Source organism: Talpa europaea (genome assembly GCF_964194135.1).
Source record: "Talpa europaea genome assembly, chromosome: 1".
Lineage (NCBI taxonomy): Eukaryota > Metazoa > Chordata > Mammalia > Eulipotyphla > Talpidae > Talpa > Talpa europaea.
Genome location: NC_140073.1, coordinates 136,104,177 through 136,165,124, shown reverse-complemented (window position 1 = coordinate 136,165,124; position 60,948 = coordinate 136,104,177). Strand labels below are relative to the sequence as shown.

At 40.9% G+C, this 60,948-nt stretch overlaps 1 protein-coding gene across 2 annotated transcripts; it reads right to left on the bottom strand.

Moving 5' to 3' along the window:
• Nucleotides 1–5,098: 5,098 nt before the first annotated feature.
• On the bottom strand, nucleotides 5,099–39,332 carry CCNYL1 (cyclin Y like 1; the record flags this gene model as incomplete). 2 transcript variants are annotated; one of them, XM_084250491.1, is made up of 10 exons in its annotated part: nucleotides 5,099–5,215; nucleotides 6,363–6,525; nucleotides 9,704–9,870; nucleotides 12,783–12,902; nucleotides 14,629–14,680; nucleotides 16,854–16,889; nucleotides 20,433–20,533; nucleotides 26,126–26,160; nucleotides 28,401–28,475; nucleotides 39,107–39,332. In XM_084250491.1, 10 exons carry the CDS (start codon nucleotides 39,330–39,332, stop codon nucleotides 5,099–5,101), a joined length of 1,092 nt encoding a protein of 363 aa, XP_084106617.1. The 2 variants fall into 2 exon arrangements, with proteins under 2 accessions (XP_084106617.1, XP_084106618.1); XM_084250492.1 differs by lacking the exons at nucleotides 14,629–14,680; nucleotides 20,433–20,533.
• Nucleotides 39,333–60,948: the final 21,616 nt, after the last annotated feature.

Genomic DNA, 60,948 nt, shown 5'->3' with positions numbered 1-60,948 from the left:
TCCCCTAATGTTAACATTATCATAGCACATTTGTCAAACTAAGAAGTCAACATTGGCACATTGTACTAGTAATTCCAGACTTCATTTAGATTTCCCCAGATTTTCCACTAATGTTCTTTATTTGTTCCAGGATTCAATCCAGGATTCCACATTACATTTAGAGAAGCTTCATTTTTCATAGGCACTTCCAGCTGATGAGAGGAATCTTGAGAAACGCTAGAATGTGTAAAGGCCTGAGCAAAATCAAATTGTCCACCCCCATCTTGGGGAGAAGAATGTCATTCTCAAGCAAAAGAGAATAAATTGGTGGAGGGGGATAGAAACAAGGTTGATTTTAGATAGGGATGGAATCCTCGCCATTAAAGGAGACAGGGTTACCTTAAGGCCTCTACTCCTAAAGCCAGATGAACCGAGTTTTGGAATTGAAGGGGTTGCTGCCTAGACTGCGATTCATCTAAGGTGTGGGCGGCTCCGGGGAGTCAGCAAGTGCAGTAAGTTCTCAGCTACTTTGAGAAACACAGGAGGGTTCAAAATAGGTGATTAAAGGGCTAGTTAGCCTGTGAGTAAATTTTTATGTCCTGGAAATAAACTTGTATTTCCTGGAACCTGGTAATAATGCTTTGGAGATGGGTGAAATAGCAACCAACATCAAGCCACAATGGACACTAGAAGAAGGTCAGAGGTGACCCTGGGCCCTCAAGAGCCGTGAAAAATGGTGAGATACAGGGGCCACCTTTGAGAGGGCTAGAAAGTTAGTGGAATTAAGAAGGGTATTAAGATGACTAGATGCTTAAAGCTAAACTAATTGGCGGTCTTGAGAACCTTGGGTTCTGAAATTTGTCTAGTCAGGTTCAAATTACTTCATGCCTTTCAATAGCAGTTTTGTTTTTGTGTAGAGCTGGAGTATAGGCCAGAGGTGTGGGAATGAGAGGATTCACCAGAGACAGAGTGGGGAGCAGAACAGGCAGATCCACTAAAATACACTGCTGAGGGGAGCAGCGGGCAAGACAGGGGAGGTCTGCTGCGCCATGTGGGTCAGCGCTGGGGATGGAACTCAAGACTGTAGCTGTCATAGTGCTTAAGACTTAACCCCTAGGCCACCTCAATAGCAGTTTCAATCATCACCTAACCTGTTCCTTTTAAAAGGACTGCTAAACTTTTCTCATGACTCAGGATCCTTTGAATTTGTATACTTTCACTTTCCTAGCTCTTTCTGCACCCTAGAGATCCTAAATCACACACTGATACTAAAATTTCACATCAAGTGCGTATCGTCTCATTGCCAAACCCATTTAAAAGTTCAGTAGAAACTGCCTCAGAAACCAAACAGATTGAGCCTGTGTCCAGGGATGGGGGCAGGCTTTGCAGGAAGCTTCCTAGATCATTTGTGTTGCTTGCTCGCTCAGGGTCAGGCCTACTGCGTTAAGTGGTAACAGAATTTTAGGTAATCTAACCTTAACTTGATAGGTACTGAGTGCAAACTATAGATTCTGTATAGAAACTAGCATTTACTGGGAGGTATCTGTCAGCTGTCAAGTACTTTTCCAAGTAGCTCTGTTCAAGAATGCAACTTCTGGGTGAGACTAAGTCACTTTGGATACGGTTAGGGAGAAGGCTTGGGTGATGAAAGATTTTAGCTAATCTACATGCTGTTGCTAAAATTTTTCCCCCAAAACTGCATAACTTGAATATGGAGTAAATTGTTCCCTGGCAAATACCGGTGTCAGCATTTTTCTCTTCGGTGTCAGCATTTTTTCAAAAATCAAGGACTGGCATATTTATAGATTTAGGAAAACTAAACCAAGATATGAATCTTGAATTTTATGAAGCCAGGATTCAGTGCTGTTGGATTTCAATAACGTATGGGCACATGGGCACATTCCCAGGAAATGTGAAAGGGCCCTGACGGAATCTGATGTGGTATGAAAAATAATTCCTCTTTCACCGGACACACAGGGCCCTAAAATGTTCTTTTGGGATGAACCATTTTTCAGACCTTTGTCTTTTCCTTCTAACGAAGACCTATTAAAAATTGAATTTACTTTGTTCCAGACTTAGGGGACATAGTTCATGGGTAGAGCATTTGATTGCAGGTTAAAATTTCATTAAGGTCTGTATTCCAATAGTGAAAAAATGAAGTTTGAATTGAGCTAGTAGGCTATTCTTACATGCTCTTAATGCTTTAGGGAACATAACCTTTATACCTATAAAAATGCCTTATCATCCTAGTAGTGATTAGTTTCCAACCCCACGTTTGTCAACCTTTTCCTTTCAGTGACCCCTATATTCTGACCCGAAGTTGACTCAATTTCCCTTTCATTAAGATGGCTTGCATTGCCTTCTAGAATTAAAGCCAGAGAGCATTTTCAGTGATTCTAATGATTCTACCAATTGGTTCTTGAAGCCAGTCATGTACAGTGTCTCCCCTACCCCAACTTAAAAAAAAAAACAACTTTGACTATTCGTGTGTCAGCATGTACTGATATATGACAGGATGCAAACTATCCTGAAAACAAGTGATTTATGATTAAGTTGGTTTTTTTCCCCTTCTAGTTAAACCGCTTATCCTATCAGCATTTCGATCAACAACAAAGTGGTAAGATTTGACTGTAGGTAGTGAAATAAAGTGGATGAAAATATAGCAATACTTCTAGGATTTTCTGAGTATTGCTTGAGCTGGTGGCTAGGGTCTTAGTTTCAAGAAACCTTGCAGATCTTTGGTTTATTTCTAACTGAAATGTTAAGTAGGAAAAAAGGAGTTTAAGGTCAAATTATGTGACTTGGTTTAAGTTATCCTGTTTTACTGCAAGCACAATTCTAGGTCCATTTTGTTTCTGCTTAACTGCTTGAAATCTTCAACTAATTCCAATTCTACAGTCTGCCTGTAATTCCTTTCTCTTTGGTAAACTTAATTTTATCTTCAATATGCTTTTCACTCTTGGCACAGCAAGAACTATTCAAAGATGCCACTTAATGTACCATGTCACTGAGTACTGTGGTCAGGGTGATTTTAAATGTAATAAACTGTCTTCATGTTGAAAAGAGCAAATGCCAAAGAAATAAATAACTACATCTTAACTAGAGGCAAGGGGCAAAACAACTCATGAGTAGTCAGTCTGAAAATGCTGTAGGACTCCACTAAAGAGCTGAATGACACCACTGAAGTTAGGCAGAGAAGCACCCTTTGTGACCAGAGAAGTGTTAGACACTAGCCATATTGTAATTAAAATAGAGTTTATTAACTTTTCTTTTAATATAAACGAGAAAGAAAAACCACATTAAGTTGTAGCATCCTTTTCAAAGTAAAACTGCAATCAATACTTGAATCTCCAAGCTCCAAACTCCATAAACAGTGTTTTCTGAGGTGGTAGATTGTAATTATTTTATACCATTATCATTTATGTCTCTGTCCTTTAAAAATGATGGAAAATGCAGCACTCAATATAATGTGAAGCCGTGCTGTATTGAGAAAGTATTCCTGGCCCAAAAATGCTTTGTTTGCAAGCAAAATTCCTAGGATTACATGTGAATTTCACATAGTTGAGAATACTGATTTTTTTTTTTTTTAAATATTCAAGGTTAGGTAATAATCTTACCCATCTCCTAAAAGACTGATTCCTTAACTCCCTGCCCTTTAAAGCTGGAGGTAAATGTTCCTATGCTTTTTTGTTTCCTCTTACATAGCAGGTCTTGAAACAGGATACCTACAGCCGGGTTAAGGTGTAGGACAGAAAAGCTGTTTCTCACCACTTACTTTCATATCGCTACTAGGGTCCAGTTCCTTTCAATTTACTACATGAAAATTAAAACTTCTTTTCAGAATCTTTCTTTACCAAATCTAGAAAAAAGAAACAGATGATCAGAGCAGGTAAAGAGCACAACCCTGCAAAGAACCATTTTAAAAGGCGGAGGGCACATCTATGAAGATATAAGGCATCCCTAAAGTTATCAGTACAATTTTAAGCTTTGTTACTTGGAGAAGTGTGAATGTCACAGATGTAGAAAACATGATTCAAAAGTTTCATTAAGTCCTTTAAGCTTATCTAGGTTTATACATTTATAATATTGAGCTTATACTGTTAATCTTTTGTTTCAGTGTTTGCCATCTCCAAGAGTGGTTCAAACAAAAACTTAGAATTAAAAGCTCAGTATTTTTAAACTTAAACCTAGATATGCTTAAAAGAAATTTAAACTCTCAAATGGTGTTTTCTACATTTGTGGCATTTACACTTCAGCAGTGTGCAGGAAGGCCCAAGAACACTCTTATTAAAGCTTAAAACTGCACTTAGGCTTTGGGGACACCTTGTGTTTCACTCCCTGCTCATTATTACTGGACCACCATGTTGGCTGTAATTATAAAAATATCTTACATTTTTTTAAAGAGGAAAATCATCAGAAAATGAGAAGCACCATTATAGTTCTCAAGAAACGCAGCACGGACCCAACAGAAGTAGAAAATGACTGGTACTTTCTGTGTTTATGATCCCAAACATGCTAATAAGCTAGTAAGGAGTGCTTGCAAAGAATTTGAGAAGGGTTACTCTGCAGCTTTTTGGCTTAAATTGATTGCCAATAATGACTAGCAGCTTCAATGAAATACTGGGGACAAGAACCCTTCCACATCTATTGGCTAGATCTGTTCCTAATGAGTTCAGAGTCCCAGGTTTTGATGGTAATACTGCATTGGATTCTAAAGGCATATGCAGCAATATGGGGGGGGGGGCAAGAAAAATATGAAAAACAAAAGCTATATAGTGTCTTCAAAAATCTAAAAATTTAAACTATTAAAAAACCTCACATAACTCACAGCTATTGGCCTACAAAGTAAGCAAATTATACATGTGTGGGTTAGGAGCTTTCGCTTTGGAGTGGTTTTTGTAACTCTGTTTACATTAAAAAGGACAGAAGAGTGTGTTGCACTGACAAGGTCCCATTCTTTCCTACGCGTGTCATCCTTGCTGTTCATCAGTTTCTTGAATTCGATGTCTTTCTCTTGGGTGAAAATACTAACTTTGCTGGTTTTTGAGCAGGAGAGGTGATATTCTCCAGTCTTTGCAGATGAGGGGCTCCTGATGTTATAGTCCCTCACAGTTCTCCCTTAAGAGAGGATGGCATTAGAACGCCGAATACCAATGAAGTTATCAGCACTGAATGATCTTCTCATGGCAGCTTTACATAAGTCTTTGTATTTGTCTTCACACAATCTGGAAATGGCCTAGGAAAATCAATCAAACAGAACACAGGTACAATTTTTAAAAAGGGGGGTTCCAATCTCAAACAAAAACACTAAGAAGTCACAGGTCTGTGTTCCTTTAGTTAATTCCTACTTATTGCTACTTTGGATAGCTGAGTCCACACTGCTAGTTTCTGGGCACTGTCTTCCTGCCAATTCACTACGGTAATAGCCTTCAAGGGTTAAGATCAGAATGCTGAAATTGGGTGCCTGTGTTGGGGCTGAGAGGGCAGTTATTTAAAAATTGTGTCCTCAAAGATATCAAAGGTATTGTGACAGGTTCCTCGCAGCAGTATCATCTATTACCTGGACACTTGCAAATAGGTGTTTCTTGGGCAAGTAAGTGTTTCTCAGCTATTCAAATTCTCTCCCATCTTCATTCATTATATATGTCAAGCAAATTTTAATAAGGCAGGCATGTGCTTGACTTTACTGGAAGGAGAGGTCTAATGCCTGAAGCACCAAAAGGTGATATCTCACTTCTACATTATGGAAAAATGTAGTCTTATAAAGTTACCACCAAGTACCACACAAAGTGTCAACTTTAAATGTGTTCATTTCAATTCTGAATAATTTTGCTGTATTCTCACCAAAAGTCGTAAACTGTATTACTTTGTCCTATATATACTACCATCTCCATTAAAACGCATTCATATTTGAAATGCATTATATACTCTAAATACAGACTCACAGGTTAGCCACTAATGCTTTGTCTAATAAACTTTGACAACTGCGATGTATATAGAAAACACTGACATGAATTTGCAAACTGAGTTAAAGACAGTTCGGAGTGGTAAGCCGATTACCTATATAGCTGTGATTAGGGATATAACTAAGTTATTCATGTATGATTACACGGACAGGTAGAAATTCAAATGGAAAACCATTAAAAAGATTTAAAATATCCTGAATTGTGGTCACAGAAGTAGTACTCTAATTTTCTGTATAAAATAGGATGCTTGTATAAGCCATAACACAGACAGGAAATATGATGCCAAAGGGTAATAATTTCTTCAGTGTGTTGACTTACAAGCTAACCACTTTCCTAATCACTGCTAACTATGGCCTAGCCACACGTGTTGGCATTAGCGCTGAGAGAAAACATCATTTAGTGATTTCACAGCCTTACCTCTAGGTTTTGCGCTCTTTCTTTGCTAAGAGGAGCAAACAGAAAATTCAGGTTGTTGTCATCTGCTAAGGAGCGAAGGTCAAAGTAGTATTTGGCATAAACACTGGCAGGAACATTGATATTAAACTGAAGTAGTTCCAGAAAATGCCTTTCCATCTCATTCCTGGGGGAGGAGGAGACAACAAAACCAATACAGGACAATTTTAGTCAACTGAGCGATCTTCAAAACACCCTTGTGAGCTACTAGGATGGCTATAAATTCTGTTTTGAAACAAATAAAGGCTACCCAGCTGGATTAATACACTAATGTTCAAACAAGGTACAGCTATTTGTGGCCCTTTCTGCATCCCAGCACTTTTAGTTTAGGACAAGGGGGAAGAGGTTATGGCCCTCTTATGCACTCGTGCTGCTGACTCGGGGCTCATTCTTCAGAGTTCCATTAGTGCAGCTGTACGATTCATGCTCCACGCTCACTCACAAGGCCCCACTATAGTGATCAGATGAAAGGAATGATGTGTGCTGTTTATTAGCTCTGAAGAACTTGCAGACATTTTCACCGGGACGGATAACAGGAAGGGGCTTATTGAAGTATAGACTCGCCAACAAAAGGAGTGGGCACATCACCACGGCAACAAATGGATCCATCGAGAGCCAGTGCTATTATCTCTGAGAGGGAAAAACTCTTGAGGCAACAAAGATTCATCTCAAATAAATAAATAAATAAATAAGCTATCTTCGATGGGAAAGGGAATCCTTCCCCCCTGCCCCCATGCAAGAGGCTATGTCAAAGGGCATAATGCGAGTTTCTGTTCACCTTAATCTTACCAGGGTTAAGAAACCGTCACCGACAAGACAGTATGCACTTTTTAAATACTGGGAGACCGGAAAGTAAGACAGTTGTCTTGGCTTGACTGCATTCATTCTGTGACGTGACCTCTGATGGCGCACTGGACTCAACAGTGTTTCTCCCACGTTGGGACTGCAACCCGAGGTGCTCAGCACCAGCGCCCTGGCCAGATCAGAATGTGCACACATGCAGGGGGGCAGTTTTACTCAACTGGGAAAGGAAAATGCTCCAAGTGGTGGTCTGCTACATGACCATACAACTGTTTCTGGCCAAATGCCTAAGTAGATAAACATAAAATCAATAAAACTTACCATTTTTCACAGTAAACTCTTTACAGAATTAGTTAAATAAAAATGATAAATACCTCAACAAATATGAAAAGACTTATTATTTTATTACACTGCTTTCTTGGTTCTGAAGTTTTAATATTTTATCCATGTGATAGGCCAACAAATCTTTGATGTTCTCCTACACAGAGCAGTCAGAATATGAGCAGAGATGAGGCTCATTTGTTGAACTTTAAAAACCCAACTGGAACTACTTCCAAAATTAATTTCCTGTTCATATGGCCATAAGTCTATAGAAATGTAAATCAGATAATGTTTTGATAATTAGCTAATCAGGACTTAATTTACTACAGGAATAAATGCACTTCACTATCCCTTTTATATTTTCTCCACTAATACATTTTAATTGTGTAGAAATACAGTACTTCATAGGATTAACATGTCTATTAATAGAGGTTTAATCACTGAAGAAAAGCATTATGCCTACAGAATATTCATCTTCTGGGTTTTTTGTGTTTTTTAAATGGCTAGATGGCTGAATAGCATACCATTTACAGGCACAGCAAATTTTCTGAATAGCAGCTGCTCAGTTTAACTTATTCTTTTGAAGGAAAATATATTCTATCAAGACACATAAATGTTGAGATCTTTTAAGAAAAGCTGATACACTAATTTTTCAATTTAGACACAAAATGAGACCATTACAAACAGTGGTCAGCAGCAGGGGGATGAAACAAAGGAATATTTAACACTTTGTTGTAATGCTGTCCAACTTCGAAAGATCATCAACAAAAGCAGCCTATTATAAACATAGCTCCTGGTGTTTTCTGTTCAGACACAAAAAGCATTGTTTAGAACTAGTCTTCCTACAGCTAGAGACTGCCACTATTGCTTCTGGCATACACATTTATGAAAATCCACACATTTTCCTCCATGTTCTCTGATGTTCAAACTAGAGCCAGAGTCTCCGTCAGCTTAGCTGTAGGTTTTGAGAAAATTTCAGGGGACAGTATTCATGATCACAGATTTTCCTTTCTCCCTGGGACCAGTCTGAAGACTGATGACAGTGATCAAAGTCACTCTAGTTCCTTCAGCTTCCAAAAATACTTCCATTATTTCAAATTCATTATTTACTGGCACACGGTCTGCTAAAATGGCTACCAGGGACATCACCACATTCACCCAGTCTATACTATTACCAAAGGAGCCATTTTCACCAAAATCTACATCAACAGCTACCAACAATCCCTGGTATCTTTTCTCTTACAAGTCCCCTCACTTCCTCACTTGAGTTGTAACTATGCATTTTTGTAATTCTGAATGACTGACCTGGAGTAATGTGGAAAAATGACAACACTGCCATTGCCACGATATTGACCTTCCTATGCTGTTCCATATACTCAAGGGTGTTCTTTCACATTTTCCTTAATGGTACCCACAAAAACATTGTCACTGATGAGCGGGTACTTTGAGAGTCTGCGGGGACTACATCTCTGGTTCATCCTCCCACCCTTAAGGTCTTTTCAGAGCAACCCAGGGGGCCAGATGGAAAGCCTTCCTATTCATGTTAGCATGCCACACCCACAAGGAGCACCTCCTATAGTGAACTGAGAGCCCCCAACAGTGCCGATCATAGAGCTCCCTAACCCGTCAGATCATTTCTAAATACTAATAGAGGAAGAGACAGGAATACAAGTTTCTCTAACCACAGAACTTCAGATAAAGAAAAAGAGAAAATCCAGCAAAATCAAATATACAATGTGTGATTCAGGTTGAAGGAATAATCTTTGAATAGTCTAGAGGCCCTAAGACCTTAAGAGTGGGCAAACACTAATTTCGAAGACCAGACATCTGCTGCTTAAAAAAACAGGCTGGAAGGCAGACAGCTCTATGAACCCATCAAGACGCTGAGTGTGTCGAAGAGCTTGTAAAATGTGAAGAGCTTGTAAAATGTTTGCCAAAAACCACCAGAAAAACACATTTCCATTTACTAAACATATTACGGTACAATGACACATTAAGTCCTACCATTTAATGATGGGAAAGATGGTCATACCAGAGTTGGATAAAGAGAAATATGTAATTTTATGCCTATTTTAGTTCTGGACACAATATAACTTTAAAAATATTTCTTAAAATGTAAACTTTATTGGGGAGCAACAGGGATATTAGAAAATAGAAGCTTCACCAAAACCGTATACACTCACATGTCCTCAACTGTAATGTCCTTGAGGATCTGGCAGTAGTCCACATTCCATACAGCCTGATCATCCCAAACCTTGGAGGCAAGAAGAATGGCTCCCAAAACAATTCTTTTCCAGTTAGTAGGGCAAATGTCGATCTCAGCATAAGTTAAAAGCCTTTCTAAGTAAACCTGCAAAAGTAGAGCACTGGTGTTTGATTCCAGTTCAGTTGAAGTGCTATGATAAGAACTGTTAGGAATGACAGATTTCATCTGTTTTTGACATGCCTTTATTATCATCTTAGATTCTACAGTTTTTGCTCAGCCAGCCAAAACTGCCTACTTCTATTGCTTACTCTGCCTTTGCAGATTTCCAGCACAATTTTGTTTGGTCACACACATGAATATCTCAGCAAACGCATCCTGAAGACGGATTATGTTGTTATTTATTATCTTCTTACTCTTGAAGGGCAGCATACACAGGCCTAGTGCAGATTCCAGGTGTTCAGTAATACTGAAGGGCTTACCACGTACAACGTGCCATACCTGGCTGGGAGTTACGTGGTGACTTTATGTGTAAAACCCTGATAATAGCGCTTCTATCTACTCCTTTTCAAACAGGTTACACGAGTCCTTTTGTGGCATCAGCTTGAAGATAAAAACTGGTGGTCAAGAGAGCCTCCCAGTGGCTACAGTGTGGTGCAGCAGGACAGGCAACAAAAAAACATGAGCGCTTGAGGCCAGTCAACTAGCAGGGACTTCAGTATTTACCACCCTTGTTAAGAACACAATGCAAACAAAGGATAGTCCTATCTCCTAATTTTCACATCTCCATTGCCATTTCATAATTCACTTGTCTCACATAATTCACATCTGAGTCGATTCTGTTAGTTTCAAGGCTGTCTCTGTATCCCTGGGAGGCCTCGGAACCTGCCAGGCAGTTTGTGAGGTGATGTCATGATTTCTTTTACATGTGTCAAATGCCGAGTCTACAAAGAACTGGGCCAAATTAACAGCTGCGTAAAGGTTTACGGAGGTAAGCCATGATTTGTTTTTACCTAAAAGGCACCCTGCAGAAGAGAACAGATGCTATTTGACAAAGACAAAAGTAAGAGTATGTTTATGATCTGAAGGTTTTCCAACTGACAGCTCAGACTTGCCAATGTTCTCCTAATTCAACTGTTTTCAAAAACAAATGGTCACTGAATATTTTATGTTCTAAGTGAAATTTTGCTCTCATCCCACAAAACTCAGCACTCTGAAGTAATTTTTAAAAAGATTTATTTATTCATACAAGAGAACACTTTGAAGTATTCTAAAAATGAAACTCCCTACAAGGTTTAACTCTACTTATGCAAAAAATCAGAGGTACTTATATAGCATTGGCAATCTCTCAACCTCTGCTGGCAAACCTGCTTGAATGCCAATACTTTTATTTATAATACTTACCCTTCCTATGTCAGGAGAATTTCAGCAAGCCTTCTTTTGTAATTAATGGGCACTCCACTCACCCATTTGATGGGGCCAAAAACCTCAGTTTGCGTTACCCTGCTTGAGTCCATCAGCTGTTCTATTAATCCCACCTTCACTGGTAACTTGACTGCTTTCTACTGTCACTTCTCACCTGCTCTCACTACATCTATATGCCACAGTGCAGCCATGCTACGATGGTTTCTTAGATTAAGAGCACATTACTTCCCAGTCCAAAATGTGCCAAAGGGCTCTCATCAGACCAGTGATCTGCAAGTTACAAGGCATTTCTGTGGCTTCATCTCTTAATAGTCTTTCCTTCATTTCTCATGGCAACCATGCCAGTCACTTCTCTGTTCCCGGAACACTTCGAAGAGAACCTTTTCCCATCTCATAGTCTTCTAATTGCCACTCTGCCTGTAAAGCCAGAACTCCCTATGCTCCTCAGTTCAGCCAGCTTACCAGTAAATGCTACCTGTATACAAATACCCTACCTCTGATCATTCTATCTAAATTAGTAAGCCCTGCTAATCACTTCCCCTTACCCTGCTTTATCTTCCTGGCATTTATCATTACCTAAAATATGTATCTTCTTAAAAACACCATTAAAAATGTGTCTTCCTCACTAGAATATAAGCCCTACTAAGGCTTTCTCTCTCTTCTATATACCCAGCACTTAGAATAATGACAGAGAATAAATATTTGGTGAGTAGTTATGGAATAAGCACAATTAGCACTGTAACCACATTCTGCTCAAAACCTTTATTCTTGGCTTCTCTTTTATTTCTTCTTTCCTGGTTTTCCTACCACCCCAGCCATTCTCTGGAGACTTTTTCCTTAAGTGCTGATAGTCCTTACAGATCTATCTTCTACCCATTATTTATTCTACACACTTTTCTGTATCTAAACAGCTACTGTTAATTCCCCACCTCTAGTTCAGATTTGTATTCCAGTTCCGTAGATTGAAATGACTACTAGGCCGCTGTGTCACCCTGCTCTCTCGTAAGTACAGGTTTCTCCCACTATTTCAAAGCAGAAAGTCCCTTTTTGGAACGAGCTGGTGGGTTATTTTGGGGCACAGTTAGCCAGCTTCTGACCTAGTCTTTCCAAGCACTTCTGGTATTATATAATCCTGGGCAACTTCAGGCAGGCACAAGAGTAAAGCAAGGGTGGATTAACACCCACTGCCCAACGAACAGCTACGGTAAAAATTTTCAAACACGACACACATCAGAACTGCCTGGGGAATAGAGCCTCGGGAATACAAGACTCAGCTTAGACCTACAATGAATCAGGCCCTACCTGTGAACCACATGGTTTTGTGACTGCCCCCACCCCACCAGCACACCTTGTGGGTGTGTGTGGGTGTGTGTGGGCGTGTGTGGGCACGCATGCATGGGCACAATGCAAGTGCCACGTGTGCCCTGAAGTAGGAAGGGAGAAACAGGAAATCTCTCCTGCTGCTTTTAACAGCCTATTATTTTGTTAACAAGTATTAATCTTGAATGTGCGCCTCCTGCTGCCTTTGACAGGTTTCTCTTTGAAGTTCTGATAATCATTTCAGGAACCCTTTATTTAAAAACCAGGCCCATACCCCCAGTACAAGATGCTTTATGAAAGAATAAATATCTTACCAAAGTTACTATTGCACATTCAGCTGTTAGCTGAGCGGCACTGAAAAGAGTACGAACAAATCTGTAAATGAATTTGTGTTCAGGGTCATGCTTAAAGTATTCCTCTGGAACCTGTTCTCGCTGAAAGAAAAAAAATGCAACGTTAAGTGTCAATTGAAGAAAAACATTTATGTACACTCTTCAGAGCGCAGTCTTCACACATGCCCACGCGCCCTTAAAAAGAATTTTGCTTAGGTGACATGTCTTTTAGACTTTTAAATATAAACAATGGGATCTTAAATACCATAGTGATCCTCACCACCATTCATTACAGGTACAACCCTCAGAAAATTTATGGGTGTTCCTTTTCACCTTATCTTCCCAAGTGCAAGCTATCTGATTAGGGTGGAAAGACTTACTGATCACCATCTGTCATACTTCTCTACAATCAATTTATGAAAACACATTGTCAGTTTCCTATGACCATAACATTCCAAAGGATGTGCTGGCCCAGACCACAGCCACCATTCACCCATGGCTATGAAGCACCTGAGAAAGTGAATTTTTAATTTTTTTGTTATTTTAATTGATTCACATTTAAATAGTTTTCTAACTTTCCTCATAGAGACCATCTGGGTACAGTCAGAAGCGCGGGAGGGTGAGAGAATTCACCAGAGCCAGAGCGGGGAGCAGAGCAGGCAGAAGGACCAAAGTACACTGCTGAGGGGAGCAGTGGGTGGCAGGAGGGGTCTGCGCGCCATGTGGGACCCTCCTCCGGTGGCCAGGGAGCAGCCGGGGATCAAACCGGTGCTGCAGAGGCTGCGGGCAGCTTCGCAACCCAGCGCTCAACTGCTGCGCCACCGGGGAGGCCCTGAAAACTATCTTTTAAAAAGATACATTTTCTGGTCCAACCACTGTGGAAAGCTGTGTGGAGATTTCTGGACCTACTAAACATAGAGCTTCCATATGACCCAGCAATTCCACTCCTAGGTATTTACCCAAAGGACACAGAAACATCAATTCCAAAGAACACCTGCACCCCTATGTTTATAGCAGCACTGTTTACAATAGCTAAGCTTTGGAAACAACCCAAATGCCCAAAAATAGATGACTGGATCAAGAAGATGTGGTACATATATACCATGGAATATTACTCAGCATTCAAAAAAGATAAACACATGCAATTTGCTGCAACATGGATGGCGCTGGAAGGGATCATGCTCAGCGAAATAAGCCAAAAAGAAAAAGAAAAATACCGGATGGTCTCACTCATAGCAGGAATCTAGAAAACTTAAATAAGGGACCAGGAAAATGAATAACTATAAGAAAGTGAAAATCAAAATCAACAAAAAACTATGAACCAGAGACACTTTTAGGGGGGCGGGGGCGGGAGGGGAGGGATTGGGGTCAGAATGGGGGGCTGCAATTGTATGGGGAATATAACAATAAAATTTATTAAAAAAAAAAAAAAGTGAAATGTAACTAGTATTGTCAAAATAACATTCTAGGTGAAAATATGCCAAAGGAGGTGTTGGAAAATGCATTTTCAGGTATTTTACAGAATAAAGGAAGCTGATACATCTTAAAAAAAAAAAAAAAAAGATACATTTTCTGATATTTGGGTATGCTCACCTTAGAGTTCACTAATTATGCAACTCTGCAACTCAGTTCCGTCATATCCCTAACACCATACTCCTTTCATAAATGATCAGATACAATATGGGGTAAGGAAGAAAACTTAGAGAAATGATTTTTTATTTTAAGCTAACAGTGATGATTTTCTTCTAGCAATTATTTCAAAACAAATCAGCATGAAATAAACACAACTGTATGAGAAAACTACAATTTCAATAAAACTGACACTTACTGTGAGTGGATGTGATCTCTCATCAAAAATATCCAAGGATCTATTTGCATCTCTGTAAAACAAGAATGTGCAATTAAAAAATTAATTCAGGAACTAATATCTTAGCAAAGTATCTGCTGGAAGTTGCGGGGGTGGGTGGAGGGAGAAGCTTAACCTTCAACCAAGCAATTTTACAAATTCTTCTCCTGTATTCTCTGACCTTAGGAAGGTCTCCTGACCTCTTTTTACTCCATACATCAAGTTCCGTGAAATCTTTTCTATGATGACCAGCCAGAGTTATACCTTTATAAGTACTGACTCTCCCTAACAGGTAATGCTAATAAACCAAATATGTTTCCACTCCTTACCCTCACATTGGAATACAGAGTATCTTTTAAAACAGTAATGGCTGGCATTTTTATTTTCTTTAGTTCTCTGTATTACATTCTTATTGTATATTCCTTCTTTATCTCTTTTAAATAGCTTGAGTTAAAAACATAATTGTCTTGTTATGTAAAAGTTCCCCACATTAATATGTGCTCATTTAAAGAAACACTGGTTTGCAAATGTGGTCTGCAAGCCCCTGGGGATCCCCTAAGTCCTTTTCAGAAGGTCCATGAGATCAAAACCTTTTATAAGAATACCAAACATTGGGCCTCCCCTGGTGGCGCAGCGGTTGAGCGCTGGGCTGCTAGGCTGCCTGCAGCCTCTGTGGTGCCGGTTAGTTCCCCGGCCGCTGGCAAGGGTCCCACCAAAAAACCCCCGGAAAAACAAAAAACAAAAAACAAAAACAAAAACAACAAAAAAACCAAACATCACCTGCTTCCATACTCTGCAAGAATTATATAAAAGCAACTCAAGTAAAACTGCTGGTTTCTGAGCATGGACCAAGGCAGCCTCAAACTACTAACAGTTGTTCTATTCTTCACTATCACTTACAATTGAAAAAAAATATTCCTGCGTCACTTAAGATGTCCTTGATAAAACAATACAAATTAATAGTGTTATTAAACCTTGAACCTTCTTTTCAAAATTCTGATAAGTGGAAAGTATTCAATAAGCACTCTGCACACTCAAGGATGAGTGTGTTAAGAAAGGCACTTGTGATTTGTGAGCAAAGTCAGTCACTTTTCATACATTTTTATGTCAAAATACAAGTGATGAACAAAGTGAGACTGTCAGTTCAAGGAGAACAGTTTATTTGTTGCCAATGATAAAATTCAAGCAATCAAGCAGGATTGGAGAAACTGTACCATTTGCTGTAAACATGATAGTTTATCAATTTTTGAGCACTTTTCTGATAAGACTGGTGGTGATCTCAATAAAATTAAGTTTCTGACACAAGAAAGGTGAACCAATCCTTTCCAAATGAGAATGCATAATACTGTAAAATCATATGCAGGGTAAACAGCCATTTACCATGCAAAACAGATCAATGGGTATTAACAGAGTACTAGGACACTGATGTGATTTAAAATTCCACTGTAACTAATTTAAGAAACTAGCACTTGTGAACTTTTGGTACACTATCAAAGAATGCCTGAAAGTTTGAGGTTGCATTTTCATATTGTTTCTTCAAAAAAAAAAAAAAAAAAAGATTGAAGGGATTGTAAACGACTGACAACAAAGTAGATATGGACAAATCAATTGTTTTCTATTAAGTCACACATTAAAGAGCTTTGCAAAATCATTGATCAATGACACATATTTACTCAACTTTTTTGGTTGTGAAAAAGTCATTTTAATAAAAAATATTACTTAACACCATGATCCCCCATCAGGGGTGATTTTGTCTTCCAGGGGACATTAGGTCACGGTGGAGACATTTTTGATTGTCACAGATGGAGGCAGGGAGAGGATGTTACTGGCATCTAGTGAGTAGAGGACAGGGGTGCTGCTAAACATTCTAGAATGCACAGATCAAACGCCCACAACAAAGAATTATTTGACTGAAAATTTCAATAGTGTTATAAAAATTTTGTCTTAACATAAATTTGATTTTTAAGTTCCCAATTTTAATTTCTAATAAATATCAATATAATCCAACTCAAATAAACATTCTTTAGGATACTCAATCATTTAGAGAATTAGTAGAATAATCCTGAAACAAAGCATATGATTCCCTTCGATATAATAAAGCACTACACAACATATTCCAACAATGTCCATAGTTATTACCTAATACTAAGCTTCCTACTTGTGAGTTAATTAGCTGGAAGAACAAGACAGGTTTTAAAAACGCTCACCTGTTCTTTATGTGGTAATATATTGCTAAGGTCACACTGTGGAGGGAAAAAAAAAACATTGTAACAATTGATTTTATGTTAGGCTTGAAGAGATTTGTTTTAAGAGGGGTTGGGGGGGCGGGGGATTAAAACCTTCCCAGATTCCCACTAGCCTCCAAATCCTCTAATTCAGAAAAATTCATATGGGCACTGTCCCCATTTTCGATTTTTTGGCTTTTGACCAAAACAGGATAACCAAAAGGCCAAGTAATAGGTTATTAAAAGACAAATTTCAGTTGAGTATCACAACACACAAATGATTATATATTTCCCTTATCATCTTCCCTTCCACCCACACCACCTTTCACAGCCTGTACAAGATATATCCATTTGTATTTGTACATATATCCATTTGTATCCATTTATAGCCATAAATTCTTAAATTTAAGCCATAGAGCAGGTTTTTGCATTTTTTAAACGTTGTTAGGCTCTGTATTTCAATAGATTTTGTTCACTATCCAGCTACCCATACATTTTTCACCATTTTCCTAAAAGTAAATAATGAAAGTACTTTTTATCAATATAAAACCACTTAAAATTACTTTCATATAATTATTAGACAATTTAATAGCAAATATAGTAAGTACTCACAAACTCAATGTTAGGTCTAGCTCTCCTGAAATAAGCAGTACTAACAATGCAGCTTAATTTCACACAGTAGAACAATGACAGATATCTCCAAAAAAGTTGATATGAAATATTAATGGATATTAAAGTCCTCAGTCACTCTTTCCACTACTGTATTCCTAATTATTTGCAGATGCTGTGCACCAGGCAACAAAGGGTTCTCGTGGTAAGTGACATGCTCCCCTTTGCCCTCAGTGTCTACAGTGAAGCTCAAAATAATTGAGGGAAGGCAAATCTGAATTTTATAAGTAGGTCTATAGAATATTAGCATTTATAAAAAGACCTGTGACATTATTACTTTCAAAGATGGATACTTCTATAGTGCTTCAAATAGTTTCAAACTTCAAATTGATTTTAAAATCACAGAATTGAAAGTGATAGGCTACAAAGGACCACTGAACCTTAGATGACGTTTATTTCGAAAACCCATTTTACAAATAAGGGAACCAAGGCTTAAATCTAGACTGCCAAAGGTCCCGCCAATAGCTTAGAAGTTCTTTTTCTCCTACATCCCACCAAGCAGTGGTTTCCAAGCTTGGCAGCAAGCTGGGATCACCTAAGGAGCTTTAAAAACCGCCTTCTTCCTCTCCAGATGTTCTGACTTAAGTGGCATTGGATATGACTGGGACAGCAGGATTGTTTCTAAAGCTCCTCATGTGACTGCAGTGCTACCTTAGGGAATGAATGAATTAGGGTTAAGATCACAAACATTCCAGATGTTTTTATCCTCACATGCTTCTCCAGCTTGTCAAATAGCTTTGTGAGAGAATGTGGGGGAGGAAAAGGGAGATGAAATGCAGGTCTCTGGAGATGCATATATTGAAAAAAAGTTGCATAAAAGTAATTGTAATAAGGCTCATCACCCTATTGAAAACGCACTACTACCTCATGATTATTTTTTCAAAACTATTCCTAAAAGCCAATTTGCCCTATTTTCTTAGTAAACTTTTACTTCATTAATAGTGAATATGTTGAATGATGATTTTTTAAAACTTAAGAGCAAAAACTTACTGTATTTGCAAAAATTAGCCTAATTTGGGGGGCGGGGAGATAAACATGTCTGAGCAAGGTTAACTTTATTTTTTTTTTTTTTATTATTTTTTTAAATAGAGGCATGCTTTATTTATTTAGTTTGTTTTGTTTTTGTTTGTTTGTTTATACATGCACTGGGTACAGTCAGAAGTGCGGGAGGGTGAGAGAATTCACCAGAGCCAGAGCAGGGAGCAGAACAGGCAGAAGGACCGAAGTACACTGCTCAGGGGAGCAGCGGGCGGCAGGAGAGGTCTGCGCACCATGTGGGACCCTCCTCTGGTGGCCAGGGAGCAGCCGGGGATCGAACCAGCGCCGCAGAGGCTGCGGGCAGCTTCGCAACCCAGCGCTCAACCACTGCGCCACCGGGGAGGCCCAGCAAGGTTAACTTTAAATCTACTTTTGAGTTATGTACTGAAAACATCAGAATCTTTCCAATTCAAAAGACACTGGGACACCAGCCAGAGTAGAAGGGGGTTTTACCCATGGAGTTAGTGTCCTGAATGAATTAAAACAGACAGTGATTACTCAATAGGTGCCAAACGTCAGGACTTCAGAGAGATCTGGGATTCAGTTTCTGCTGAAACAATTTGATAGGAATAATTGTTACACCTGAGAGAACAATATATTGACTGTGAACCTGTTTTTAATTAAAGTAGTAGTCATAATTTAATTAGCTAAAAAGCTTGGCAAACTGGAAACAAAATTAAGTTTATAAACTGTTTTAAGACAAAAAAAATTAGGGATTATGGATATTAATATTTTCAAGTAGTAGTTCCCAAACTGTGTTCTAATAAATCACCAACCATATCCCAGGGAAGTATGCGGTGAGGTAAGATTGTGACTTTTAGTAGTAACTTAACATAGTTACAGACATGCTGATTCTCAACAACAAACACCTGAAACATGTTATCATGCACTGTTACTTTAATTAAAAAAAAAAATTCTCCTTGGACTACTCAATGGAGTTAGGGAGCTCTGCATTTTGTTTTTTCCCCCTCTGTAACTAATCTTGAAAAAGTGCATCTCCAACTGTGACCAACGACATGCTCCCAGAAATTAACACTAGTTTTCGTCATAGTGACAGCATTCATCTTTGCTTAAAGTATAAACCTGACCACAGCTATGTTTCCAATCATCTTTTTCTGTTCTCTGCTATGATTTTCTTATATATAGATTGACAATGATGACTTAGAGATAGACTTACATTATCTATACCTCTATACACACATATAAAATTAAATATATGAAAAGTAAAACCTCAGTTGAATAAATTTCATTCACAAATAAGTTGAGCTTGAGAATTTTTTCCTTAACACTGGTTTGATATATCCCCCCCCCCCGGAGGACAGGAAGCAGAAATGAATTTCATACAGAACTTAAGTGGGGGAGGGGGCAAGAGGGAGGAGCAGGAATCGTGATGGAGAAAACCTGGCAAAATCTAACTAAATTTAAATGCAGATACACTCTGGTGCCAGTAGGGGACAAGCTGTTCTGTCTTTTGAGAGTAGGTTCCAAAACAGAACATGGTATTTTAGGCCTATAATACAAATACAGTTATTTTCTTCTAAAAACATTCACTAAAAAAACACCTCTCCTTGTTATGTTCAAAAACATCTAAACAACAGAAATGTTATCAAGTACAGATGTATACTTTCTTAGGGTTTTCTTACTTGCTAACTGGCTTTCCTTTTTACCACGTACTGTAAGATGAAATTAGAAACTAAAAATTCATAGTTAGGTTTTTGAGATCTAAATATAGTTGACACCAGTTTCTTAGCCTAATCACCAAAAAGGACAGATGACTGAAATGACAAGTATGGCTAGGATGCTGTTAGCATAAGGGGTCTGTCACTCAGCCCTTGGCAACCTAGTTGTACTCACCATTTTATTGTGGTTCTAAGATTAGGCTGGCTGACTGTGCTGTCATCTAGAAATATTGTTGAGCATGAGCTATACTTTTTAGTAAGCTGCCCTGGAGATACCTGAAGGGGAAGGGAAATAGAAGAAAATGTCACAGTAAGTTAAACCTATAAAAGTGTGGTTTTTTTTTCCCCTTGGTTAAAATGTCAAACAATCAAGCATTAAGATTTTTCTTACATTCCATGAACTGCTTGAGTGTGGTATCATGTGCAGCTCTATGGGAAACCCACTGAGTACTCTAACTGCCACCAAGGAGAGCTGAAAGATAGGTGATTAAAATGCTGCATTTGATATAGTACCTATAGTCAAACCTGGCAAGTACCTATTATACATTCCCTTTAAAATAATGTAAAACTTCAGTGTTTTTTTTTCCTTAAGCAAGGAAAAGCAGTCGAAATTTTCTACTCTTCAACTAGAACAATAAAAAATAATGCTGTTTATATAATATTGATGCAAGAGCATTTTACTGCAGGAAATGAAAACCAATAATAAATACTAGTTCAGGAGACAGTGTGAGGAAATAACTGTTTCAAGGAAGAGGCTGTGTATGCCAGGGCTGGTATGTAACTAACAAGCGAGAGGGACTAGATCTCTCTTGGCCTCAATTTCCTTATCTGAAGGATAGAAAAAGTATCACTTTAAGATTTTCTCACATCCAAAACTGGTAAAACATTGAAAATTCAGCTTTCATTTTATGTTTAAATGCCATTAGACAAACGAGAACCTCAGAGACTACTTTCCATTCAACTTGAAATTTTATTAATTCTCATCTCCAAGTTGTCATTCATCACAACACTCCTGCCTTGTGCATGCTGTGTCCTCAGCCACAATGCCTTCCCTTCTCATTCCATCTACCTCCAGGAGATTCTTGCCAGCTGCCACACCACAAAACTTCTTCCTTTCTCTACTCCTCACAAGTCAACTGACCTCTTGTTACATGATATCAAACTGCTTGAGGGGTTAACTGCTGCACCACCCCCACCCCCCAGGAAAGTTTCTCCAGGAAAGAGAGAACTTTTACTCCTCCTAACTCCAGCTGCTGAGCACAGAACTGGAGACAAATCCCCAGTTCAAGTGTTTTGACAAGCTATTTAAAATCAATTATAGAAGGTCACTCTTATTACAGATACAAATTAGAATTTAGCAAGTGGTATTGGAGAAGTGACAATGAACTTAGAGACCTTCTAGAGAATAAACTATCTTTAAAACACTTTAGAAGTATCCATTTATTTGTGAAGAGCCCAACAATACAGCAGGGGTGAGATAATGAAAGCCTAACCTATGTTGGGAGAATTCCCTTCCAATAAACAAGGCTAATAAACAAATCCCAGTCACTGTAAATAGTTGAAAGTAACAGCAACATTCTTTAATACCACAGAATACCAACAATTTTAACGCTTGTTTTGCGGATGTTTTTAAAAACTAATTCAGATGCGCCTTCCTTCTCCTGTTAATATAAAATAATTTTCACCATGCTGTCAACACCCTCCCATCATATAAAAAGATGGGGCAGGGAGAAGATCTGATTTATGCTTTTTAAAATACACAGCCTGTAGCCAATAAACCAACACTACCCATGTGGCATATAAAACCATTATGTTTCAGATGTTTTACTGCAAATTACTTATTCCTTATTAACAAAAAGTTCCAGATGTTATATATTTTAATAGTACCACTATTTGGAGGACTAAATTCTTCATCAAGCTAGAAATGTTTTAACTATCTAAAACTGATATATTCCTTAAGTTATTCAGTTACTGTAATTTACTTTCAGAATCTAAAAAAACCCACAAAAACCAAAAAACAAAACAAACAAAAAAAGCCAGTATGAAAAATTAACTAATTAAAATACTTTTATTTTAAATGGAAAGTTATCTCTTAACTACTTGTAGGGTATAATAGGGTGAAATACTACAACAAAAAGTCAATATACAAAAAACTTACATAAGGGGAGAATGAAAAATAGGAAAGAAATGCACCAAAATATAGATAAGGTGGTAGACTTTTTAAGTGATATTTGCTCCTACTTTCTTCTAGTTAATTTTTTTTCTACTGTGAATGCATATTATTAATGCTAAAACATTTAAAATTTTAATTAGATGTGGTTTTGTAGCTCTATAGGGGCTCACTTAGTGAATCAGCAATTTACAGTCTACTGGCTAGATCCAACCAACAAACCACTGAATTTATTTTCCCATCAGTCCAGGCCTACTCCCAACTGTTCAAACTTTTTCGTGTCTAGTACTCGAGGGTGACAGAATGAAGCCTCTGTATTAGCCATTAGCAGGTCACTTTCCCCTCATATCTTGCTTGAAAATTCAAGACAATTGTCCTTTATGGTTAAAGCCTTGCCATTGCTGCTGGCTCACCACCTCAATAAACCACACTGACATGCATAAGAATATAAAAAAGCGAAAAACACTGTTGACAGTAGAGTGTGTTCATGGGTATTATTTCAATAGACAGGGACAAAGAACAGTATTTATCTTCATTCATTCAGCACTGATGGTAGAGAAGAGGGACATTTACAAAAGATGGCAAGGCTCACTTACCAGTCTTAAGGTTCAATGGCCAAGAATGTTAAGTAATCATACCTGAAAGTCTCGGGAGTCACAACCCAAACTTGACCACCAAAGATCAAGTGTCTGTCAAAATTCTTCTCCGACCCACTGACTTTCCCCCGTGGGCCTACTGTCTCTTATTTTAACCCATTAAAAAGTAATACTGCAGGTCACGTCTTTCCTTTCACTCTTTTTACAAGTCAAGTTCTAGATAAGTTTAGGAATTAATGACATAATAACTTAAAAGTTTCTAACATTTTATGCACCTAAGAAAACTTTTCCATCTCTGTTGCATATTAACAGGATGATATGGTAGGATTCGTGGTTTGCATAGAATTCTTAATCAAGGCCTTACTACAAAAGGGTAATATGTCAGTTACAAGTATAGCCAAAAGTATTCTCTGAATTAATGTCATTAATTATATTGAATTAAAACCTTAAACTTAGACTTACACTTAAATATAGGTTCTATGTTTGAGTTAAATACGGTGGATGGACCACAAATCTATTTCTTCTCGTCTTCCTTTCAAAGAGTATCCTCTCATTAAAGGCATTTTAAAAGGTTAACACACAAGATGAGCAGATGATTTTTAATGGTTTGAAAGATGAAAAGATCAGATAAAAGAATGATAACTGCATGGCAAAACAGTGGAGGCACAACCTTGGTGCCCAAGAATGTCACTTGGCCGGACAAAGAGAGTCAATTTGTCTTTTTTTTTTTAAATAGAGGCATGTTTATTTATTTATTTATTTGTTTGTTTGTTTTGTTTATACATGCACTGGGTACAGTCAGAAGCGTGGGAGGGTGAGAGAATTCACCAGAGCCAGAGCGGGGAGCAGAGCAGGCAGAAGGACTGAAGTACACTGCTGAGGGGAGCAGCGGGCCGCAGGAGAGGTCTGTGCGCCATGTGGGACCCTCCTCCTGTGGCTGGGGAGCAGCCGGGGATCGAACCGGCGCCGCAGAGGCTGCGGGCAGGTTCGCAACCCAGCGCTCAACCGCTGCGCCACCGGGGAGGCCCGAGAGTCAATTTGTCTTAAAGAACCCAAGGCAGGCTCAGAATTCAGATGCTTGACCCCCAAATACATGCAGTTAACAAGTTTTGTTCACTCATGGTGAATAGATTTTAAGACACTGCCAGGGACCACTGCACATTTCAGGGAGGCCTCCAACAATCAAGAGAGATCAAAACAGTAAGACTGATGAGCAATAGAATTCAAGAGCAAAGGAAACAAAAAAAAAAAATATCTTAAGACACCCTCAGAAAGATAAAAAATTGCATTAATGAGAGAGCCAAATGCTATTTAAAAATGTAACAGAATATAAAAACTCTTGTTTTCCTTTTTCTTCTATGTGGTATGCAAGTAATCAGTGACTTGATGCCAAGGCCACTGAGGCTTGGGAAGCAAACCGTATAGGGATACCCCACATAAAGCATGGCTGGGCCCAGGCACTGCAGAAGGCAAAGGAAGAGAGGAACATGAACTACATGGGCTATTTCCCTCCTGAAGTTCTTTTGTAGAATCTTTGCCTAGCTCTTGAAAGCCCAGGAGAATTCTGTAAGTTAAAAATAAGAAAAAAACCAAAGTATTCAATAGAAGGGCCAACGTATACAGTCAAAGAAATCTCCAGAGGCAGAAAAGACAAAATGGAAAAAAGGAGGGGGGACAGGGAAATTAAGAGATCCATGCAGAAGTACTGGTCTAAAAGGTCCAACATTTGAATAAAAGGAATACCCCCCCCCCAAAAAAAAGACAGAGAAAATAGCAAAGAACAAAAAATTTCACTAGCAGGGTCTGCAGATTTAAAGTCCAACTGAATCAAAAAGGTCCATAATAAAGGATATGAAATTGCAGAATCCCAAGGATTAAAGGTACTAAACGCTTGCAGAGAAGGAAGGGGTTAGGAGGGGGATGATTATTATTATTTTATGTACAATACATCATACAATGTCAACATATTTAAGGACACAGTAAGAAATCAATAAAGTGTCTCTAGAAGTAAAAATTAGTTTCAACCTAGAATTCTATACTTTATCAAATAGACGTTTCAGAGAGGTTTTGATCTCCAAAAATGTCTGTCCATGTGTCCTTCCCCAGGAAAACGTGCTCCAGTAAAAACAAGAGCGTGTAACAAAACAGAGGGAAAAAGAAACTAGGATGTAAGGGATCCAACACTAGAGAGCAGTTATGTGAGATCCCAGATGACTTCAGAGATATCCCAGGAAAAGAGGCATAGAACAGGCTTAGGGAAAACCCAGCCTTTACTGGAGTAGAATTGACAAAAGGCTGGGGAAGGTTTTCACCAAGGAAAAAAAATGGAACAGAGATGTGTTTAAGTAGTTGGAAAATCCTTTTGATAGGCATGTGACAAATGTTGTAACATGGGAGGGGGGGCAGGGAGAAGAGCTGTTAGAAAACAGTGAATATAGTCGAGAAATTAATTCAACCACAACAAAAGAAAAATGGGAAAGAAGGGAGACCAGCCAAGGCGCTACTTACTGCATTTAGCTGTGTGAGATGTTGGCTAGGAAAAAGAGGATTGGGTTATCCTGGAAAAGTGCAAAAGTGCTCAGATTTCAAAAATATTTGGAAAAACAATGAAGGACATACAAGGAGGAGACACAGACAGAATGACATGGCTCCGCAGTCAACAATATCTGTGAAGTTATAATAACAAACACGGATTCTCATTTAGTAAAAACTGTGATATATGTTGAGGGACCAAAGGGAGGGAAATAAGGTCATGTGGAAGTGAGGAAGCTGAGCTTTCATTTGCTATGACAGAAGTCAATAGACAGTGCTAAAAAGTAACACATACTATACTTTGTTACTTGGGATAAAAATAAGATTAAAAAATTGAGGCAACATATTTTAAGGCAGAACTTTATACCACAACCATGCTACTAAACTTAAATACCAGAACGCTCAAAGAATGGGCACTACTTTCTTGTATACATTTGATAACTAGGAAAATAAAATCTACAAAAGAGGTCCAGGCTAACTGTATTGGGTCCATTATACTTTTCAGGAATCATGGCAGACATACTTTTAATTCAAACTGTCAATTTCTTAACTTTTCAACTGTTTACTTACATGATTTAAATGGTTGCTCTTCCTCTTTTCTCGCACTAAGAATAAAAAAAATTAACTGATCAATTCTGATACAAATGCCATAGAAAAATAAAAGTAGTTGCTAATTATCTGATGGATTATCAGTATACAAAGTAAGATGAAATTTCATTCTATTTTTAAAGTAATTTCCAACAAAATTTATAATTTAAGTCACCTTGCAAGATGAATCTCAAAGTAAAATCTAAAAGCTTAATTTTAAAACAAAAAAAAACCCTTAGAGTGTGAGAACAGAATGATGCTTACCACAAGAGGTGGGGTGGGGGTAGGAGAAACTGGTGAAGGTAGGTGATTGGATGGTGGCAGATGGTAACTAGACCTCTGGTAGTGGATGTGGTTTCATACATATATATGTCAAGGTACAACATGTAAACCATGTTACCTCAATTAAAAAAATTTAATTAAAACTTTTATATTCTGAACTAGCAGGTATTTGATATTACATACAAATGAAAGATCTCCACATACAAAACAAAAGAGCAAAGCAAATTAGGCTAGGTGAAAATTTTAGCTAGTAGTAAAATTTACTTGTATATCTGAACTGCTGCCCAGTAGTATTTTCTTTTCTTTTCTTTTTTTTAAAGATTTATTTATGCATACAAGAGCTGGGGTACAGGCCAGAGATATGGGGGGCGGGGGTGGTGGTGAGAGGATTCACCAGAGACAGAGTGGGGAACAGAACAGGCAGACTGACTGAAATACACCACTGAGGGGAGCATCGGGCAAGAGAGGAGAGGTCTGCTGCACCATGTCAGCCAGCCGGGGATCAAACTAATGCTGCAGAGGCTGCAAATTGCTTCATAGTGTGGTGCTTAACCCCCTGCGTCACTAGGGAAACCCCTGCCCACTAGTATTTTCTAATTCTACACTTATACACCGCTTACTTTAATTACCAGGATCTAACAGGTGACAGTTCCAAGAACCAGTTTCTGGCCAAGAACTAATCTCTTCTAGATGCATCAGTAGCTCTGGAAGCATCCAGACTTACACTTACAGGGAGTCTACTAAAAGGTCTTACTAAAAAAATTAATGGGTCTTTAGACAACTGGCAATTAACCTATCTTGTTACTAAAAGGAGTGTGCAAGCCTAATTCAACGTATCTACAACACACAACAGCATCTTGCTTTAACAAAGATCGGAAGAATGAAAGTTCTGGAGACAGTTTGGGCAACACATTTTCCCACAATGCCCCAATCTCCTCTCCCCCACCCCCACCCCAGAGCTCAGGACAGGCAGCAGAGGCACACATTACTTATGACTGACTGACAGGGGATGGGACAGTTTTTTTGTTATTGTGTCCATAGTCTATATATGAGAAGCCCATGGTTGTGGAAGAAACTGCGAACTATAGGAACTCTAACCAGAAAAGAGCTGCTCAAGACAGACAAAGTATACCAACACTGTGAAAATGCACATTAGACACCCCCCTCATTTTTTTATTGTGCTTCATTTCTTCAAATACTATGGAACCCTGACTTTTTGCATGCCTGCTGCTATAATCAACTGAAAGATTTGGTTATATGTGGCTTTTCTTTAAGCAAATAACTAGATAAAACAAAAATGTTAGGAAAGTTAAGTAAGCAAGCAGGAAAACTAAAAAGCCCATAGTTCTGGATTCTCACCCTAAAGCAAGCAGAAATAGTTTCCAGTTACACCAGTTTCACAGGCCAAGGCTAACCTTCTGGGAATCCAACAGCGCAGGTTTGCTTTGCTATGTCCTGGCACCGCATTACATTAGAATGAGAAAATTTTGAACAGCTTAAAGTTCTGAGTATCATAAATCTGGACTTGAAACTGGACTCATGTGATTGATCACTGTGTAAAATGGGGCCAAAACTATAGATTCAATCCCCATATACAAATTCATTTTCATTTGTTCAAATGAAAACTGTCAATCTAAATCCTACCATTTGTCTTTAAAACCAGACGAATGCTCTTTGGAACAAGGGGAAAAGGACAAAGTAGTATGTAGAAATAGACCACATCGAAATCATGTGGCCAATTGGCTGTGTTGATAAAGAGGTGGCAAAATGTGTAAACAGATAGACTATGTGTTCTCTTCACTAAAGCAATAACTAAAGGAAAGTATTTCACCACATAGTAAATTAAATAAAACAAGCGAATACACAAAAAAGTGAGACACTTAAACCAATGCACGAATTCTTCTAAATACTTTCTAATAGACAAAACAGAAACAGTTTTCACTCTTTTTCTCAGAGGAAAAAGAAACAGTCTTACCATCAGTTTGAGATTTGCTCAGGAAAATTGTGCTTGCCCTTGGATGGTCAGAAGGGTTTGACTCCAAAGCTAAGTCTGTAAAGAAAGAAAAGGTTTGATAATTTAGTTGAGTAGAGACATGATTTTTTTAAATAGCTACACATCAATTTTAATTACTTTTAATAGTCTTGGGAAGAGATTTTAGTAATGATAAAAAGACAATTTTAGAAAACAAAAATTCTGGTGGGAAATAGCAAAATTAAAGAATCTCTCTACATATCTGTAGAATAAAAACCAGATTATGTCTTTTTCTTTAACTTGCACCGAAATGCAACTTTTACATGAATCATGTAGGCCTTCCCCTTCCTACTTATCAATCAAAAAATATAGTCATCCTCCTTTATGCTGCTATTACTAGTACATTCCAGGAACAGTCTCAAGAAAGAAGTTATGCTGTGACCAATTACTGTCAGATACCAGCTAATATATTAAATATGCCAAAACCAAGTAAGCTGTTTTTGGCAAATGTCCTTAAAACAATCAAATGGCTCATTTTAACTCCATTCAACAAATGAACTCATTTAATTAGCTGTGCTTTATTTGGGGACTGTTGATTGCAGCAGATTTAAGAGGATTGCATAAAAGTTCAATGTTCTAATCTATAGGATTATGTCTTCCATGATAAGTTATGTCTAATTTGTGCCCTCAATTTCCTGTTAAACTGTAACTTCTTCCTTCCATGCCATGTGAATTAATTTGGGGTTTCAATAACAGTACTTTCTAAAGCAGACCACAGGGCTGCTTGTAAATATTTCAGCTGTACCTAGTGTAAAGGGAGGTAGGGAGGTTGTCTGCTGGCAGTTCACTCTGCACCAAGATGGAGGTAGCATAGTCCTTTTAGTCAATACAGGAGAGGTCCTTGAAGTTTTATAAAAGAAACTTTGCCACCATATGGGATCATAACATAATCACTAAAAAAGAAAAACCACCTTATGATATTTCTCAAAAAGATTCACCTCAAATCACTTAACCAAACTTGTAAGAAACTGGACCAAGATCCAGAGAGACTTGGTTAGGGCATTATTTCCCAAACAACAAGTAATAATTATTCTATTTTATATATATGGGGTTTTGGTGATCAAATTGAAATATACTATATCCCTGGCTCTTAGAGAATCAAAATGCACATGTAGTAAATACTAGCCCAGCATTTCACAAACTTACATGAAATTACTTCCTATGATAAATACATATAGAATCTTATATGAACATAATTTGGGACCTCCTGATGTAATAGGGATCTGAACTATCCATTTTTATGGTACAGCTAAAACTAGAAATTTACATAGCTAAATCAACTGCTCTGTTCATGGAAATTCCTTCACTGAATTTGAATTTATTAAGCTACTTTTGAAGAAACTGTGCTATTCAACATTTTTATGTAAAGGACTCAAGAATTATCCCCCCACACACACATATTTGAAAAATGAGATGTTAGCTATTTGAAAAAAAATTAACTAACTCAGTTGTGCAAAGTGACAAGTGGAGACTTTCACGGCTGCCTATAAACTAAGGTTTCTGAAAGATTCATGACTACTTCCTACCAAAAAGAAAGCAAATGTACATTTGAATCTGAAAAATAAGTAGAAATATTTGTAGAAATAACCATATTATGTGTCAATACCTATGGTATGATAAAGTTTAATAAGTTTCAATAGAAGTCCAGGAAAAGGTAGTAGCAAAGAGGAGCAGGCTTTATTTTTTTAATAAGATTTATTTATGCATACAAGAACTGGGGTACAGACCAGAGGTGCAGGGGGTGAGAGAATTCAACAGAGACAGAGTGGGGAGCAGAACAGGCAGATTGACTGAAATACACTGCTGAGGGGAGCAGCGGGCGAGTCAGGAGAGGTCTGCTGCGCCATACGGGTAGCTCCCTGGCGGGGGATCGAACTTGTGCTGCAGTGGCTGCAGATAGTCTCATAGGCTGCGTCTTAACTCCCTGCGCCACCAGGGAGGCACGAGGAGCAGGCTTTAAACACACACACACACACACACACACACACACACACACACACAAACTCCCTTCCTCCCTCCCCACCACCTCCTTCCAGCCAATATATGCTACTATGGATCTAACTACAAAAAAAAAAAAAAAAAAAATCAAGAAGACTGGGTTAAATAGATGACAACATGCAAAAAGAAAACAAAATCATCCCAAGTGACAAAAAAAAAAAAAACTGGCACTTTCTCTACCACCCTAGAGTTCTAGGGTGCCACATGACCCAGGGCTGGCCAATCAATCACAGTTGCCCTGGTACCACCTAAGAACCAGCTGCCCTGGTACCACCTAAGAATCAGAGGAGAAAGGCAGAGCTGTAGGACCCTTAGCTAATCTGGAGTGGCCACATGTTCCCCAGGCCATCGTGAGAAGTTAGTCTTTTTCAGGAGAGATCAACAGAGAACAGAACAGATAGTTCTGAGATTATTTAATTCCTGGGTTAAGCAGTGCCTAATTTACTCCATAAACTTCTGTTATTCAAGTCAATAGATTTTTAAAATTCTAAGCTATTTTGAGATAGGTTTTCTTTAACCTGCAACTAAAAGGGACCAGGTTAATCAGCAGTACAGCTGGTCTCATTAAAGGTGGGGTTAGTAAAAATCAGCTGCTCATTTCTTTAACAGATATCATGAAGAGAAATTTCAAGAATCAAAATAATGCTTTACAATGACCCACAAACTCAAAACCATACTTTTCGTTTCTTTTCTTACACATCTTTAAAAATAGCTCTAATCCATGTACAACTTAAGACCTGCTTTGTTACTGACAAGTGATACCCACACTGCAGTATACTGATTGTTCAATGAACACATAATGACCCATCAAGTGTTGTTCCTTTAGCTACCCCTATTGTTGGGTTTTAGGTACTTACAAAGTTCTTAAAACAGCACGAGAAATTCCAAATATATAAAAAAATTTCCACATACATAAAAAAGGGGCTTTTAAAATATATTTTAAAATTGCTTTAGAAAAAAATCTTCAAAAGTGGAATGAATGGACCAAAAGGTTGGATCATATTCATGGCGCAACTGTAGTGCTACACTGCTCTCTAAAGAAGATGGGGTCTGATCAGCTACTCCCGTCACACTAGCTTTACAGCTCCTACACCATCTTGGAACACTTGAAAAAAAATCCTACTAATGTGAATGGGGGACCTCACTGTGGCCCTACTTGGTATTTCCTTGATTACAGTTTGGCCATTTTCCACTTCTGACCATTTTTCACTTCAGTGAGCTGCCTATTATTTATATCTACAAGGGCCCTAATGTTGCATGAGGTTTTCAGAAACATTAATCATCTTAAGCCTGCAACATTTTCTATATAATTTGCATGTTTTGCTAATGACAAATACCACTGTATTTTATAGAATGAATATTTAAGCCATTAGACAAACTCCAAACAATATTTCTGCAGTCTCCATTAACTCTTTTCCAAGAGCCTAAGGAGTCTAAGATAATTGCACTATACTACTGTCACTGTCACAAAGGTATGATGACCAACTATTAAGCAAAACATTATATCATTCCCCACCACCCCCAACAAGCACACATGTATGCATGCACACAAAATGATTTAGAGAGATGTCAGGAAATTACTGTGCATCTTACATGTGAATCCTCCCTAAAATTATTTCTTTAGAAACCTCGAACAATGTTTTAACCTAGGAGAAATATTCTTGAGCTCATGATTAGGGGTTATGAATTAAAACTGTATTTTAAGACTCATCACTTTTGTATTATCAGTTCAAATTGCAATTTAATTTGACAGCATGATAGACTCATGCAGGAAAAGTACAACTTCAAAAAAAAATTATGCTTGAATCTTAATATAAACATTCCTCAGAGAAAGAATCTAAAACATCACTTGACATTGAATACTGCTTTCCTCTAATTTAAGATCCTATCAATTGTAAGATCCATCTCAATTGCAAATTATTAAAAATGTGAAAATACAGACAACTTAGAATAAATGAAATGTACTAATAAAGGCTGTGTTAAAAATATGCAATCACAAACTGTAAATAAATGACTTTTCCTAGTCAAAATGTTAGAAGAGGGTAGTGACCAAGAAATCTGAGAGAAGCAGCATATTTCAGAGATTTCAATGTGTTACAATTAAACAGAAGATGTCAGCAGTTTCTAGGCTAGCTGCTGGGTACCTGTTTACTCACTGGCTTCTGCACTGACTGAACTGCTCTATCATTCCTAGTCTATATACTACATTCCTTCTGTGGCCAGTAACACAAACAATTTAAGCCTTACAATGATAATGGAAATTTGTGATTTTTCTGTCATAATGTCAACACTTTTCACCCCAAGTCAAGGTAATTCCTACCTGACAGCCTTGGGTAGGTCTCCTCTCCAGGAGATACACAACCTATTCCTATGTCCCCCAGCCTACAGCCTGCCTGCATCTGTTTTCCTAACTGACAATTCCAACTCTGGCTTCCAAGCCACTTCTGTATCTGGCTTTACCTTGGATTTCAGTCTGGTCTTGTTTTAATTCTCAATCCATGTTAGTGACCATGACTAAGATGTGACATTTCACAAGTGAAAGTATACCTTCCTTCCTTCACATACTTCTAAAAAGCACTTTGCTTGATTTCTTGGATTTTTAAGAACATTTCCAGTTTGCAGGTTACTTCCATTTAATTCAAATTATGCAAGTTTGCTGCCTTAATCTAAAAACTTACTTTAACACACACACGATGCCATCCAAAGAAAGCCTATAATCAGTCATTCTATAAATTTTATTCCTATAAGCCATATATCCTTATCTAGCAAGTTGTTTTCAATCTTGAACAGTTTGATTTATACCTGAGTCTTTCTCCTCATTTGTAAAAGATACAATTCCCATACTATCTTGAGGATCAAGTGAAAAGCAAGACATATACACTATGGAAATAAGTGGCAAAACAAAGCCTTTGCAAATTAATTCAAAAGCAAAAGGTGAACATTTAGCATTTTCTTGGGAAGTATACAAAAAATATTCACTTATTACCCACACCCAAATATCTTTACCAAATATGTGTTCTGGTTACCCACTATAGGAACGGGGTTAATAGCAAGATTTTCTTCTAGTGCTTTTATTTTTAAAAATAAGAAAAAACATATTATCCCTGCTTCTAGCATGTAATTACTCTTATGCCCTCATTTTGCTTTTTTCAGGTAATGTATCCTGGAGATGTCACAGCCATAAAAGAGAGCTCTCATCCTTCTTCAAGTGTTTTTGTTTTACCAGTCCCTTACTGGACATGAATTATTTCCAATATTTTGCTATTGAAAATAATCCAATAGGGCTTCCCTGGTGGCGCAAGGGGTTAAGCGCTGCATTGTGAAGCGATCGGCAGCCTCTGCAGAGTTTGATCCCTGGCCAGCCAAGCGAGCAACCCACATGGCGAAGCAGACCTCTCCTGTCTCCCCTGCTGCTCCCCTCAGCAGTGTGTTTCAGTCAGTCTGCCTGTTCTGTTCCCTGCTCTGTCTCTGGTGAATCCTCTCACCCCCAACCCACCCACCCCACATCTCTGGCCTGTACCCCGGCTCTTGTATGCATTAATAAATCTTAAAAAAAATAAATAAATAACATTAAGTTACCTACACAGCATAGCATTTAAAAAAAAAAGAAAATAATCCAATAACAACTCTGACTGTGCTTTCATATTTGCAGGGTACATCTTCAGGATAAATTCCAGGAAGTAGAATTTCTGGACTCAATGTATCTGTAGTGTTGTGAAACTGTGCCAAATTCCCCTTCATGAAGTCAAACCATTTCACATTTCCACCAGCACCAAAGAAATGATGTGTCAAGTTTCAAGAAAGAAAACTAGAGTATAGTTTTATTTTGCATTTGTGTGTGAATTCATGTTAAGGGTCATCTGCATTTCTTCCTGTGACTTGTCTGTTTTTGTTACCTATTTTTAGATTCACTGAATTTCTTCATATCAGCTTATATTTTAGATCCTCGTAGTCTTTTGTTCAAACCACTATTGGCTCTCACATGAACCACTGCACCAGCCTCCTAACTGGCCTCCTACTTCCAGCTTTGCCTGTACTACAATTTATTCTCACAAAGTAACTAGTCTGATTTTTTCCCCCTAAAGAATAAGCATCACCACCCCCCCTGCATATAATCCTCCAGTGCTTTCCCATTACAGTTAAGACTAAAATCCAGCTCTCCTGTCAAAGGCCCACTAGGCATACAAGTGGGAGATTCTACCTATTCCTCCTGGAATCCTTTTTACTCTGCTGCAGCTAACCCAGTTGTCTTAACCCACACATAACCACATTCCCATATGAGTAATTCTGCATGAAAACCTCTCCTCCCACATTCTCACATAGTTCCCGCTCACTTTTTGGCCTGCTCACATGCCATTTAAGGAGAACAGCCGTCTTTAATCAGCCCATGTAAAACTGCCCTCCTTCCCAGTCCATTACCTTCTTCTATTTTCTTCCCAGCACCTCATTACCTGACACTGAGAATTTATGCCTTCTCTATTCTTAAGCTCCCTCTAGAATACAAGCACCTTGGATAGGGTAGAGGCTTTGTCTTGAACACCTCAGTCTATTCTGCACCTGGAACAATGTTCAATAAACAGCCATTTCAGTGCATTCAAAGTCAGTTAAGTTTCCCACAATTTTCTTTTATTGCCTAAGATGTCTTCTAATGCTATCTTTTGATTTGTCATCTAAAACTTTCAGATCTGTTAAGAGTGGTAGTGAGACAGGCTACTATCAAGAACCACAAAAACCTAAAAAAGGTACTCTATGGTTCAGATAAAAACCAATAAAATCTTTAATTTAGGATAAGAAAATTCAGGGTAGTCATTTTGATTACAAAATGACTAAGCCCGTGAACAAAAGTTACAAGACAAAGTAAGTACAGCATTTGAATTCTATAGGCAGGTATAACTCATGAGTTTTAATCAATGTGCCCAGAATAAAAGTACTGTCATGGTAGTGTATATGGTTTTACTATAAAAGACACCAAACTAAAAAGAGTGGGTAAATGATGACTGAACCATCTGATGGTTCAGAAAACAGTTATTAAAAGGCATGTAACAGATAAGCATTAGCATGGGAATACATCCTGGGGAATTTGCTAGGTATTAAGAACCTTTGGCCTGTACCCCAGTCATCGCTTTAAACAAAAAAACAAAACTTATAAAAGCTGCATATAGGGCAAACCCATTTTTGTAAAATAAACAAAATGCTATTTTCATACACATACAAAGGTTCAGGAAGAAGAACACCAGAACATTAGAGGTTCTGCATATTCTGAATATGCATGAATGACTTTTTAAAATTTTCTAAATTGTTTACCTCAAATGTTTAATAGTATCATCAAGAAAGAAAAAAAAAGGTCCTCCCTGATGGCATAAAGGGTTAAGCACAGCACTGCAAAGCTATTCGCAGCCTCTGTAGCAAGAGTTCCATCCCCGCCAGGGAGCAACCCACATGGCGCAGCAGACCTCTCCTGTCTCGCCCACTGCTCCCATCAGCAGCGTATTTCAGTCAGTCTGCCTGTTCTATTCCCCGCTCTGTCTCTGGTGAATCCTCTCACCCCCTGCACCTTTGGCCTGTATCCCAGTTCTTGTATGCATAAATAAATCTTTAAAAGAAGGGAAAAAAAAAAAAGATTTAGGATAGTTACTGGAAAGAGCTCTGTTGCTCAGCTTTTTCCAGATCATACTGCCAATTTGTTCCCTGCCCTCATGTCTCAGGAGGTAGGGGAGAGAAAGGGATATTTGAGAGTACCTTTAGTCAATAAATTAGCAAAGTTCCTAAGGTTAGCACATAAAAGTCTATTGGAAATTTTGAGTAATAATAAAATTGGAAAAGAAGTCTTCAGTATCTTAGTTTGTGTCAAAAATACCACTGTCAGTTATATCAGATATACTGTTAAGAAAAAAGCAAGGAAGAAAAATACTTTTGAGTCTATCTGAAATCTATACTAGGTTCGTAGGAATATCTCTTTGAAAAAATCGCTTGAAGAAGCCAGGTTTTTCTGAAATATTTCAGAATGAACAAAGCAGAGCATCATTTATGTATGATTTTGTCTAAGTAACCAAACAATTCTTCATTGTAGAAAAGTAAAAATGTTTTACATTTAAGTAGGTTTTTTTTATTTCTGTTTCCAGGGAAACGGATATAAAATTGCCTGAAATAAAGATATTGAGAGCAAACTTTCAACGTGCTGCACTTTAAATTCGGCGTTCTGACTTGTTTCTATGGAAACTTAATAGACAAATGCTGAAATTGAGGTTTTTCTTATCACTTTATTGAATGCCAAAGATTTTTAAGAAAAATTAAAATAAAATTTAACTATCGTGCTAAACAAAAAGGTAACTTCTGTACTCACGAACTTTATTTTTTTCAACTTTTTGATTTATCATAACCCAACGCTTTATGCTTGGTACCTTACCTGCCCTCTTACCAGTTTCTCTTAAAAGTCCCTCTGTTCAGGACATTCTTTTTTTTTTTTTTAATTTTTTTTTTTATAGAGGCATGTTTTTATTTATTTATTTGTTTGTTTGTTTGTTTATACATGCACTGGGTACAGTCAGAAGCCCAGGAGGGTGAGAGAATTCACCAGAGCGAGAGCGGGGAGCAGAACAGGCAGAAGGACTGAAGTACACTGCTGAGGGGAGCAGCGGGCAGCAGGAGAGGTCTGCGCGCCATGTGGGACCCTCCTCCGTGGGCAGCTTCGCAACCCAGCGCTCAACCGCTGCGCCACCGGGGAGGCCCAAGTTCAGGACATTCTTAATTCCAATTTGAGGTCAGGAGAACAAACTCTTTAAAATATATCAACCCATTTACTGACTGGTCAACTGAGACTACTTCATCACCACTACTTTTTATTCTTATCCATTATAATGAATGTATACAGGATGTGAGTTGTCCAAAATAAACTATGAATGGAAATAATCAAGCCTGGAGAGTAAGTTCTGAGATAAGTCTACTTTATGGATAAACTATAAAGCATAAGATGCACTCTTTACAGAGTTTTTAAGCACCCGAAGAACAGATTTTGTGTATCTACCAGCTTCTGTGTCAGTCTCTTCTGTTCAGTAGTTGTTAGTTATTTCAGATCTAAGTCGCAGCTTCTTTATCAGTAATACAGGGAGAACATAGGTGGTCTTATTTGTAGTTGGAAGGGCCAGACGAGAGATACATGAAAATGTGTAGTAAATCTTAAAAAAGAATTATATAAAGGAACTGTTTTGGTCTCTCATTTAACACTACCCATCTACTAACTAGCTGACAAAATCGTTAAGAGACTTACTTTACAGCACCAAAATGAGCAAAAGTTTGCAATGCTTTGTGTTTAAAGGTGCAAGCAATTAACTTACATAATTTATTCTTTCACAGTATTTGTCTATCCTGAAAAATGAGAACCTCCCAACTACAAATCCATGTCCATCAGATCGGTGAATGCACAGGCCTAAATATTCTAAATTTAAAAAAAAGAAAACCCAACCGAAGTTTAAAAAGGAGAGCCATTTCCTCTATAGTAATGAAATCATCTCTGGCATAGAAATCAAACAAACGGGACATTCCAGCTTTGACATTTTCATGATACAATGTTTTCTACTTCAAAGAACAGTCTTCATTAAAGAGCCACGTCATTACCCAGAATTATCTTTACCTAGTCATCCCTTTCCAAAATTCTAGAGGAAAAAAAAAAAATCAAGACACTCCTCGCCCTCTCTTCTCCCCTCGCCACGACCTGGCCGTTTTGTCAGACGAACAGCATTCTCAGAGCTGAACGGGATTCTCGGCGGGGAGAGGCGGAGGGGGGTGTCGGAAGGAGACTTGGAGACACGTTCTTGTTTTTTCTCTTTTGAAACTTTTGACCAAATGTCTCGCGAACCACCCCACCTCTCTCCTTTTAAGCGGTCTGTTAAGACCCAGAAGCAGGACTGAAGACATCTGGGTTTTCAAGCGAGTATTTTCAAGTCATCACAACTCCCCGCAGGTTCTCCTTTGAATTAAATAAATTAAAAAAAAAAATCTAAAACCTCTTTCTCTGCAGCCCTGGCACTAACATTTCACCCCCTTCAAAAGCATTTAAAGTCCCCTCTCCCACCATTTCCTTTCTACCCGTGCTCAATGTACAACTGGGCGGAATAAAGCAGCTTTCATCGAGGCGACCGAAACATCAGCCGACTTTCAGACACCGAGTCCTAAGTCCCTCTCCACTCTGAGTTTTAATAAACCCTAAAACATCTGCGTCTCAATCGCCGCGAAGCGCCCAGCACCTAACGGGCGGGGAGGCAGGTGCCATGCAGCCCTTACCTGGTGGCCTCACCTGGCTGCCAACTGCATAGAGAAGGGGGAGGGGGGGGGCGCGCACTCTGCAGTTGGGGTGCTCTTCGTGGAGAAAAAGGACAGAATGCACGAGGAAAGTCTCCCGTCCCGAGGGACGGGCAAGCAGAGGGTCTCGGACCGGGTTTGAGGGGAGTTCGAGGCGGCGGGAGCCCGGGAGAAGCCGGCCCAGCGCCGCCGCCGCGGAGGGAGGGAGGGGGACGGGGACCAGGACGGGGGCGAGGCGGGGTGGGGACCCCGAGGCCGAGCCGCCCCGACCCCGGGGCTCGGCTCCGGGGACGCCGCCTCGGGGCTCGCCCTCCCGAGGGCCCCGCGGGCGGGCGGCCGGCGGCGCCTCTCACCTTCCGGCATCTCGCGGTCGCTGATGTGCTGCAGGTGGTGGCCCTCGCCCGCCCCGAGGTCCAGCTCGGCCGGCTCCAGCGCAGCCGGCGCCGGCGCCACGGCCACCGCGTCCCCGGCCGCCGCCTCGTAGATCTCCGCCTCGGAGTCCGGCGCGGCCGCCTCCGCGCGCCGGCCCGGCTTGGGGCTGGCATTGGGGGACACGCAGCAGGACGGCGTGTTCCCCATGGGGCGCCCGCGCTCCCCGCCGCCGCGGCCGGCCGCGCTGGCCCCCCGACTCCGCCGCGCTCAGCCGCCGCCCCCTCCCCCAACAATGGCGAGGCCGGCCCCGGGCGGCCCCGGGCTGCGCCGGGGGAGCGCCGCGCCCGCCCGCAGGCTCGCCCTCGCCCGCGGTCCGCCCCGCCGCCGCCGCCGCCGCCGGGCCCGGGCAGGGCTCCGGCCCCGGCCGCACCCCCGCTGCCGCGCCGCCGCCACCTCCCCCGAGCCAACTAGTCTGTCAGGGCGGCGACCAGGCCGGCTTATTTAAAAGGGGTGGGGACCCGCGGACGCGGCGCGGCGCAGCCACTGCCGGGGGAGAGCGCGGCCGCGGCTCCTCCTCCTTCCGCAGCCGCCTCCCGAACTGAAGGCCGCTCGCCCGGCGCGCGCAGGCCAACCGGAGCGCGCCCCGCGGTCACCTGGTTGCCGGGGGCCAATCAGCGCCTAGAGCCCCCGGCACGCGCCCGCCCCGCCGCCCGCGCACGTGACTCGCCATGCCCCGCCCCCGGCCCGCGGCGGCTCCGCCCCTCGCGCCGCGCGCGCGCTGGGGACTCGGGTTTCCATTCATCGGCGGCAGCCCCGAGCCCCGGGTCGGGCGGGGAGCGCGGCGGGCCGTGGCGCGTCAAAGTCGCCCCGGCTCGGCGGGCTCTTCGGAAAGCCGGGGCCGGCGAAGACCCGAGTTGGTGAGCCGCTCGGTTGTCCGCGGTCCGACAGCTGACTCGTTTGATGGGTTGCCCCCCGAACTTAGCGCCCCCTGAGTAACGTTGACCGTTTCCTTGAATAAATGCTCCTCCTCGCCCGCCCCCCCAAAAGTGTGAATAGGGTCACCCGCAACTTGAGCACGGCAAACCCCCCGCCCCGAGGCCCCGGTCCTACGCTTAAAAAAGGGCTGTGGCGGTGAGTCTGGGCTGGGACAAGTCACCCCGCCACGTCCCCTTTAGTCGGAAGGGACCGAACTCGTCCCGCCCAGCTCGGAATTGCTGGGATGCACCAGCTCGATTTTCCTTCCTGCTTGAGGGGGCTTCCAGGTTTTCCTTCTTGCGCCAACAACGACTAAAACACGATTTTCTTAAACAAAATTGAGCATCATAAAATGGGGTGCCGAGGTCCTGATTTGATGAAGATGACAGTAAACACTCGGCAGGATTTCTATGCGCCCGGCCCGGTGCCAAGCGAGGAATTCATTTAATCCCCCTCAATAATCTTTCGGTTGAAGAAATTGCGACGCAGAACTTCAATAACTTACCCCAGGTCACATGCTTGCCCAGGGGTGGAGGCAGGATTTGATTCCGTATAGTCTGGATCCCCACCGCTCTATCGTGATTATCAGGAAACAAAGTAGAAGTATAACTTGGGAGGAAGTGACATTGTGTGTCAGGATTTTCTTCCTTAAAGTTAGGACAAGTTTTTGATGTGGGTTTTAAGATGTTTCCCTTTTATTCAACATGAAGTTCCCCCGTGCACCAGGCACGCTCGGTGTGAAACACTCCTGTCCTCCTTGAGCACTGACAGATGAGAAAACAAAGTCTTAGACCCATAGATTGTCAGAGGTCACACTGCTGGAAAGTGTTTACATCTGGGATTCCAACCTAGGTGTGAATGGAACCTAGGTTGAGCTTTCTACTAAAATGTGGATGCTGGTATGAAGAGTTTGATTTTTGCCTTGGAAACATGAGACCAGTTGAGTGGTGTGAAGTGCAGTTGAGTCAGGTCTGCAGTGAGATCAACTCTGGACAAAGAGGACAGAGACTTATTATTCATCCAAGAGAAGAATGAGGCTTCCAATTAAAGGCCGTGGAAGTAACAGAGGGGAAAGGATTCCAGAGCATTTGGGAGGGAGAACAGAAGTCCTTGGTGGCTGGAAATTGTCAGAGGGGAGGCCAGATGGGCACTATGGAATCAAATTCTGCCTCCACCCCTGGGTGGAGTTCTGGCTGGTGACTGGGTGGAGAGTGGTGGCTTACTTTCTCCTAGATAGAGAATGCAAGAAGAGGAATATATTTGGGCTCTGGTAAGTGAAACATGGAAATGGAACTGTCTGGTTGAACATGGGAGATAAACCTCTGTAGACTAAATCCGTTTTGTGTTATCCCCACTTATGTTTTTGAAAAAAAAAAAAAAAAAAACCCCACATATTAAACCAAACCCAAAAAAGTAATTGGGTACATTTCCTCAAGTGGAATATCACTAAGAATATCACATTTTTTAGTGATTATTTTCATGGACCAAGTTGCAATCTATAGCTTTAGTAAAGGAGGCGTCCAGTGTAAAGTAAAACTGTTAAGTGAAAACACTTAACGTTTTGTTGACATGAGAATATATAAAAGTAATTGAAACCACTGGCACTGAGAGATTGCCTTGAGAAGATATGTATACTAAGAAAGAAAAAGGAGACTTCGAGAACAGGGAGATTTAAGTGACATTTAAGTGAAGCCTGCAAAGTGAACAATGGAAGTATTGATCAGGAATGGTCGATCACATGAGGCGGGATCATATCTGCTTCTTATTTCTGTAACAGCAGCATCTAGTTCAGGACATAATTCCCTAAACAGGACATAATTGGGGAGGGAGGGAAATCTACAAATACTATTAACTGTGGCAAGTAGGTGGGGGGCAGGGGGTGCGTGTGAGCTGAACGGCAGGCAGTGAGTAAAGAAAAGTGGATTTGACAAACTGAAGGAGAGGCTTCCTAAACATTTGACTAAAAAGAGAGACATACAATGAAGGATGCTTTTTGTTAAGATTAAAAAAAAAAAAGTGAGTATATTTACATGTTAAAGGGTAAGAGTCAATGGAGTAAAAATAAAGTTGGAAGTTAGAGAAAGAAGAAATAATGGAGCAAGTTCTCCATGAAGGCAGGAGTGAACGCACTCCAGAGCAGGCATAAATTAGCTTTGCGCTGAGAGGAAAGCAAGGGAGGAGAAAGGACCTAGGTGGTCATAGAGACATTTCTGGTAAAGGAGAGGTTTAGGAAAAGCTCATCTGATGACCTCTATTTTACTCTATTTTAATAGATTTCTGTTTGGAAAGCTGCTCTGGGTCAGAAAGGACACCATGCACAGAAGGATACACTTCAAAATGCTCCATATACCTAACAAAAACCAATTAATATCTTTCCTTGAAGATGTGGGAAGATTGGAAGAGCCATAACTAGGGCCTCCCTGGTGGTGCAAAGGGTTAAGACGCAACCTACGAAGCTGTCTGCAGCCACTGAGTTCTGTCCGCACCAGGGAGCTACCTCCATGGCGCAGCAGACCTCTCCTGACTTGCCCACTGCTCCCCTCAGCAGTGTATTTCAGATCTATCTGTTCTGCTTCCCACTCTGTCTCCAGTGAATCCTCTCACCCCCCACCCCACACATACACCTGGGCCCGTACCCCAGTTCTTGTATGCATAAATAAATATTAAAAAAAAGAAGAAAAGAGCCATAACCAAAGACCTCCAGTGTAAATATTTACGTCAAAAGGTAGCAGGTAGAGCTAATTACTTTCCCCAAGTGGTTAAAAGAATTGCAGCAACTTTTGAGGAAAAGTGAATAGGAAAAAAATGACATGTAATTGCAAAAAGTATGAAACTTTACAAATCTTTTAATCACAAGACCAAAAAAATAAAAAATCTAGAGGCAGTGTCCCGCCTTTATTAAAAGCATAGTAGCAGGAAAAGTTCCCCTTAAAAATCTAGAAAGCAGGGATATTTAATATTTAATTTTTTTAAAGATATAAATAAGGTCTGGGGACAAAAATAAGCAAATCACTGTGGAATGGGGAAAGATTCATTGAAGCTCAGTTTCAGTAAACATCTAGTGAAATCCTTAAAACCTAGTGACTGCATTCCATGACAATAATATTGCCTGAAATCTGAGAACTGTCATTAGATACCATTTTGGATAATTCTTGTAAACTTGAGGCAATGCCTAATATTAAGTTACCAAATAATGCCCACATTTAACAACACCACCACCACACACACAGAGATACGAATACTCTTAAGAATTACAGAATTTTAAACTTGCTTAGCAGAAAAATATTGATATTGTTTAGAAAACATTTTGTTTGAAGAGAACACTGGAGAGAATTAAGGAAAAAAAAAAACAAACATCTTTCCCTGACGTTGGCAATTCTGGGAGAACAAAGGGAAGCAAGTAAGTGGAATATGATTTGAATTAAGAGTTTGACTCAGAGAACCTGAGACCTTGTGTATGCCTGAGAGGATTTTCTGATTAGGTTTTTACTTGGTTCTGAAATAAATTCATTCATTTTATTCATTGAATTCCAGTCAACACCTGAGCCCTTACCACCTGCCACACACTTTTTAGGTGCCGGGATGTTGCTTTGACCAAGATGAACAAGGACCTCACTCTCGTGAAATTTATCATCTAGTGCTTGGGGTGCGGGGGAGCAGTCAACAGACATATTACCCAGCATTCCTCAAACTCATGGTCCAGGATGACGACTACCAGAGAACAGAGTGGAAGAAAAGGAGGGAGAATTTTTTTCAGGAGATCGGCATAGTGCAATGTTTGCATCTCATTGGCTTAAAAAAGTGTAGTCATTTGACCACACATAACTGCAAGGCACTCAAAAATATAATCATATAGCTGAGAAACCAAGCTGAAGGAAAAACTGGATATTAGAAAGTCACTCGCACACTATGCCACAATCCATAAGGAAAGACTAGACAAGTTTCAACTTAGAAGTAAAAACCACCATGGATAAAATTTCATAGGCTTTTGCAAATATATGAAAAACTTACACAATGAGTTCTGCAATGATCTTTTCCTAAAAGGACAAAAGAAATGGAGACAAGTTAAACTATGGAAAGAAACTTAGATACAAAACAAAAATATTAAAAATTACTATTATACCTGATTTGATGGGAAACAGCCTGACTTCTCACAGTTCTGATTTCTGAACATTATAATCTGTATTTTTTTTCCTAACTGGAGCATTCCATGGTGCTGTTACTATCCACAGCCTCTTCCACCTGCCTCTTCCATTTGTTCTGAATTATTCTCCCACCTTTGTTCTTCTCACAGCATGTAGGTTGGCTTCTGCCATGTGAGTCAGTTGAGATGAGAATGCTAATTTATTTGAAATTATGCTCTGAAAGAAATTTTAAAAGTCTGTTAGTTTGCCGTACTATCAGGATATCTTGTTCTCAGTGGACAGGTCAGTTCTGGCCCCAAATGTCCGCTGTGATTCAGTTCCAAACATCAGGGCATGCTATGAAGCAAGTTCTAGGAAGAACCTACCGTTTTAAGCCCATGAGTTTCCTTTTGCCTTCCTGGGTCCTTTAGTCCTCACTGTCTTACAGTTTCATTGGTCTGGGTTCTAAATGAAATATCAAATCTTTCTCAGCCCACTGCTGGTGCTTCCTCAAGTCACTTCCAAGTAGGGCAGAAGAGCCTTTCTTTCTGGAAATGTCTTGCTCAGTTCCTACTTTTCTAGTACAGATGTGTAGGGTAAGGAAAAATGTCAGGCTTTTCTGCCCTCCCGCCATCAGGATAGATGATGGATCCTTGTCCTGAATGCATGCCTGATGGCGGGCACCAGGAATAGGGTGTGGGCATAGGTAGATGGGATTCACCTGGGCTAAGACTGTGCTTTTAAGGTCGGTGTCACGGGGACGCCAGCAGAAGCCAAGAAGCCGAGAACGAACAGAAGCCGAGAGAAGAAGAGAAGGCCGGAGAGCCCAGATAGAGTGGAGACTTGCTGGGGGCGCCGGGAGGCCTGCCAGCCTCCTGGCCCCCCCAGCACCCCTGCCTGCCACATGGGATTACCTGGTAATCCCAATAAAAGACCTGCAAAAAACCATTGAGGACTCTGACTCCTCCTTTACCAGGTCTGCTGGATCCTAGAAAACCTGCTCAGTGGCCATTCCTGCCCTTTACAAGATGTCAGCTCTACTCCCAGCTCCAAAGACTAAACCAGGACCGCACATAGCTAGTTCCCCAAGAAAGCTACCCTCCTACAGTTAGAAAATAAACTAACCGCCCTAAATCCACTTTGGAACACATTTACTTTCAGAAATTTGCCATAGTTAGGTTCATTTTGTGACATCCCAACTAATATGTTTGAAAATAAACATATACATTAAATCCACAGAGAAGAATAGGGGAAATTTCCTAAAATCTACATGCTAGGAATATCACATTTCTGGAAATTCCTTTGATAGAACAACTTAGAATACTTGTTTGCAGCAAATGAGGTATTCTATATAAAATGAACCCACTGCATGAAAACAAGGTTTTAAATATTATATTGTTACTTTTAACTAGCAATTTCCATGTAAATGTTCACCATGAAGAGTTTTACATGCATAAACTAATACCCACAAACATTCCATGATCGGGGCCTCCTTGGTGGCACAGGGGTTAAGTCTCAGCGCAATCAAGCTATTGCCATTGCAGCCTGAGTTCCATCCCCAGCCAGAGAGCTAACACAATGGCGCAGCAGATCTCTCCTGTCTTACCTGCTGCCCCCATCAGCAGTGTATTTCAGTAGATCCACCTGTTCCGCTCCCCACTGTCTCTGGTGAATCCTCTCACACCCCTACCCCCTGCACCTCTGGCCTAGACTCCAGTTCTTGCATGCATAAATAAATAAAAAATAAATTTAAAAAAACATTCCATCATATAGTAATACAAAAACCTCTCTGGGAATCTCTCTCCTTGGGACCAAAGGAAGTATATATGTTTATTCCATATACTCTTAGGAAGTATATGGAATAAACATGCTATTGCTGTTATCTGTTTCTGAAGCAAGGTATGCCAAGGTCTGTGCGTCCTTCCCCAGAAGTATCAGGGGAAGAGCCTGCAACATCTGCAAACTCTGCTTAATGCTCTTTTGGGTACAAATCATGCTTGCTGGCATTTTATGTTTCTATTAAAGTATCGGGAGAAACCTGCTCCTCAGGCTCTTCAGTCAGGGTAAGAAGGCTGTGATTAGGTAGCAATTGTGATTAGGTGTCTGTAGGGAAAATAAATGGGGTCAGAAAAACACACATTCCTTACTGGTTTCCTTAAAGGGTCTTGATTGAAGGTCAAACAATCACAGAGTGAGCAAGGCTGGCTATGAGGACCAGGAAAATGTGAATACTTCATTATAATTAAGTGATAATTAGCAATGTTTTGAATAATTGAAGGATCCCTACCTTCAAGCTGTGGGCTGGAAAGCAGTCCTGTGCTGAGCCATGATAACGCCTGAGGCAAAGGAAAGATCTGTAATCTCTACTCTGTCTTATTAAGACATAATTTTAAAAATAGCTTATTACATATCACTTATCTTGATTGCCAAGTTTTTGTGCCCCCTTAAATTTGGCACCTGCAGCCTTATTTACCTCCCCCTAGTCTAGGTCCTGTGCCCAGAAGCAATGTGAAGGATCAAACTCTTGGACAAGTCTCTGACTTCTTTTGGTGTTCAGAAATTTCCAAATCATCGAGATAAAAAGACAAATACTTGCTTTTAGGCCAAGCAGAGTGAAACTTTCAAAACCAAAGAAATAAATATGTGTCTGTTAATAGGGGCACCATTTCAGATGTGTCAGGGAGTCTTCTCTGAAAAGAGGCTCTTACGAAATGGACTATATTACCTTCCCATCGCCCCATCATATTTTAACTTTTTTAAAATTTTATTTTTGCATAGAACTGGGATGTAGGCCAGAGGTGCTGGGGGAGGGGTGGTGGTGAGAGGATTCACTAGAGACAGAGTGGGGAGCAGAACGGGCAGATTTACTGAAGTACACTGCTGAGGGGAGCAGTGGGCAAGGCAGGAGGGTCTGCTGCACCATCTGTGGGTCAGCTCCCTGGCCAGAGATCAAACTCAGGCCACAGCAGTGCTAGCGCAGAGACTTAACCGCTAGGACACCTGGGAGGTACCATATGTTAAAGTTTTAGTTAAACAGAGCAAACCCCAGGGGAACTGGGTTGACCCCCTTCCTCACCTGAGAGCTCAAGGACATGACCCAAAAGCAGGCCCATGGTGAGAAGCAACAATAACAGGATATATTTACATAAGGAGTGAGAAAAGAGGGAAAATGAGAGAAAGAGGGAGTAGTCAAGGTTGGCATTTGGCTAGATTCCATCTAGATAGTGTCAGCTGAGCAGAGCCAAGGTCCAAGCCTAAGCTACAGGTCACAAGCTAGCAGCTGCCCCAAAGACACCCCTTCTCACCTGCAGTTTAACTGCCAAAGCACCAGCAGTTCAAGCCAAAAGCCTCAGGCCACCCCTACTTCCCATCAGCCCCAGCTCAGGGGTTGGAGTCTGGGAATCTCCAACTTCTACCTTCAAATTGGCAAAGTAACACCCACTGGCTCAGAGGCTGCTCCTCACTATTCCTCTTACACTAACCCCCAGTATCTCAAAATGTGATTGTATGCGAAAATAGGGTCTTTATAATGCAAATAAATGAAAATGGGATCACTAGGGTGAGCCTTATCAAAATGAGTGCTGTCCTTTTAAGAAAATAAAGCTTAGACACATATGTCCGTAGAGAGGAGTCCATGTGAAGACACAGGCAAGGGTGGCCGTCCCTAGGCCATGGAGAGAGGCCGGGAACAGATCCTTCCCTCACAGCCCTCAGAAGAAACCTGTCCCGCCAGCACCTTCATCTTGGACTTCCAGCCTCCAGAACTGTGAGGAAGTACATTTCTGTTGCTTACGCTTCCAGTCTGCCATACTTTGTTACGGCAGCACTAGTGACCTGGCACAGAAACATAGAAAGGGGTCTGGAATGAAGTGAGAGGTGTAAACCATATACAGTGAGTGCTGAGACCAGAAAGTGGAGCTGGGCTTTTTGATTGAAGGGGGCAGGGACTGGAAGGGTAACCAAATGGGTTAGAAGCAGGAGCAGGGCACTGCTTAGTCCTTAAGGACCCCACAGACCTTAGAAAGGACTTCAGGTCATAGTTGAAGGGGAATAGGGAATTATTAGAGAGCCATCAGACCTGGCATACAAGGTCTTTGGCTTCTGTGTAGAGCACAGACTAGATGTGTCAGAAAGTGTGGAAACCTCTTGCTAATTCAGTAAATTAGGGAGCAGCACATCCCACTTGTCCCGTGTACTCCCAATATGATAGACTGCTAAACTGTCATTTTGAATAGTCTCACGCTCTTCCATGAGTGCTTCCCCACAGGCTCATTCAGAGAACCTCTCTTCCCCCAAGTTAAGGCCAATTGGCTGCTAGCTCGCCCCCTCTGCAGTGTCTGTTGACTCTCTCTGGGTCTTCTACCCAGATCCCAATCCTCAGGATCCCTCCACCCCAGCTCCAGTCTTCCTGGCTGGCTGGCACCAACTGCCATTTCCCAAGGTTCCATCTTACTGCTCTTTCTCTCTCTCTCCCTCTTTCTCCCCACCCCCACCCATTTCCTCATTCCAGACTCTCCATGGGGAAGGGAGAAAAGAAAGCCTCTTCTGATATCTGCAACTGAAATTTCAGGGAAGTGGACTGCCAGCCAGGCATGGGGAGGAAGCCCTGGGTACCCTGCCCAGTCTGGAAACCTCATGTCTTTCTATCAAATCAGAGGTCATGGCTGTGTGGGCAGTAACAGAGCCTGGGGTTGAGTTGCACCAAGCTTTGGCCAGTGCTCCTCTCTGGATGGAGGCTCTGGTAGTTTCCAGACCCCCCTTACGCAATAGAGCCTTCCTCACTTATGGATAGGGCCTTCATCAGTTCTTTAATAATGTAGGTACTGATTTTTGCCTCCTGCTCAAAGTCTATTTTTTCCCCTACCCTGCCCCCAAATCTTATTAACTCTATGGGGGGAAGAGGAGTCTACTTGTCATCCAGCTCTAGGCTGCATTTTGACTGTTACTCATTGGAAACAAGGGATCAATCTGGTTTTCTTTCTCAAAAAGCAATGAACTCATAGAAATGGACAAAAATAAGTGGATGCAATTATTAAGTGTGCATTCAATCCAGACCCTTGGGCTGATCTGTTCACTGGCCTGCAGATGAGAGTCTATGCTAAAAACTCACATACTGGTACCTATATAAGCTGGGCATTCCCAGATACAGACATACCAGACCTAAGAAGGACTCAGGTTGCAAAGGGACTCAATGTCTGAGAATATACCTATAGTTACAGAGAAGCTTTGGAAGAAAGGATCTCCACCCAACTTAACTCTGTGTTGTTACGAGGCCATATCTGTCATGAGGAATGAACTAATTTTTTTAATAAATTCTCTAATGCCTGCCATCATCATCTTGGGGATGGCATGATTACATTGAGCAGAATGTGTAGGTAGTACATGTGTGGGCTGAAATTGTTTACTCCCTAGATATTGACATTTAAAGTAGACCACACGTTTTGTAACCCCGTTTCGACATTTCTTTCTCTTCTCTTTCGATTCGTGTTGGCTTAACATGGAGGTGGCCTCTATGCCTCTCTTGACCTCTGAAAGGCCCTATGAAAACCCGAACGAAGCCAGGGCAAGGTGACAAAGTCTAGTCATTTGCACTAAGGGCCTCCTCATGTTACTTCTTTACTTAGAAAAAGAAAATGTTATTGCAGAAGACTCCACCGCAAAAGTTCTTCCCAGGCTACAGAGTTTCTGATTTCTTAGAATTTGTTGTTGTTATTGTTAAAGACATAAGAGAATTTCTGAGACTGGAAATATCTAGGCAAGACCGAAACAAAGTCTCAAGTGTGAATCCATGTCTTCCAGCTTCATTGAGAATTGGATATGCCTCTGGGCTGAAGCCAGCAAGGGAACACCCCACAGAATGCCCTCCAAATCACAGAGAAGGTGAGTAAAAAGTAACAGGCTGCATGTTTTACCAGAGTCTCCTTCCTGTGTTCTTGAGCAAAATAGCAAGTTCTTTGTTAAGAATGTTTGCAAGCTTATCATTTAATCTTTGTAACTTCCATTACTAACCAGACATTAACATGCCCAGATGCTCAGTATAGAAATGACAGCATGAAACTTCCTAGCGACATTTGTCCTCCATAATCTTACACTGTCATCCTGAGTCGAGAGACCATGACACGGCGGTATGGAGTTTTAAATTCCCCAGTGATGCCAAATATATTTGTGTCAACAGACACTGCTCCAAAATACCAGAGTTCCAGTTAGCTGAATACCAGGGGGCTGATGCAAACTACTTTGAAAGAAATAAATATATTATTAATATAAATAAATATATCTCAGGTGGCAAAATGGTAAAAACTGAGGAAATCAGTATTGCAAAGAAGCAGGAAGTAGTAAAGTAAGACATTTCCAGAAAGGCTAATAAATTTTATTTTCTTTGATTATCTCATCGTTACGCTATTTAATCACATTATTGAAACTCTAATCTTTTCTCAGCCACATATAAAAACAGTTTCCAACTCATCTTACTTATTACTAATAACACATCATTGTTAGAAATACTAATAATCATTGTAATAATAATCACCACATTAATATGACTGAATATTTAATATGAACCAGAGGTTTTGCTAAATACTTGTATGGATTGTTCTATATAAATCCCCCAACAACCTTATGAGCTAGGTAAAATAATTTGCTAATTCATATAATAATTTGCTGATGCTGTGTATCAGGCGCTGTTCACGTTTTGACTCATTCATTCCTCACAATACTTCCCCCTCTCCCCGTGTCTCAAACCAACCCCCCCACAGCAGTAGATGCGCTCAGTTTTCCCATTTGAGGGATGAGCACACTGAGATACAGGGTGGAGGTGATCTGCAATGTCACACCTGGGTAGTGTCAGGGCCAGTGCCCAGGCTTCCCAGCTCAGTCTCTTCCCTACTATGGGCTGCTCAACGCTAGCCACTGCTTCTTTCAGGCTTTTGTGTGCCAGGCATCCTCTTCATGCATTGGTTATTCCCCCTGGAGGAGTTCACTGTTTTCCCATTTTTAAATGAGGCAAGTAAGGCACAGGCCACTGGCTCAGGGTTCAAAACCTGGGCTTGCCTGACCTGTGACCTCCTACTCTTTCCACCGCATTGCCGGGGAAATGTTGGTTCACCTTCTAAAGGTGATTCTGGGGGCCTTCCCGGTGGTGCAGCGGTTGAGCGCTGGGTTGCGAAGCTGCCCTCAGCCTCTGCAGCGCCGGTTCCATCCCCGGCTGCTCCCCGGCCACCGGAGGAGGGTCCCACATGGCGCGCAGACCTCTCCTGCCGCCCGCTGCTCCCCTCAGCAGTGTACTTCGGTCCTTCTGCCTGCTCTGCTCCCCCCTCTGGCTCTGGTGAATTCTCTCACCCTCCTGCACTTCTGACTGTACCCAGTGCTTGTATGAATAAATAAATAAATAAATAAATCTTTAAAAAAATAATAATAAAGGTGATTCTGAGGGGAAAGGAGGTGCACAGCGAGACCCAATGAATCAGGCCTGGAAATAGAAGTACACAGCCCTAAGCAGCGTGTGGCTGTGTCAGATGCATCACCTGGAGAAGGGGACGACGCTCTCAGCGTTGTTTTCTCTGTACCTTCCAGGTGTGCACTCCAGAAACCATGTAAAGAAGTTGCACCTTCCAGACACGGGTGGTAGAAGGCATCGGCAGCCTTGTGTTCATCTGACGTGTTATGGGCGTTCCTCGGCTGGAAGACCGGCTCTCAATCTGTCCTCACAGCCCGCTTCCACCCGTTTCTTGGATTTTTCAGTTGTTTGTTTAGGCCAGTGGTTTGAAAGGCTCAAGTCACGGGCGAACAGTGCAAGCACAGGAGGAAACTATTCTTGTAGAATGCCACCAACTTGTACTTTTTCCTGCTATTCACTTCGAGTTTCCTCTTCCTTACCACTGAACATTGTTTGAGGAATTATTGAAGTTCTAAGCTGCAGTAATTCCTGTTTTTTGGTTTTTTTTTTCCCTCAGTTTCTCGCTTCTGAAATTACTTTCGGACATCCATTCCAAACCTTTCAGAAATGGGGCGTTGGTGCCATTCAGGGGTGGGGGGGGGGGGAATGAGCAAAAGCTATTTCTCCACCGAAAAAAGATGTTTTATTTTTCTGAGCCATGTTCACCATTTGTTACTTTTCCTTGTTTCTTGAGAAATGAGTCACTTCCTACAATGAGCTATGGTCATTCCTTCTTTCTGAAGTCACTTCACTCAGCTGTATTTTACATGTGTGTCTAATCACAGCCCATGTAAAATGCTTGAGTCCTCAACCAGGTTCCCCAGGAAAGATGCCCCCAAGATCCTCCTGGGTGCAAACAACCATACTTCGTGCCCTTAGAGTGAGAACTCTGTGCTAGAAGAACCCACACAGGAACAGAGAATTTAATAACATGAATTTACTATCCCCTGTGCTCTACCCCCATTTACAATATTTATTATATTTCCAGACTCTCACAGGACTTTTAAATTCTTTTCTCCGCCCTTGCAGAACTTGAACAGAGAAGCAAAATAACATATCCACCTATGGGTATGAGACAGAAATTCACATGTTGGCCTATTTGAAGTAGGTTCAATTTAACTCTTTCAATGTAGATTTTTCTGGGAGATTATTGCTGAGGGATAAATTTGATCCATTGGACCCACGAGGCCGGTATTGTTTCCCTTACTTGAAATATGTGAAGAGAGCTGGAGTTTGTAAACACGGCTCTGATAGATTTATATTTTGGTGGAATAGATATTTTAGTAAGCTTATGTACTTTTCGAATGTAGCTGAGGCATCACACTCCCAGACTTCAAACTATACTACAAAGTCATAATCATCATAACTGCATGGTATTGGAACAAACAGACACACAGACCAATGGAATCAAATAGAACATCCAGAAATAAACCCTCAGATTTATGGTCAACTAATACGTGACAAAGGAGCAAAGAATATGCATTGGAGCAAAGAAAGTCTGTTCAATAAATGGTGTTGGGAAAATTGGGTCACTACATGCAAAAGAATGAAACTTGACCACTACCTCACACCGTACACAAAAATCAACTCAAAATGGATTAAAGAACTAGACATAAGACCTGAAACCATAAAATACATAGATAAGAGAGAAACACACAAAATAACTAGAAAAGTTACCTGGCCCATACTAGAAACTCATATACTTTGTTGAATTAAAATCAAATAAATTAATTGAAAAAAAATCAAGGTTTGTTTTTTGATTTGAAAAATCTTAGTTATAATCTAAGGACAGAATCAATTCCATATACAAAGATTTAGCACAAAGTTATAATAAAAAAGGAGTCAATGTAAATATGTATAAGAAGAGAATTATAAAATAAATGGTATATCCATGATGAAAAATATGCAACCATTTAAATTTTATTTATGCTAAGTTTTGAGGACATGGGAGAATGACAATGCTAAATTAATAATATAAAGGGTATACTAAATTGTATTTCAGTATAAGCTCACTGTGTCCTCACTCCCCTGACAGAGGCCCCTCCCTTCCTGTGGTTTGTAATGCTCTATTATAAGCCCATCTTCAGCAAGGCACCTTCTTTCTTTGCCTGTTCCCTGCACCTTGGGTTATGAAAGTGTCCCCCAAAAGAGACATTACATTTGCTTCTGTCACAATTCTCAAGGAGTCCATTCTATTTGGAAGCCATTTTACACCAATATCTGGGCTTGGGATTCTCATACCATGTGCAAGTACAAATTTGGAATTTGTACCTTTGCAGGGGCTTTATTTTCTCAAAGGAGACCCCCTTTTACATACAAAGTGCACTGAACACAGCTTCCCTCAGGCCGCTGTGTGGCATTATACTTCTCTTCACAGAAGGGCAGGCTGTCCCAGGCTTCTGGTCTAAAGCAGAGGCCTTGGTTTTGGCTCCAAGCCTGGTGTCAATGCTCATTCACATTATGTGTCCTTGTATAGAGACTAAAATGTCAACCGGTGGCAAGGACTTATGTCTGGGTACAGTGTCCCCAGGACTTCCTTGATGTCATCTCATGCACTGATTGCTCTAGTTTTGGATTCCATCGTCTCTCTGGGCTCCTAGGTATTTCCTTCTCAAAGCTATTTATGTTTTAAAAAGTGACTGCAGGAGCCTCCCTGGTGGCGCAGCGGTTGAGTGCTGGGTTGCGAAGCTGCCCGCAGCCTCTGCAGCGCGGGTTTGATCCCTGGCTGCTCCCCGGCCACCAGAGGAGGGTCCCACATGGCGCACAGACCTGTCCTGCCGCCCGCTGCTCCCCTCAACAGTGTACTTCGTCCTTCTGCCAGCTCTGCTCCCCGCTCTGGCTCTGGTGAATTCTCTCACCCTCCCGTGCTTCTGACTGTACCCAGTGCTTGTATAAATAAATAAATCAATCTAAAAAAAATATTAAAAAATAAAATAAAATATTAAAAAAAAGTGATTGCAATTTATCCAGAAATCTTATTGTTTGGAATGGGAAGAGCTCTGTGGGTATCTTGCAGTAGGAACGTTAGCGTAGGAAGAGTCCTTGAGGATTTGAGTCCTCAAGAGGTTTTCTGTTCAAGAGCATCTCAGACTATGTTATCAGCGCACAGTGTGTTGCCATCCATTTTGAGGGAGTCATGTGAAATTAGTAACAACAGAGTAAGTCTCTCCATTTTTCACCTTTTAAAATAAAATCAAGGGGACCTGCCTGGTGGCATAGGGGTTAAGAATAAGCACTATCTTCTTTGCTGGGTAGAAATGATCAAAGAAGGTCATCTTTCATGTGTATGGAGGTGGGTAAAAAGGCTAGGAAATTACCCTGAACTTTATATACTGCCCTTCTGGGCATCATCTGAAGATCTGGGCATCATTTGAAGAGCCTCATCAAATTAATACTTAAAGAGGAAACACCATGGATCCTGATGACAAGCCAAAAGTTAGATTTCTGTATCTTTCCCAAGATTTTTCTTATGATTAATTTCAAATGGAATCAATTAATTAGTTTCACCTAAATGGGACATAATTTGTAAGGTATGTGCTATCGTTGCCCAGTTACCATCAGAGAGAAATTAATAGAGCTCTTCCTTCCATCACCACCTCCAGTCCTGAGCCAGTGCGAAGAGCCCAATAGAGGTGAAAAGAAACCTGCCTTCCGGCCCTCCCTGCTGGCACAATGGGTTAAGACGCAGTACTCTGAAGCCATCTTCAGCTTCTGCAGCATGAGTGACCCACATGGCGCAGCAGACCTCTCCTGCCTTAGCAGTGTATTTCAGTCAATCCGCCTGTTCTGTTCCCTTTTCTGTCTCTGGTGAATCCTCTCATCCCACCTCAGCGCCTCTGCCCTGTACCCCAGTTCTTGTATGCATAAATAAAGAAATCTTTCAAAAAAAAGAAACCTGCCTTCCTGGGGCATCCCTCCCCTGTGTCTTTTCTCCATGCCAATGATGCTCTTGCTCCTGACATCTCTGGCATTTGTACCCCTGTTCTCCTTATTGGTGGTAAAAATTAAGGGTATGTGTGGGGTGGGGCTAAAGGTGGACAGAGATAAGCACAACACTAACATAAGTTTTGCTCAATTATATGACACCTCAACAGAAAGTGATGGTAGGAATTATCATTTTTTTTAAAAGCATGAATTCATTTCTTGCTATGTAGAACATCACCAGAATTGCTGTAAGCTCTTTTTATTACCTGTCACCTCATTGGCTTTAAGAGAGTCCTCTAAGGAGAGGGAGTTATTACTCATTTCACCAAAGAAGCTGTGCAATGCTGAAGACACTCAGGTGTGCACTGGGCAAACCTGGGGCATCGAGGTTACCAGTGACCTGAAACTGTTAGGAGGAAAGGATGTCCTGAGCAAACTCCATACAGGCTTTGTGGATGCCACCCCCACTCCATCAAGACACTGGGAACTACAAATCCCATCATCCCCAAAGGGAAGTTGCGAAAACCTAAGGGCAGAGTTAAGCAGCCATTTTCTCTGTTTGTAAATAAAACCAGCCATGTTAGTGGGGTCTCAGGCACTTGGCTTGTGCTCTTGGCCAGGCAGGTTTGGTCTCGGCGGGTCATTTGGGATTCCAGGTCGGCGGAACGGGTAGAAGGCATTAAAGAATTTATCTCCCTCTTTTCTCCCTGAGCTGTACATTTCCTCATTTCCCCTTCCCTTGTAAATAAACCTTTATGAACCTTTTGTGTGTGCCTTCAGTGTAAGTCCCTTTTAAGCACACGGGTGAGGACCCACAGTCAGGCAACCCGTTTTATATTGGGGTTGCCCTGTAACAAAACCTTCCTTGACTCTTATACCACTTGCAGCCATGATCTTGACTCAGTGGCTCCCTAATCGGTCCTTCTCTTGGCTCCCTAGGTGGGTCTAACCCTTCCATTCCAATTCCTCGGTCTTAGCTCCATCACTGCTGAAGTTCCCACACATATCATTGCCTTACCACCATAAATCTTCCCCCAGTTATTCCTGAAATGAGTCTACAGGAGCTTTCTCATGAGCCAACTGCACATTTATCACTCTGACGCAGATGGACCATTGGCCACAGTCTTCTCGGTCATAGCACAAGCCCGGGTGATTCACACAGGAACGGGAGTGATGACTGACAGGTCTTCGGAAAGACAAACAAGGCTTGGAACCTCACTGATGATGGGCAATTACTCTAACATAAAAAAGGCATCTGAATTTATTAGGTTGGCAGAGTTATAAAGTAACTACTAGCATGGGGATTTTCTCACAGTGTCACAATAGTTTTATTGCATGTTAGCTTTATCCCTTATGGCTTTCTGTGATGATAAAAACTGACAAGAACATGTGATGCCTTGACTGTCTGCCTTGGATTTGTGATTTATTTGTTCAGAAATGTGCCCTCTAACCCTGGCATGTCAATTTATGGCATGACATCATTGGTTTGCCAGCAATGAATAAATTGAAAGTTTAATAAGAAGTGGGATATTTTCATAGTTGCAAAGTATAAACCCACAAAATATTTGTTAATCACACAGAGGGAAAGAGTAATTCTGCAATAAAGCAACTTAGAAAATACCCCCTTAATCAAATATCTAAGTGAACATCATCAGTAATGGAAAATATCTAAATTGTATGCCACCTGGTAAGGAGCAAAGAGTACTCAGCATCAACTGTTTTTCTTTGCAAGTGTTCACAATTTTTTTTAAAGACTTACTTATTTATACATGCAAGAACTGGGTGCAGGCCAGAGGTGAGGGTGTGTGTGTGAGAGGATTCACCAGAGACAGAGTAGGGAACAGAACAGGTAGACTAACTGAGGGAAGCACTGGGAGAGACAGGAGAGGTCTGCTGCGCCATGTGGGTCACCTCCCTGGCTGGGGATCGAACTCATGCGGCTGCAGATAGCTTCACAGTGCTGCATCTTAACCCCTTGCTCCATCAGGGAGGCCCTGCAAGTGTTCATAATCAACCTAAATTTAATCATGAGATAACATCAGTTAATCCCAAATGATAGCCATCCTACAAACTAACAGACCTATACCCTTCTAGAGCGTTAGGCCCATGAGATCAAGAAAAGGTTGAATAAATGTTCAGACCTGTAGAAAAATAAAGAGAAATGATGACTAAGTGGAATACCTGATTCTGAACTGAACACTTTCGCTATAAATTATTGAATAGGCCAAATGGGAACGAGGTGTTACTGGATGCTGGTAGTGGACCAATGTTAATTTCTGGATTTGGATTGTTATGTTACAATTATGTAGCAGAGTGTTCTTGCTTGTAGGTAAACATGTTGATATTAGGTGTGACGCGGCATCAGTCTTGACAACTTGCTCTCAAATGGTCCAGAAAATAAAGTCTTTGAATTGTACTTTTAATTTTTCTGGAATTATTTCATAATTTAAATCTGGTGTTATTTTACAAATGTAAAAATAGTCAGAAATTATGTTCACCTGGAATTATGCTCCTCTAAGTCTATTGTGGCATTATTTATAATACCAGAAAACTGAAAACAAAGAAACATGTAACTACTTGTACAAAATTATCTCAACTGTGTTTAAAAATACAGAAAAAGGGCCTCCCCTGGTGGCGCAGGTGTTTGAGCCCAGCGCTGTGAAGCTGTCCGCAGCCTCTGCAGTGCTGGTTTCATCCTGGCCAGCCGGCGAGGGTCCCACGTGGCGCTGCAGACCTCTCCTGCCTGGCCCACTGCTCCCCTCAGCAGTGTATTTCAATCTGTCTGTTCTGTTCCCTGCTCTGTCTCTGGTGAATCCTCTCACCCTCCCGCGCATCTGGCCTGTACCCCAGTTCCTGTATAAATAAATAAATCTTTTTTTAAAAATACAGAAAAAAATATTAGAAAGAATTAGATGAGGGCCTCCCTAGCAGCACAGGGGTTAAAGACAGCGCTATCAAGCTATCGCTAGTCACTGCAGCATGAGTTTGATTCCCTAGCCCGCCAGGAAGCAACCCACATGGTGCAGCAGACCTCTCCTGTCCCGCCCACTGCTCCCCTCAGCATTGTATTTCAGTAGATCCACCTGTTCAGTTCCCCATTCTGTCTCTGGTGAATCCTCTCACCTCCCACACCCCCACACTGCTGGCCTGTACCCAGCTCTTGTATGATAAATAAATATTTTTTTTTAAATAAAGAAATGAAAATGTTAAGACTATGTATCTCTATGTGGAAGGACTATGGTTTTTTTTTTTTTTTTTTTTTTTTTTTTGCTGGGACATGTATTATGTCCAGAAGGTTAAGGCTCACTGGGACCCGATAGTAGAATTTAATCATTAAATAAAGAGAAATGAGGGAAGGGATTAGATGAAATAGTACGAAGTAAATAGTAGAATTTAACAATCAGTGAAACAGCATCAGATATGTTTCTAATTTCTGACATGTCATCTACACACACTCAAATTGTATTTTTCATACAACTGGGGCATGAAATGCAAGCCCAGGACTTCATCTGTTGCCTGACAACAGAAACAGCGATGGACTCCAATGCTGGAGGAAAAACTGGCGCACAGGATTTGCTGAGAAGCCGTGAAGTACCTACTAATCCTAACTATTACGATGCCTCAGGCAAGTCTAGGGAATTTCCAGAGTAATTTTCATATGGCAGACACAGATTGCATTCAACAGGCTGTATAGAATGTAACCTTGGGTAAAATGTGACTCTAGGCTTGATTTGGGGATAAATTTTAACATTTACTTTAATTCCCTCCAGTGATCTTAACTAAACAGTCTACTTTTTTTTTTTTTTTGAGATGTAATCCACTTAACATAAAAGTCACCCTTTTAAAGTACAAATTTGGTTTTAATTATCAGTTCTTAGTTCCACAGGAGAGATTCACACAGAAAAAATATATAGTTTTAAATACTTTTACAGATTATTTATTTACAGAAAAGGAAAGTCATATTTGAGCATTTGAAAAGGAGAGTGATTGGGTAATCCAAGGGGAAAGGTCGGACCTGTACCTTCATTAACGATAAACAAGGCCAACGTAGAAGGAAACAAAATAGATCTCTAGTGGCATAATAACCTCTCCCTCTCTCTCCTTTCTTTTTGTCTCTCCCTCTTTTACCCACTCACTTCTCTTTTGTCCTATATCTGTGCAAACTCCCTTTGCCCATCAGAATCCATTCTGGGTGAGGAGGAAAGTGACAAATCACTAGGAGGTTGGGGGGGGGGGTGGTCTCCCTAGCCCTTGGTGTTGTTTACTGACCACCAGTATTCACAGCGAGTGAGGCCACCAGTGAGGCCTCACCACCAGTGAGGCCCTGTCCTGGGACTGTGTGGATTCACCACCCACCAGGCTTCTGCTCCAGGGAAGCAAGTTCCCACCCTGCTCGCCTGTCTATCGACTTCCCATTACCCAAAGGCAGCCTGGTGCAGGCAAAGGGGCAGCAGCTTGGGGATAGAATTGGCTGGAACTCTGCTCCTTGCAGCTTACCGTCAAGATCTTGGGCAATTTCCCAGCTTCTTTAAGCCTGTTTCCTCCTGCTAAAAAGGTTCTGAGATTTGCTCCAGCTTCATAAGGTTGTTGTGAACATTTAAGGATTCATGTGAAATGCTTTATATTAATCCTTTATCATTACTTTTTTTGGGCATTAATTTTCTGTTGCTGTAGATCAAATTACTTCAAACTTAGCAGCCTGGCACAACACAACTTTGTTACCCGCACAGTTTTGGGGTCTAGTGTGGGTCTCAGTGGCTAAAATAAGGTGCTGGCAAGGCTGCATTCCTTCTGAAGCTGCTAGTGCACTTTTGAGGGGTATCCAGGAACCCCCAAACTTGCGCGCTCTAAAGGGGTCAAGACAGCTGTGTGCACAAAGGCAAAGCAGATTCCTAGTGTGAAAGAACTTTAATAGAATTAATGTGCATAGAGGGAGAAGGAAATTTCTAATAAGATTTTCCCAATAAAACACCCAAAATTACCCATCCCCTTGCGGACAAATGCCCAGCCTAACAGGGTTGGCCTGAAATGGGGCTTGCTCCTGAGATCTGAACTCTTACCCACCTTCACAGGGAACCATAGGAAAGGGGTTCTGAAATATCAACAGGTCCCAGGAAGCTGGACCAAAGGAGCAAAATCAAAGTACAAATTAAGATAACATCTGTCCTTGTCAGCCTCCCACCCAAGTGTCTCTCACCCATGTTTCTCTTTCAAGAGTCTCTCTTGGGTCTCCCTGGTGGCGCAAGGGGTTAAGCACAGCACTGTGAAGCTATCCGCAGCCACTGCAGCACAAGTTCAATCCACGGCCAGCCAGGGAGCAACCCATATGGTGCAGCAGACCTCTCCTGGCTCTTCTGCTGCTCCC